This window comes from Solanum pennellii, chromosome 5 (assembly GCF_001406875.1).
Source record: "Solanum pennellii chromosome 5, SPENNV200".
NCBI lineage: Eukaryota > Viridiplantae > Streptophyta > Magnoliopsida > Solanales > Solanaceae > Solanum > Solanum pennellii.
Window position 1 is genome coordinate 545,666 of NC_028641.1, and position 60,156 is coordinate 605,821.

General features: G+C 34.9%; 5 protein-coding genes across 6 annotated transcripts; 2 read left to right on the top strand and 3 right to left on the bottom strand.

The window, feature by feature from the left end:
- Positions 1 to 14,975: 14,975 nt before the first annotated feature.
- LOC107020445 (methyl-CpG-binding domain-containing protein 9) lies at positions 14,976 to 37,549 on the bottom strand. 2 transcript variants are annotated; one of them, XM_015220809.2, is made up of 10 exons: positions 36,683 to 37,152; positions 26,356 to 26,992; positions 25,171 to 26,211; positions 24,462 to 25,055; positions 22,894 to 23,187; positions 22,435 to 22,770; positions 22,123 to 22,221; positions 20,211 to 20,648; positions 17,002 to 19,203; positions 14,976 to 16,010 (listed from the first exon to the last, which is right to left on the bottom strand). In XM_015220809.2, exons 1-10 carry the CDS (start codon positions 37,150 to 37,152, stop codon positions 15,666 to 15,668), a joined length of 6,456 nt encoding a protein of 2,151 aa, XP_015076295.1. In that variant the 3' UTR covers positions 14,976 to 15,665. The 2 variants fall into 2 exon arrangements, with proteins under 2 accessions (XP_015076295.1, XP_015076296.1); XM_015220810.2 differs by lacking the exon at positions 20,211 to 20,648 and having other exon boundaries at positions 36,683 to 37,549.
- A 5,788-nt stretch (positions 37,550 to 43,337) lies between these two features.
- Positions 43,338 to 45,846, top strand: LOC107019177 (probable receptor-like protein kinase At5g59700). Its single transcript, XM_015219749.2, has 8 exons — positions 43,338 to 43,995; positions 44,094 to 44,150; positions 44,245 to 44,355; positions 44,434 to 44,541; positions 44,620 to 44,838; positions 44,924 to 45,039; positions 45,130 to 45,390; positions 45,464 to 45,846. Exons 1-8 carry the CDS (start codon positions 43,338 to 43,340, stop codon positions 45,671 to 45,673), a joined length of 1,740 nt encoding a protein of 579 aa, XP_015075235.2. The 3' UTR covers positions 45,674 to 45,846.
- A 67-nt stretch (positions 45,847 to 45,913) lies between these two features.
- On the bottom strand, positions 45,914 to 48,337 carry LOC107018908 (U-box domain-containing protein 18). Its single transcript, XM_015219499.2, has one exon. The coding sequence runs from the start codon at positions 48,223 to 48,225 to the stop codon at positions 46,168 to 46,170; it is 2,058 nt and encodes a 685-aa protein (XP_015074985.1). The 5' UTR covers positions 48,226 to 48,337; the 3' UTR covers positions 45,914 to 46,167.
- Positions 48,338 to 54,200: 5,863 nt separating this feature from the next.
- On the top strand, positions 54,201 to 56,026 carry LOC107019061 (probable xyloglucan endotransglucosylase/hydrolase protein 33). The gene is made up of 4 exons (XM_015219643.2): positions 54,201 to 54,470; positions 54,564 to 54,664; positions 54,993 to 55,201; positions 55,438 to 56,026. The coding sequence occupies exons 1-4, from the start codon at positions 54,236 to 54,238 to the stop codon at positions 55,841 to 55,843; spliced, it is 951 nt and encodes a 316-aa protein (XP_015075129.1). The 5' UTR covers positions 54,201 to 54,235; the 3' UTR covers positions 55,844 to 56,026.
- Positions 56,027 to 57,358: 1,332 nt separating this feature from the next.
- LOC107018516 (40S ribosomal protein S16) lies at positions 57,359 to 58,112 on the bottom strand. Its single transcript, XM_015219016.2, has one exon. The coding sequence runs from the start codon at positions 58,033 to 58,035 to the stop codon at positions 57,592 to 57,594; it is 444 nt and encodes a 147-aa protein (XP_015074502.1). The 5' UTR covers positions 58,036 to 58,112; the 3' UTR covers positions 57,359 to 57,591.
- Positions 58,113 to 60,156: the final 2,044 nt, after the last annotated feature.

Here is a 60,156-nt window from a genome sequence, read left to right on the forward strand (position 1 = left end):
CCGTATGCATAGAAAAGGTCTGGACGGACGCCCACGAAAAAATTTGGCATTTTTTACGTCGGAATCCGGATCACCCAAAAATGGTGTGCTATAGCACACGAAAATCGTCGAAATGAGGGGTATGCTCGCTTCGGGGCTCGTTTGACCTTCCAAATGGGTCAGACAAGCCGTGATGGCCAACCGTATGCAGAGACAAGGTCTGGACGGACGCCCACGAAAAAATTTGGCAATTTTTACGTCGGAATCCGGATCACCCAAGAATGGTGTGCTATAGCACACGAAAATCGTCGAAATGAGGGGTATGCTCGCTTCGGGGCTCGTTTGACCTTCCAAATGGGTCAGACAAGCCGTGATGGCCAACCGTATGCAGAGACAAGGTCTGGACGGACGCCCACGAAAAAATTTGGCAATTTTTACGTCGGAATCCGGATCACCCAAGAATGGTGTGCTATAGCACACGAAAATCGTCGAAATGAGGGGTATGCTCGCTTCGGGGCTCGTTTGACCTTCCAAATGGGTCAGACAAGCCGTGATGGCCAACCGTATGCAGAGACAAGGTCTGGACGGACGCCCACGAAAAAATTTGGCAATTTTTACGTCGGAATCCGGATCACCCAAGAATGGTGTGCTATAGCACACGAAAATCGTCGAAATGAGGGGTATGCTCGCTTCGGGGCTCGTTTGACCTTCCAAATGGGTCAGACAAGCCGTGATGGCCAACCGTATGCAGAGACAAGGTCTGGACGGACGCCCACGAAAAAATTTGGCAATTTTTACGTCGGAATCCGGATCACCCAAGAATGGTGTGCTATAGCACACGAAAATCGTCGAAATGAGGGGTATGCTCGCTTCGGGGCTCGTTTGACCTTCCAAATGGGTCAGACAAGCCGTGATGGCCAACCGTATGCAGAGACAAGGTCTGGACGGACGCCCACGAAAAAATTTGGCAATTTTTACGTCGGAATCCGGATCACCCAAGAATGGTGTGCTATAGCACACGAAAATCGTCGAAATGAGGGGTATGCTCGCTTCGGGGCTCGTTTGACCTTCCAAATGGGTCAGACAAGCCGTGATGGCCAACCGTATGCAGAGACAAGGTCTGGACGGACGCCCACGAAAAAATTTGGCAATTTTTACGTCGGAATCCGGATCACCCAAGAATGGTGTGCTATAGCACACGAAAATCGTCGAAATGAGGGGTATGCTCGCTTCGGGGCTCGTTTGACCTTCCAAATGGGTCAGACAAGCCGTGATGGCCAACCGTATGCAGAGACAAGGTCTGGACGGACGCCCACGAAAAAATTTGGCAATTTTTACGTCGGAATCCGGATCACCCAAGAATGGTGTGCTATAGCACACGAAAATCGTCGAAATGAGGGGTATGCTCGCTTCGGGGCTCGTTTGACCTTCCAAATGGGTCAGACAAGCCGTGATGGCCAACCGTATGCAGAGACAAGGTCTGGACGGACGCCCACGAAAAAATTTGGCAATTTTTACGTCGGAATCCGGATCACCCAAGAATGGTGTGCTATAGCACACGAAAATCGTCGAAATGAGGGGTATGCTCGCTTCGGGGCTCGTTTGACCTTCCAAATGGGTCAGACAAGCCGTGATGGCCAACCGTATGCAGAGACAAGGTCTGGACGGACGTCCACGAAAAAATTTGGCAATTTTTACGTCGGAATCCGGATCACCCAAGAATGGTGTGCTATAGCACACGAAAATCGTCGAAATGAGGGGTATGCTCGCTTCGGGGCTCGTTTGACCTTCCAAATGGGTCAGACAAGCCGTGATGGCCAACCGTATGCAGAGACAAGGTCTGGACGGACGCCCACGAAAAAATTTGGCAATTTTTACGTCGGAATCCGGATCACCCAAGAATGGTGTGCTATAGCACACGAAAATCGTCGAAATGAGGGGTATGCTCGCTTCGGGGCTCGTTTGACCTTCCAAATGGGTCAGACAAGCCGTGATGGCCAACCGTATGCAGAGACAAGGTCTGGACGGACGCCCACGAAAAAATTTGGCAATTTTTACGTCGGAATCCGGATCACCCAAGAATGGTGTGCTATAGCACACGAAAATCGTCGAAATGAGGGGTATGCTCGCTTCGGGGCTCGTTTGACCTTCCAAATGGGTCAGACAAGCCGTGATGGCCAACCGTATGCATAGACAAGGTCTTGACGGACATCCACGAAAAAATTTTGCAATTTTGACGTCGGAATCTGGATCACCCAAAAAATGGTACTAAAATTTCATGGACTATAGCACACAAAAATCGATAAAATTTTTGCTCACCTACTATCAAGCTCATTTGAACGTGAAAACGCGCTTGTTTTCCTTGCTGGACGAACTAGATCCATTGCTAAAGTCTTAATGGACCTCTATGAAAAATTTTGGCCATTTTGTTAAGAAAATCCGAATGAGAAAAATTTCATAGACTATAGCACACAAAAATCGGTAAAATCTGTGTTTACTTTCTTTGGCCTCGTTTGAATTTGAAAATGTGTTTGTTTTCCATGCGGGACGAACTAGGTCTATTTATAAGGTCTTTATGGACCTTCATGAAATGTTTCAGCCATTTTGTTTGGAAATTCTGTGACACAAAAATTTCATGGACTATAGCTCACAAAAATAGGCAAAAACTACATTTACCAGCTTTGGGGCCCGTTTTAACTTGAAAATGCGCTTGTTTTTCTTGTCGGATGAACTAGATTCATTGTTAAGGTCTAAATGTACATCCATGAAAAATTTTGGTTATCTCGTTTCGGATATTACAGGTAACAAAATTTCATGGACTATAACAAATAAAATATTAGCAAAATCTATGTTTACCTGAATTGGGCTCATTTAAACTTGAAAATGCGCCCATTTTTTCCGCGAGATAAGTAGATCCATTGCTTATGTCTTAACGGACCTCCATAGAAAATTTCGGCCTTTTTATTTTAAAAAATTCTAGTCACAAAAATTTCATGGACTATAGCACACGAAAATTATTAAAATTTGTGTTTACCTTCTTCGGGGCTCGTTTGAACTTTAAAATGTGCTCGTTTTCCCCGCGGAATGAACTAGAACTATTTCGAAGGTTTTTACGGAACTCCATAAAAAAATTCGGCCATTTCATTCTGGGAATTCTGGGTCACAAAAATTCCATTGACTATAGCACAAGAAAATTGGCAAAATTTGTGTTTTCCCTCTTTGGGCTCGTTTTACCTTGAAAATGCACCTATTTTTTCCGCGGGGCAAACTAGATCCATCGCTAAGGTCTTAAAAAACCTCCATGAAAATTTCGACCATTTCGTTTTGGAAATTCTAGGTCACAAAAATTTCATGGACTATAACACACGAAAATCGATAAAATATTTGCTCACCTACTATCAAGCTCATTTGAACTTGAAAACGCGCTTGTTTTCCTTGTGGGACGAACTAGATCCATTGCTAAAGTCTTAATGGACCTCTATGAAAAATTTTGGCCATTTTGTTAAGAAAATCCGGATGAGAAAAATTTCATAGCCTATAGCACACAAAAATCGGTAAAATCTGTGTTTACTTGCTTTGGCCTCGTTTGAATTTGAAAATGTGTTTGTTTTCCATGCGGGACGAACTAGGTCTATTTATAAGGTCTTTATGGACCTTCATGAAATGTTTCAGCCATTTTGTTTGGAAATTCTGTGACACAAAAATTTCATGGACTATAGCTCAGAAAAATAGGCAAAAACTACATTTACCAGCTTTGGGGCCCGTTTGAACTTGAAAATGTGCTTCTTTTTCTTGTCAGATGAACTAGGTTCATTGTTAAGGTCTAAATGTACATCCATGAAAAATTTTGGTTATCTCGTTTCGGATATTACAGGTAACAAAATTTCATGGACTATAACAAATAAAATATTAGAAAAATCTATGTTTACTTGAATTGGGCTCATTTAAACTTGAAAATGCGCCCATTTTTTCCGCGAGATAAGTAGATCCATTGCTTATGTCTTAACGGACCTCCATAGAAAATTTCGGCCTTTTTATTTTAAAAAATTCTAGTCACAAAAATTTCATGGACTATAGCACACGAAAATTATTAAAATTTGTGTTTACCTTCTTCGGGGCTCGTTTGAACTTTAAAATGTGCTCGTTTTCCCCGCGGAATGAACTAGAACTATTTCGAAGGTTTTTACGGAACTCCATAAAAAAATTCGGCCATTTCATTCTGGGAATTCTGGGTCACAAAAATTCCATTGACTATAGCACAAGAAAATTGGCAAAATTTGTGTTTTCCCTCTTTGGGCTCGTTTTACCTTGAAAATGCACCTATTTTTTCCGCGGGGCAAACTAGATCCATCGCTAAGGTCTTAAAAAACCTCCATGAAAATTTCGACCATTTCGTTTTGGAAATTCTAGGTCACAAAAATTTCATGGACTATAACACACGAAAATCGATAAAATATTTGCTCACCTACTATCAAGCTCATTTGAACTTGAAAACGCGCTTGTTTTCCTTGTGGGACGAACTAGATCCATTGCTAAAGTCTTAATGGACCTCTATGAAAAATTTTGGCCATTTTGTTAAGAAAATCCGGATGAGAAAAATTTCATAGCCTATAGCACACAAAAATCGGTAAAATCTGTGTTTACTTGCTTTGGCCTCGTTTGAATTTGAAAATGTGTTTGTTTTCCATGCGGGACGAACTAGGTCTATTTATAAGGTCTTTATGGACCTTCATGAAATGTTTCAGCCATTTTGTTTGGAAATTCTGTGACACAAAAATTTCATGGACTATAGCTCAGAAAAATAGGCAAAAACTACATTTACCAGCTTTGGGGCCCGTTTGAACTTGAAAATGTGCTTCTTTTTCTTGTCAGATGAACTAGGTTCATTGTTAAGGTCTAAATGTACATCCATGAAAAATTTTGGTTATCTCGTTTCGGATATTACAGGTAACAAAATTTCATGGACTATAACAAATAAAATATTAGCAAAATCTATGTTTACCTGAATTGGGCTCATTTAAACTTGAAAATGCGCCCATTTTTTCCGCGAGATAAGTAGATCCATTGCTTATGTCTTAACGGACCTCCATAGAAAATTTCGGCCTTTTTATTTTAAAAAATTCTAGTCACAAAAATTTCATGGACTATAGCACACGAAAATTATTAAAATTTGTGTTTACCTTCTTCGGGGCTCGTTTGAACTTTAAAATGTGCTCGTTTTCCCCGCGGAATGAACTAGAACTATTTCGAAGGTTTTTACGGAACTCCATAAAAAAATTCGGCCATTTCATTCTGGGAATTCTGGGTCACAAAAATTCCATTGACTATAGCACAAGAAAATTGGCAAAATTTGTGTTTTCCCTCTTTGGGCTCGTTTTACCTTGAAAATGCACCTATTTTTTCCGCGGGGCAAACTAGATCCATCGCTAAGGTCTTAAAAAACCTCCATGAAAATTTCGACCATTTCGTTTTGGAAATTCTAGGTCACAAAAATTTCATGGACTATAACACACGAAAATCGATAAAATATTTGCTCACCTACATCAAGCTCATTTGAACTTGAAAACGCGCTTGTTTTCCTTGTGGGACGAACTAGATCCATTGCTAAAGTCTTAATGGACCTCTATGAAAAATTTTGGCCATTTTGTTAAGAAAATCTGGATGAGAAAAATTTCATAGCCTATAGCACACAAAAATCGGTAAAATCTGTGTTTACTTGCTTTGGCCTCGTTTGAACTTGAAAAATGTATTTGTTTTCCATGCGGGACGAACTAGGTCTATTTATAAGGTCTTTATGGACCTTCATGAAATATTTCAGCCATTTTGTTTGGAAATTCTGTGACACAAAAATTTCATTGACTATAGCTCACAAAAATAGGCAAAAACTATATTTACCAGCTTTGGGGCCCGTTTGAACTTGAAAATGCGCTTGTTTTTCTTGTCGGATGAACTAGATTCATTGCTAAGGTATAAATATACATCCATGAAAAATTTTGATTATCTCGTTTCGGATATTACAGGTAACAAAAATTTCATGGACAATAACACATAAATATTAACAAAATCTATGTTTACCTGAATTGGACTCATTTAAACTTGAAAATGCGCCCATTTTTTTCGCGAGATAAACTAGATCCATTGCTTATGTCTTAACGGACCTCCATAGAAAATTTCGGCCTTTTTATTTTAAAAAATCCTAGTCACAAAAATTTCATGGACTATAGCTTACGGAAATCGATAAAATATTTGCTCACCTACTATCAAGCTCATTTGAACTTGAAAACGTGCTTGTTTTCCTTGTGGGACGAACTAGATCCATTGCTTATGTCTTAACGGACCTCCATAGAAAATTTCGGCCTTTTTATTTTAAAAAATCCTAGTCACAAAAATTTCATGGACTATAGCTTACGGAAATCGATAAAATATTTGCTCACCTACTATCAAGCTCATTTGAACTTGAAAACGTGCTTGTTTTCCTTGTGGGACGAACTAGATCCATTGCTTATGTCTTAACGGACCTCCATAGAAAATTTCGGCCTTTTTATTTTAAAAAATCCTAGTCACAAAAATTTCATGGACTATAGCTTACGGAAATCGATAAAATATTTGCTCACCTACTATCAAGCTCATTTGAACTTGAAAACGTGCTTGTTTTCCTTGTGGGACGAACTAGATCCATTGCTTATGTCTTAACGGACCTCCATAGAAAATTTCGGCCTTTTTATTTTAAAAAATCCTAGTCACAAAAATTTCATGGACTATAGCTTACGGAAATCGATAAAATATTTGCTCACCTACTATCAAGCTCATTTGAACTTGAAAACGTGCTTGTTTTCCTTGTGGGACGAACTAGATCCATTGCTTATGTCTTAACGGACCTCCATAGAAAATTTCGGCCTTTTTATTTTAAAAAATCCTAGTCACAAAAATTTCATGGACTATAGCTTACGGAAATCGATAAAATATTTGCTCACCTACTATCAAGCTCATTTGAACTTGAAAACGTGCTTGTTTTCCTTGTGGGACGAACTAGATCCATTGCTTATGTCTTAACGGACCTCCATAGAAAATTTCGGCCTTTTTATTTTAAAAAATCCTAGTCACAAAAATTTCATGGACTATAGCTTACGGAAATCGATAAAATATTTGCTCACCTACTATCAAGCTCATTTGAACTTGAAAACGTGCTTGTTTTCCTTGTGGGACGAACTAGATCCATTGCTTATGTCTTAACGGACCTCCATAGAAAATTTCGGCCTTTTTATTTTAAAAAATCCTAGTCACAAAAATTTCATGGACTATAGCTTACGGAAATCGATAAAATATTTGCTCACCTACTATCAAGCTCATTTGAACTTGAAAACGTGCTTGTTTTCCTTGTGGGACGAACTAGATCCATTGCTTATGTCTTAACGGACCTCCATAGAAAATTTCGGCCTTTTTATTTTAAAAAATCCTAGTCACAAAAATTTCATGGACTATAGCTTACGGAAATCGATAAAATATTTGCTCACCTACTATCAAGCTCATTTGAACTTGAAAACGTGCTTGTTTTCCTTGTGGGACGAACTAGATCCATTGCTTATGTCTTAACGGACCTCCATAGAAAATTTCGGCCTTTTTATTTTAAAAAATCCTAGTCACAAAAATTTCATGGACTATAGCTTACGGAAATCGATAAAATATTTGCTCACCTACTATCAAGCTCATTTGAACTTGAAAACGTGCTTGTTTTCCTTGTGGGACGAACTAGATCCATTGCTTATGTCTTAACGGACCTCCATAGAAAATTTCGGCCTTTTTATTTTAAAAAATCCTAGTCACAAAAATTTCATGGACTATAGCTTACGGAAATCGATAAAATATTTGCTCACCTACTATCAAGCTCATTTGAACTTGAAAACGTGCTTGTTTTCCTTGTGGGACGAACTAGATCCATTGCTTATGTCTTAACGGACCTCCATAGAAAATTTCGGCCTTTTTATTTTAAAAAATCCTAGTCACAAAAATTTCATGGACTATAGCTTACGGAAATCGATAAAATATTTGCTCACCTACTATCAAGCTCATTTGAACTTGAAAACGTGCTTGTTTTCCTTGTGGGACGAACTAGATCCATTGCTTATGTCTTAACGGACCTCCATAGAAAATTTCGGCCTTTTTATTTTAAAAAATCCTAGTCACAAAAATTTCATTGACTATAGCACAAGAAAATTGGCAAAATATGTGTTTTCCCTCTTTGGGCTCGTTTTACCTTGAAAATGCACCTATTTTTTCCGCGGGGCAAACTAGATCCATCGCTAAGGTCTTAACAAACCTCCATGAAAATTTCGGCCATTTCGTTTTGGAAATTCTAGGTCACAAAAATTTCATGGACTATAGCTTACGGAAATCGATAAAATATTTGCTCACCTACTATCAAGCTCATTTGAACTTGAAAACGTGCTTGTTTTCCTTGTGGGACGAACTAGATCCATTGCTAAAGTCTTAATGGACCTCTATGAAAAATTTTGGCCATTTTGTTAAGAAAATCTGGATGAGAAAAATTTCATAGCCTATAGCACACAAAAATCGGTAAAATCTGTGTTTACTTGCTTTGGCCTCGTTTGAACTTGAAAATGTGTTTGTTTTCCATGCGGGACGAACTAGGTCTATTTATAAGGTCTTTATGGACCTTCATGAAATATTTCAGCCATTTTGTTTGGAAATTCTGTGACACAAAAACTTCATGGACTATAGCTCACAAAAATAGGCAAAAACTACATTTACCAGCTTTGCAGCCCGTTTGAACTTGAAAATGCGCTTGTTTTTCTTGTCGGATGAACTAGATTCATTGTTAAGGTATAAATGTACATCCATGAAAAATTTTGGTTATCTCGTTTCGGATATTACGAGAACAAAAATTTCATGGACTGTAACACATAAATATTAGCAAAATCTATGTTTACCTGAATTGGGCTCATTTAAACTTGAAAATGCGCCCATTTTTTCGCGAGATAAACTAGATCCATTGCTTATGTCTTAACGGACCTCCATAGAAAATTTCGGCCTTTTTATTTTAAAAAATCCTAGTCACAAAAATTTCATTGACTATAGCACACGAAAATTGTTAAAATTTGTGTTTACCTTCTTCGGGGCTCGTTTGAACTTTAAAATGTGCTCGTTTTCCCCGCGGAATGAGCTAGATATATTTTGAAGGTTTTTACGGAACTCCATGAAAAAATTCGGCCATTTCATTCTGGGAATTCTGGGTCACAAAAATTCCATGGACTATAGCACAAAAAAATTGACAAAATTTGTGTTTTCCCTCTTCGGGCTCGTTTTACCTTGAAAATGCACCTATTTTTTCCGCGGGGCAAACTAGATCCATCGCTTAGGTCTTAACAAACCTCCATGAAAATTTCGGCCATTTCGTTTTGAAATTTTTTAGGTCACAAGAATTTCATGGACTATAGCACACGAAAATCGATAAAATTTTTGCTTACCTACTATCAAGCTCATTTGAACTTGAAAACACCCTTGTTTTCCTTGTGGGACGAACTAGATCCATTGCTAAAGTCTTAATGGACATCTATGAAAAATTTTGGCCATTTTGTTAAGAAAATCTGGATGAGAAAAATTTCATAGACTATAGCACACAGAAATCGGTAAAATCTGTATTTACTTGCTTTGGCCTCGTTTGAACTTGAAAATGTGTTTGTTTTCCATGCGGGACGAACTAGGTCTTATTATAATGTCTTTATGGACCTTCATGAAATATTTCAGCCATTTTGTTTGAAAATTCTGTGACTCAAAAATTTCATTGACTATAGCTCACAAAAATACGCAAAAACTACATTTACCAGCTTTAGGGCCCGTTTGAACTTGCAAATGCGCTTGTTTTTCTTGTCGGATGAACTAGATTCATTATTAAGGTATAAATGTACATCCATGAAAAATTTTTGTTATCTCGTTTCGGATATTACAGGTAACAAAAATTTCATGGACTATAACACATAAATATTAGCAAAATCTATGTTTACCTGAATTGGGCTCATTTAAACTTGAAAATGCGCCCATTTTTTCCGCGAGATAAACTAGATCCATTGCTTATGTCTTAACGGACCTCCATAGAAAATTTTGGCCTTTTTATTTTAAAAAATCCTAGTCACAAAAATTTCATGGAATATAGCACAAGAAAATTGTTAAAATTTGTGTTTACCACCTTCGGGGCTCGTTTGAACTTTAAAATGTGCTCGTTTTCCCGCGGAATGAACTAGATCTATTTCGAAGGTTTTTAATGAGCTCCATGAAAAAAATTCGGCCATTTCAATCTGGGAATTCTGGGTCACAAAAATTCTATGGACTATAGCACAAGAAAATTGGCAAAATTTGTGTTTTCCCTCTTTGGGCTCGTTTTACCTTGAAAATGCACCTATTTCTCGGCGGGGCAAACTAGATCCATCGCTAAGGTCTTAACAAACCTCCATGAAAATTTCGGCCATTTCGTTTTGGAAATTCTAGGTCACAAAAATTTCATGGACTATAGCACACGAAAATCGATAAAATTTTTGCTTACGTACTATCAAGCTCATTTGAACTTGAAAACACGCTTGTTTTCCTTGCGGGACGAACTAGATCCATTGCTAATGTCTTTATGGACCTCTATGAAAAATTTTGGCCATTTTGTTAAGAAAATCTGGATGAAAAAAAATTCACAGAATAGCACACAAAAATCGATAAAATCTGTGTTTACTTGTTTTGGCCTCATTTGAACTTGAAAATGCGCTCATTATCCCTGCGAACGATCTATATCTATTGCTTAGATCTTAATGGACCTGTACGAAAAATTTTGCTTTCGAAATTCCTTGTCACAAAAATAATATAGACTATACCACACAAAAATCGGCAAAATCTAATTTACTTGCTTTGGAGCTCGTTTAAACTTGAAAATGCGCATATTTTTCTCGTAGAACGAACTGGGTCCATTTGTAAGATCTTACGGACATCCATAAAAAATTTCAACCATTAAGAGTCATGAAAATTTCATGGATTATATTATATTAAAATTGACAAAATTTGCGTTTACTTGCTTTGGGGCTCTTTAGAACTTAAAAATACCTTTTTTTTCCTACACGACGAAATAGGTATATTTCTTAGGTCTTAACGAACCTCCATGAAAATTTTTGGTCATTTCGTTTGGAAATTTTGTGTCACAAAAATTTCATGGACTATAGCACACGAAAATCGGTAAAATATGTGTTTACTTGCTTTGTCTCTCGTTTGAACTTGAAAATACACTCATTTTCCCCGCGGAAAGATCTAGATTCATTGCTCAGGTCTTAATAGACCTCTATGAATAATTTTCGTCATTTTATTTTCAGAATTTTGAGTCACAAAAATTACATGGACAATAGCAAGCGAAAATCAGTAACAGCTGGTTTTATTTGCTTTGGGCTCGTTTAAACTTGAAATGTGCATGTTTTCCCCGCGGAACGAACTAGATCCATTTCCAAGTTGTTAACGGACGTCCATGAAAAATTTCAGCCATCTTGTTTTAGGAATTTGGGGTCAAGAAAATTCCATGGACTATAACACACAAAATCGACAAAATCTGCGTTTACGTGCTTTGGAGCTCGTCTGAATTTGAAAATGCACTCATTTTTCCTGCAGGAAGATCTAGATTCAATTCTAAGGTCTTAACGGACCTCCATGAATAATTTTGGTCATTTCATTTTCAGAATTCTGAGTCACAAAAATTACATGGTGAATAGCAAGCAAAAATCGATAACATCTGATTTTACTTGCTTTGGGCTCGTTTAAACTTGAAATGTGCATGTTTTTCTCGCGGAACAAACTAGATCCATTGCTAAGGTGTTAACGACGTCCATGAAAAATTTCAGTCATTTTGTTCTAGGAATTTGGGGTCAAGAAAATTTCATGGATTATAGCACACTAAAATTCACAAAATCTACGTTTACGTGTTTAAGGGCTCGTTTGAATTTTAAAATGTGCTTGTTTTTCATGCGGGACGAACTAAGTCCATTTATAAGGTTTTTACGGACCTTCATTAAGTATTTCATCCATTTTGTTGGAAATTGTGGGAGACAGAAATTTCAATTGACTATAGCTCACGAAAATAGGCAAAAACTACGTTTACCAGCTTTGGGGCTCGTTTGAACTTGAAAGCGCAATTGTTTTCCCCGTTGGATGAACTAGATTCTTTGTTAAGGTCTAAACGTACATCCATGAAAAATTTTGGCCATTTCTTTTAGGATATTATAGGTGACAAAAATTTCATGGACTATAGCACACGAAAATTGTTAAAATTTGTGTTTACCTTCATTGGGGCTCGTTTGAACTTGAAAATATGCCCGTTTTCCCGGCGGAATGAACTAGATCCATTGCAAATTCTGGGTCACAAAAATTGCATAGACTATAGCACAAGAAAATTAGCAAAATTTGTGTTTGCCCTCTTTAGGCTCGTTTTAACTTGAAAATGCACCCATTTTTCCCGCGGGGCAAATTAGATCCATTACTAAGGTCTACAAACCTACATGAAAAAATTTGGCCATTTCATTTTGGAAATTCTGGGTCATAAAATTTCATGGACTATAGCACATAAAAATCGATAAAATCTTTGTTTACGTGCTATCATACTCGTTTGAACTTGAAAATGCACTCATTTTCCCTGTGGTACGAACTAGATCCATTGTTAATGTCTAATGGATCTCTATGAATATTTTTGGCTATTTCGTGTACAAAATTCTGGGTCACAAAATGTCATGGACTTTAGCACACGAAAATCGATAAAATATGTGTTTACTTGCTTTGGCTCTCGTTTGAACTTGAAAATGCACTCATTTTCCCCGTGGGAAGATCTAGATTCATTCCTAAGGTTATAACAACCTCCATCAATAATTTTGGTCATTTCATTTTTCAGAATTCCGGGTCACAAAAATTACATGGATTATAGCACACGAAAATTGGCAAAATCTTATTTTACTTGCTTTGGGGCTCGTTTGAACTTTCAAATGCGTCTGTTTTCTCCGCGGACGAACTAGATCCATTCCAAAGGTCTTAATAGACGTCCATGAAAAATTTCGGCCATTTTGTTTTAGGAATTTGGGGTCAAGAAAATTCCATGGACTATAGCACACTAAAATCGACAAAATCTGCGTTTACGTGCTTTAGGACTCGTTTGAACTTGAAAATGCAATTGTTTTCCTGCGGGACGAACTAGGTTCTTCATGAAAAAATTTGGTCATTTCGTTTGGGAATTTTGGGTCACAAAAATTTCATGGGCTATAATACACGAAAATAGGCAAAATATGCCTTTACCAGCTTTGGGGCTCATTTGTACTTGAAAATACGTATGTTTTCCATGTTGGATGAACTAGATTCATTGTTAAGGTCTTAACGTACATCCATGAAAAATTTTGGCCATTTCGTTTTTAAAATTTCGGGTCACAAAAATTCCATGGACAATAGCACACGAAAATGACAAAATCTGTGTTTACCTGGTTTGGAGATCATTTGAACTTGAAAATGCACCCGTTTTTCCCGCGGTACATACTAGATCCATTGCTAAGGTCTTGACGGATCTCCATGAAAAAAAATTTTGGTCATTTTGTTTCGAAAAATTCCTAGTCACAAATGTTTTGTGGACTATAGCACACGAAAATTGGCAAAATCTTCGTTTACCTGGTATCAGACTCGTTTGTACTTGAAAATGCATGTTTTCCCTGTGGGACGACTAGATCCATCATTAAGGTCTTAAAGGATGTCCATGAAAATTTATAGCAAAAATGATGTCAGAATTCTGGATCACCATTTTGTCGATTTTCGTGTGCTAATATTCATAATTTTTTTGCAAAATGAGGATGTGCGTGCTTTGGTGAATCACCTAATTTGGGGCTCATTTGAAATTGAAAATAGGCATGTTTGCATGTCGGGACCAACGACTTTATTACTAAGATCTTAACAGACATCCATGAAAAATTTAGTCCAAAATCACACCGAAATTTCAGATATCCAAAAATTCATGAGACATAAAAATTGGCATAATGGGGATTTACCTACTTAGGAGCTCATTTGAACTTGAAAATGGACTCGTTTGCCTGTCGGGACCAATTGGCTCTATTACTAAGGTTTTGACGGATGTCTATGAAAATTTCGATCAAAAACACAATACAATTTTCAATCACCACAAATCCGTGGACAATAGCACACGAAAACCGGCAAAATGAAAATTTACCTACTTTGAAACTCGTTTGAACTTAACAGTTTGCCCGTCAGAACAACTGACTCAATTACTAACGTCTTAACAGACGTCCGTGAAAAATTTCAACCAAAAATACATACCACTGTGTCCTCCTCAATTTTAATTTTCAATATTACAAAAATAAGTTCAGTAATCAGTCGTAAAATTAATGTATTTTATCACTTTCTCGTTGCCACGATCTTCACAATGATATCAAATCTCCAAAACTTAATTAAGGATCTTATCATATTAATCAAACAACTGAAATCATTCTATTATAAAAAAATATCATAGATCATATATTTATATTAAATAACGTTACAAAAATATACTCTATTTAACTCATCAAATCAGATCGATCTATATAAAACATATCAATCATATTTATTTATTAATTTCACTAAGGTGTATTGCACCTGCTGGACTATTTTGCATCTTGCTGCGATCCATATTTAACTTGAAGCACGGCCATTTCAAGGGGGATCCGTTAAGTTTAAAATTGATTTTAGGTGAAATATTCGATTAAAGCTTGAAGAAGAAATACTGTAACGATAAGAACATATCCAATATATACATTAGATATTATTACTGCAACGATAAGAACATATTCAATGTAATTGAACTAGTGAATTCTGGAGCAGGTAATATGTACATAGACCTTATTACTATTATTGCAACTTACACTAAAATTAAATTGCCCTGAGAAGAAGCGCTATCAAATAAGTAATTTCTTGAAGAAAAAAAAAAGGCTGGGTACAAGTAATCGATAATTTAAGGTTAAATTGTCTTTGCTACTAGTAACACTTCCTGTCAAACGTACGTAGCCACACCATACAGGTAATAAGCTATATCTAGACGCGCACAATGTGACCTTCAGAGGGCGTTTAAACGAACGTCTTCTGATTGTAGGACATGAGAAGACGTACAGCCTTTTCATTTATCAGGAAGGTAATCTAACGAACAGCAAAGCTAGTCTATATAAAAACTTATATACATGAGATGACATTAACTGTTCAAACTTGCTTTACTATGTACAACAGCTGTTTAAACTAACACACCTGCCTCCTAACCAAATCTGTATATATAAAACCCCAAATGCCACAATCTTATCGGCATATTAAGGCCTTTTTGTTGTATGTAAACTCAAAAAGAGAGGCCATGTGCTGGAACAAAGTCTCCCATACTTCTTTCTCAAAGCAAGAAGAATTTGATTTAACTTCTACCAAGTCAAAGAGCAAAACAGCGTCTTTCGATTCTCCAAACAATAGATAGAGTTGGTGCAGAGTCTGCTCCCTGAAGTTTATAGGATAGGATGTTGCAAACCTTCCTTTATGCTTAAAGAATTTCAACCATTGGCCTGGCTGGTATACATAAGAGTACAGTACATTCCTTAAAAAAAACTGCAGATAATGATGATCTGCAAACCTGAAGCCTGTTTCCTGTTTTAGCTGTTGCCTGAATCTTTTCTCCTCTTACTGGTCCTGCAGCCCTTGGGTCTTGAACTTTCAGCAGGTTCCGGGTCAAGCGGCTTTTTCTTTGAAGGACTGGCTGTGTTTGTGGGGACAGAATTACGAGGAGGTTCCCTCTCTTCCTTGCAATCTGTCTCTGAGGCATCTTGACTTGAAAGTTTATCATACAAAATAGCAGAGTCCAAGGCATACACACGGAGGGCGAGGGCTGAGAGCGTTGAGTTTCTTGCTGCAGCTGAAGGTGATGACCAATACCACCAATCATTTTTCAAATATTCGGTTTTGATGGCGTCCTCTAAAATAATTGTGGCTTGGACCATCTGAAGGAGATGAATGAGCAAAATTTAAGTATCAGAGTTTTAGGACCTAAAGAAGGAAAACAGAAATTCTGCTTTGAATTTCAGTGTATAATATACCCCCTCCTCTCCACCCTTCTCCTTTAAGTACCAGAGAATCTGAACTAGTGACATGCCTACCACACACCCCACATCCCACCTTTGTCGGTGAATTTAACCAAAGCCCTTAGCCTAAGAAAGGCAGTAGGGATAGAGTTGAATATTCCTCTGCCGAATATTCTGAAATAAATATTGCATATGCATAATGCACACAGCTGCAAAATCATCCTCATGAACTAGTGCAGAAGCCTACCATAAATTTCAAAAGACTCTCAACTCAAGAAAACATTTGAACACAAGAGCATCCTTCATGGGAAGGGAGGGGGGAGAAGGGGGAGGGAGGATGGGAAAAAACATGCAAATACTATTGCACAAACTCTTTTTTTTCCTGAAAATGTTGAGCAAGTTCAACTAGTGGAGAGTTGGAACTAAAGGGTGATATCTTTGACAAGAACAAGATATCACAGAACACTAAGGGGTCATGTAGTTAAGAGACAAATTATGCAAAGTATACGTTCAGTTTACTGTATTAAAAATATAGTATATACTGTTCAATAAACAATGTGTGTTTACTGTTTACTTCCTAATAAAAGTTTGTCTACTATTACAAGGGTTAGTTTTATCATTTGTTTTCAATCCATGCAATACTAATACCTCAAACTTATTCCATTTTGTCCAGCATAAACTAATACGCAGATTCCGCATAACTTGTGAAGGTATTGTTTAGGAAGAAGGAAAGAAAAGCAGGAATTCAACATTATACTAATGCAGAATTTTATGGTCAGTTCAAGATTTTATGCGGAAATTAAATCTCCCAAGCAAACCAACCAAATGACTCCTAAGGTCTCTCACGATACAAAAACCACTAAACTCGAAAAGGCCATGCATAGTCTAGTAAAAAGAGCAAAACCTTTACCTCATAAACTGTAGCTGCAGATTTTACAAAGGCACGCCATACACGTCTTCTCTCTGGTTGTAACCTTGACACTCTCAAAGCTTCTTCAGGTAAAGCCGCATCTATGTCAAGCAGGTTGATTTTAAGACACCGTAAAATCACAGAAGCCCGACCTGCTACAGGATGTAGCGAGGATTCCGGAATAACAAAGTACATATTAACCCCAAATTCAAGGATTTTATCTTTGGTAGAAGAAAACTTGTCTCTTCCCCTCTTGGTTGCAGATTTTAGTCTCCCAAACACTGGTCCAGCCCCAGCTAAGCCATTTCCAGTACAATTTGGCTTGTCGGAGTTATTAATGCGAGAAAATTTCACCCCATTCCGAAGTTGGTGCTCTGAAGATAACAGATCTGTAGAATTTCCTCCACATACCTCATCTTCCCTTTGGGAGAGCAGTCCGAGGGCAGAATCACATAGATATGGAGATGTGCCTGGAACAAATGATGGGGTACCATTACACCCAATGAGTCCTATCTCGTTCACCAGCTCCTTGAGTGAACTCTGAGTGATGAACTGTGCTTTGATCTCCTCCAACTTAAATGGACATTCCTGTTTGGTTTGATTTTCAGCAGAAGCTGGTGCATTACCATGCTTGTCCCTCCTACAGTCAATAGTGCTCAATGAATTATCCTGCAGAATTTCATTATTCGCTTTCCTTTTACGCTTCACAGGTTGTTCACTTGTTTCCCCATCCCGCTGAATGGAAGAATCGATCCTGCACTTTTCATTTGCATGCTTCTGACGTTCCTTAGCATCGGAAAATGTCTGGTGGCATGACAGACAATGAGGTCTAGACGTCCATAATGGTTCTAGACACTCGCACCTGTATAATTCACCATCAAAAGAAACTCTCACTTTGACACCAAGATTCGTGCAGATTTCCGTTTCCTCTTCTGTTGAGCACCCACTAACCATCTTTTTAATTGCAGTAACGGCTCTGGTGACGAGAGAATCAGAATTGAAACAGGAAGCAGAATCCTCAGAGGGAATTGAAGTGTTCAGTCCTACCGTGTCATGGCCATGACTTTCCAAATAGTAGTATATCATTTTTCTAGTATCCCGCCACTGCAAAATAGACTCCTTCAATTCTCTCTCTCTCGGGTCATGCTCTTTTAGCCATCTAATGAGTATTTCAGTATCAACATCAGATTGATAAGATGTCCACTGATCAAGATTAGGCAGGCCCATATTCTCCCAAGGAGCAGATGAATCTAAAACACCACTTCGTCTTGAACTTTCCACACCATATGACCACAAATGTCCAGATGACTCTGGCTGTGTACTTGTACTTGCATAAGCTACTAATCGTGAAGAAGTGGACCTGCCAAACGTCCAGTAGAGTCTGCCCTCAGAATCCTGTCCCATGTATTCCTTCCTAACAGAAACCTCCTGAAGATCCAATTCTTTGGCAGCAATTGAGTCCTCTAAAGCACGAATCTCTTTCTTTATAGCAGACATCTCAAAAAGTAATGCTTCCTCCAAAGGGTTGCTGACGGAACCTAAACAAGTAGTGGCAGACACAATATGAGTAGCAAACAGCATTATACTTTTCGAACTACTTTGTGCAGACTCCAAACGATTGCCAGGAATTTGGTCAGTTTCTTGTTGGACGGTAGTAGACATGAACAAGTCGTTTTGCAAATTAGTTTCTTCAGTACCACATTTTGCATGGGATGAAGTATTCAGAGACCTAGCATTCTCCTTCAACAACTGTTGATGCTGTAAATGGTTGATTGGATCAGGAGAGTTTCTAATATGATTGGTGCCACTTGCACAAGTTTTATCCTGAATGATTTTTGAAGTGTACAAGCAGGATTGCTTGTTGAAATCATTACACTTATTGTGTTGAGTGCCATCATCCAACTGTCTGCAACCACCGGAGATTGATGAGTTATGGCTGCCACTGTCAGGCCCCTGCACCTTCAGTTTACAGTCATTGGACCATATAGATGTGTCTGACCCTGCGTCTCCACTGCTCCGAGCATCATTCTTCAGTTTTGCAGTCAAAATTTCCTTCTTATGCTTTAGAAGCTTCAGTTCAGCACCAAGGCTACGCAGTTTCTGCTGCAATTCAGCAGACAGAGAGGCGCTTCGGTCAATGTGATCACGAAGAATGGCTGAACTCAACATCTCACCACACAAGAATTTAAGAAGGAAAATTCTCTGCACCATCGAGAAAGAAATTGTACATATCAAATTAGGTTAGGAAAAGCTGTACATAATTCATGTTCTACTTTTATGTAGTGTCCAACTACAAAATCATAGAATTTAACATATTTCTGCATGCCGCACAGTTCTCACCATACAAAGAAATTTGTACACAAGAATTGCACATAAATTGAAATATTAAACATGCATATACCGCATAAAGCTCAGTCGGCAAAGAAGATCAGGAAAGGCTAAAGAAGAAACAAAAGCAACTTGGAACAAAACTGGAATGTGGATATCATTTATATTGTAGCCCACCCTCCCCAAAAACCCAAAAGCTGAATGCATGAGGAGCGCCAGCATACATCAGATGAAGCTTGAGCATACTAGAATATCAGAGGAACAATGTTCCTGAAATTGTTTGAGGGAGGCCCTAAAAGTTGTCCAAAGTATTATTCTGAGGTCATTGTGCAACAAGATTTTTACCCAAAGTTATTAAAACTTCAGACCTCTCAAATGGATGCCATCACATCTTTGCAAAAATTAGCTCAACTTGCTTTGTGCCACAGACACTGTTCCCAAAAAGCAAGAGACACATTTTAATGCCTGATATCTTTTGGGTGAAGCCTACCGTCAGCCTGCTACACATTCAAGTCGAGCAGTGAAAGCATGATAAGTGCGCAAGCTCCAGAGAGGACTGGACTTATGTAGACAACTCCATACCTTTTCTATGACGTGTGAATTTTAAATGTCTACAAATCCTTTAACACTAGTTTGATAATCCCATGCATATTTCTCATGTTATACTAGTTTAATGTGTGACATTTCAACTGTCTTAAGACACTTGAAGACAAACTCCAGTAATTACTTTAAGAAAAGTTCCCACCATTACCAATATAATCAACGAGTCAACTAAACTTGGAAGACGTTTCGGAAACCAAAAGGAAGACAAGTGAAACAGACAAACAGGCTAAATAGACTATGTCAACATAAAAACACAGAAGAAAGCTAAAAGAACTCACATCCTCCAGTGGAATCTCCCAATATTCCTTCAACTCCATGGTCCTTGTTAATTGAGAAAGTTTTTCCATAAACTTGTGAGTTAGTTTTCTGCGCAACCTCCTCTTAACGCATTGACGAATAGTATGAGAACCAGAAGAAGCATTCTGGGACCGTGATATCTTAGCTTCACAATCTGGGCAATACCACGGCCCAATAGGAACTTTAACAAGCGGAGGATCTAGGCAATACGTATGGTACTCCGAATCGCATTTATCACAAAGAAGAACATTGACGTCATCTTTATCCATACTACATACTTTACAAAGTCCTTCCTCCCAAGGGGCTTTAGGAAGTGAGCTCTCATTCACGTGAGCTAGGAGACCATCTCTATCTTTTGCAACTTCACTACTTAAATTGCTGTCGTTTGAACACTCAATTATCTGGACTAGGGGAAGAACCTGAGAATACATGACCAAGCCAAATCATAGTTAAACAACAATGACAATGGTTGAACCAAAGAAATTGAATCACTAACAAAATGGATCAAGGTTCAACTGCTGAACCAAAATAATAAGTTACTGAAAAAACTGAACTGAGCGAATTGGATAACTTTCAAAATCAAGTTTCCTCCATGAACAATCTCATATTCTATAGGTTTTAAATCCAAGCACAAAAAGGTGAATGTACCAATATCATGCTGCTAATCTTATTGCACCTCTGATCAACAACAAAAACATATCCCGTAAATCCGACAAAGTGTGGTCTTGGGAGGATAGAGTGTACGCAGGTGGCAGGCAGACCTTACCCCTACCTCGTGGAGGTAGAGAGGTTGTTTCTGAAGGACTCTCGGCTCAAGAAGCAAAAGAAAGGAGAAATGAAATTTGAAGGAAACATGACAACTAATAGTTGAAGCAGCGCAGAGCATACAGGCAAAGAACGTAACATCATGAAAATAGTGCAATCGCCTAAGCATAATAAACAACAGAAGGTAACAGAAGACAAAAACAAGAAACTACATGAATAAGACTATCACTATAACAGACAAAGTGCCTCAGAGGCCCAGACTACCAACAAGGCTAATCCTGTCAGAAGCAAGACAACTGTCAACTACCTACTAACCTACTACCTTATTCAGTGACCTCCATACCCTCCTATCTAAGCTCATATTCTCGTAAACTATAGTTGTGGTCTCATGAAAACTTGACTAATTATTCATGCTAGGATATAAAAATGATAAGATAAGGAATAATTCAACTTTTCAGATGCAGCAAACAGAAAGCAATACCAGGCCACGGTTTCGAGGTGCAAATACCGTAGTTGACATAGTGAAATAACAAACACTTGGTTTTCTTCATTTTCTCTTTAAGAGAGGAGGTTAACCTATCTCATTCTCATGAGGTTCCTAGTGGTAATAGAGGGCATGGGATATCTTTTCTTGAGAACCATGTGTAGGTTCTTTTCCTTTTGGTATACGGATTGTATAATGGGTTTCCCAATTGTTTAAAGGAAAAAAAAAAAGTCAACCAATCACGGACAGAGGCTCAACTGCCTTTCCTTTCAAAACTGAACCATCATGACATCTGCTAGCTGCATCAAATTTTTATGATAAAAGAAGACTAGATTTTAGAGTGGATTCCAGTCCTAAACTGAAGAATCGAATTACATGACATATGCCAACTGGATCAGATTCTTACGATAAAAGAAGTAACTTTTAGAGTGGATTCCTATAGAATTGAATTACCTCACCCATATCATTTCAGTTTGTATCTAAATGCAAACAAACATTATATGCTTATCTAGAAGGGAAGTACTGTTAGTATGCTACTGCTACTACACTCTTAAAAAAAGGAAACAAACATATACAAGTTCGAAGGCAAATCAATTCACTCCTGCTTAAAACAATAGGATTGAACAGCTAGAAGACCAACAAACCTCTTTTTCATAATCTTCCTCAAATTTCTGCAACAATGATCCAGCTAACTCGAGCAAATTGGACTTATTGCAGTATGCGGTTCGTATATTATGCCAAACCTAAAAGCAAAGAATAAGCAACATTGATCTTTTCTTGCCATTAAATCATACTGAAGTTAAAAGAACAGGACGAGAATGAAAATGTGCCCACAAAAAAAAACTGTGGGCAACAACAACAATATTTTATACTGCAAATGCAATCTTATTTAAGAAACCAGAGTTGGGTCTTTGTAATGTATTTATAGAACCATATATACATGTTAAAAGCATTACCTCCCGCACTTCATCAATGAAAGATTCATGTGATCCCCCGTAGGATCCAGCAGCCAACTTCACATCAATGGTCCTGAAGTCTAAAGGCCGAGATACCATTGCCGGATGCCCAAGAAGCCCCTCATTGTCATTGTCATTAGGGCTCAGAACTGTTCTTCCCGAGAGATTGCAGAAGACTTTATCTTTGTCTTCTTTAACAGCTCGCCGTAGTATAATCCGACACTGTTTCATGATTAAATCAGATACAGTGCTGGGACTCTTTACCTTTTCTTCCTTCTCAGGTTTGGGTGAAGTAGTTCCCCGGTTAACTTCCGCCAGGAGGGAAATTACTGCTCTCTGCATTCAGTTAATGTTTGATTAAAGGTTAGTCGTTTAACAAAGCTGACATATTAATATACATATATATGTGTGTGTGTGTGTGTGTGTGTGTGTGTGTATAAGATATTCATCATGCTGCACCTTCGTCGGTCCAGAGGCATTTCCTTTGTACACCTCTTTGCTTATTGAATGCATTAATGCTTTCCTGGCCCATTCTGGTGGGTCTTTCTCCAAAGCCATATTGACACATTTTCTAATTCGAGCCCCCACATTTGTAGGTAGCTTCCGAACAGGCTCCAGCGCCTTGGCCCACTCTGGGACTTGCCCATTCTCAGCATCAGCTCCTTTGGCATCAGACTCCTTCTCATCAACAGAAACAAAAATGTTTCCACTCTTCAGTGATCCAAATATTTGCTTTGTAGCCTCTGCAAGAAGCTGAAATCACGTGCTTCAGAATGTTTTAGTTTGGACGAACCTCTAATAACAGGAGAATCAAGCATATTGAGAAGACAACACTATGTCTACATTTACCAACAGCTAGATGGGCTCGAAAATGGGCACTCTTCAAGTAGGGTATGAAGCACAAAGCAGTTATGACAAGAACAAACACATCAATTGAACATTGGCAAGAAGCTTGAACTATTAAGTTGACTGTACAATCCAACTCTAAAGACAAGGTGAAAGAGGAGAGTTTTTAAGAAAATAACTTTGAAAGGTCTCTTTAAAAGTGTCGCCGTATGAGATAAAGAAATACGGATATGAAAAGGTGGCACGTCCAAAATAAATATCTCAAATAAACCATATATAAGAATACTAAGGGGTCATTTGGTTGCTGGTTAAAAAGTAAGTTGTTCATGTATTGAAACAAACATAACTAATACCATGTTTGGCAACATTCTAGTTTTTAAGCATAAAATTCAGAACATCAAGTACGACATCTCATTACACGCTTATAATTCCAATAACCAATACATGTATACGTTAAGAGGGAATCTATGTATTAGTTTATGCGGAGTAGAAGATGGAATAACTACTACATGAATAACTTAATCCTACATAACTGAACCCTGCATAAGTTTATGCGGAGTATAATAGCAATGCACATGAAATGGTAGGTGTTTCTGCCATATTCGCATGTTCATAATGCATAATAATCAACTACTGCTTTCTTAAAACTAAATAATCAACTACCACTTTCATCCCTTGTTTTACTTCATCAGTATCTAGTGAGCCAAACAGGTTCCTCTCTGACTCTGACCCTGCTTTTTAATTACTTTCAAATTTTCAAATCTAAAACTGGTAGTTAGTTGTATTTCTCATCAAGTTTCCAAGTTAGGATGTTGTTTCTATTTTTTTAAGAAGTAGAATTATTTTGAGTCCTTCACAACACAAAAAACTGACACCATAAACTCTTGAAAAGTTAGGTCAGATTTTGCACCTCACAAAATGGAAGTTCATTTGCATATTTAAAATTCATGACATCTTGAAATTCTGATAATTTAAAATTATGAGCCTTGATCTTATTATAAGTCAGTTAAAGATTTTGGCAAAACACGACATAGTATCAACACGTATTGCGATGGAAGACAGAATACTTTGATGACAAGCTGAAAACAAGGTAAAAACCGACAAAAAAGTACTTGCATCTATCAGCCTCAAATCAAGATAGGAAACATGTGCAATCACAAAGATATATGAATCGATCTTACCATCGCATCAGCCTCTAATGCAGCAACTCCCGAAAGAGCGCCACAAATTGGCCCACCATCGCCTTGTAGGCAATGAAATACTCGACCGCTTTCTTTGCAAGCAATTTCGGCTGACTCCATGTTGACATCCATGGCTAACAATGCAAGCATGTATCTTCGAGCAATCTCAGGCCATGTAACTTGATTTATCGGAAGCATATCAAGTTGACTTTTCCTAACTGTAGCTAAACTTTCGGGGTCTTTTTTCCTGCCTCTTCTAGATTTGGACCCTCCTGTACCAATATTCGAATCTACATAGACAGCAACTTTAGAGAGCAGCTCAGTGACAAGAGCTTTGAGCAGCAGACCATGAATCTTTGTCAAAAGCACACCAGCATATCGGCTATTTTGATGGAAACCAAATCGACCAGACAGAGAGTCTATTCCACCTCTTGCTAGGGTGATTTCTCTGACATCCTGAATCTCAATTGCGGGCATTTCCATGGAACTTGTTTTGTCTATCCATGGACTAACTAATTCCTCCTCAATTTCTTCAAACAAAAATGGAACTTTTAGCCCCAAGACCTCAGAAAACCTCAACAGGAATTCCCAAACCTAAACACATTTGATAAAATAAAATTGAAAAGATATTCAAAAAAAAAAAAAAGTAAGCATGTGGGAACAACATCTAATTCCTTTCTAGACAACAAACTCGAAAGTTAGAAGATACCTGGAGGGTGTCGCCTATCAAAAATGCAGGAATCTTTGTGCTCAACGGCTTTCCCGAAGAACAGGGACGCCTGACGTCAGCATTGTCCAGATGCTTTCTGAGTGTTCCAGAAATTCTTAAAGATTCAATAGCTTCCCTCTCATCCTGCATATGATTCTTTCTTTTAGCCTGCAGGAACCCATTTCCAACTGTTTGCAGAGTTGTCTTGTGTTTTCTCTTGGTAACAATTTTATAATTTGAGCACGCAGATACACCAGGAAGCTGTTCAATAATTTCTTGCACAAAATCTACATCAAGTCCAATTCGGTTTTGCTCTAACCACTTCACTAACATTTCACAAGTATTTTTTAACTCGGAATTGCTCTGCACTAATCTTGGAAAATTGGGAGGGGCACCTAAGTAAGAAAATTTGGTCAATGAACCAACTTCACTTGACTCTTGTTTGTCCATTTTATATACATCATGAGTACAGCAGAATTGGATGACACCCTTTTTCTTATAAGCATCAATGCATGCTTGCAGAAGAGTCTGGGAAACAATTTCCCACACAGATGATGGTGATCTTCCTTCCACAACGAACTCCCCTATACTATCCCCTTCCCCAATATTTCCGAATTTTCCACAAAATGCCTTCTGCATATTTTCAGCAGTATGAGAGTCACTTATCAGATCTGGTGGGTTGCACTCTTCCAGCATCAGCTGGATAGAAATACTCTCCTCATCAACCAGCGTAGAAGTTGCAGAATTACCATTTTCCACATTATCTTCGCCAATATGAGAATCAGATTTAAATTTTAAAAGGACTGTCGAACCAGTTGGGACAGAATGCAGGATGCATGGGTACCTCTTGACCTTGAAAACGGGGCCAGCATCACCTCCATCTGCAACCTCACAAGCAAAAAGAGATCCTGTAATTCTATCATGCCAGCTAGACAAGTAACCCACAGGCCATATCTCACTACTACTGTGATAAAATGGCCGCGGGTCAACATTTCCAGCTGAAACAAGAACGAAGTCCTGATATTCAACTGGAAAGCCATCCTGAAAAAACAGTCAAAGTTAGTCAGTAACATTGCAAGTAATTAAGAAAGAATAAAATACCAGATTTTCGGACCATGAGGAGATTAGAAATGCAAAAGCTAGCATGGCAGTATAAACCAAATATTGGTAACAGATAAAACATACGCTTGGATATGTACACTTGAAGATAGAGCCACCATTATGGAATAAGCTTCTACCAGGAGAACTCCAACTCTGTCCAGGCTTGTGGGTTTTAGCAGAACCAAAAGCTTCTTTACTTCCTGGGATATTTGGCAATCCCTCACTAAATGAAGTAAAGTTGTTACCTCCATTCTCAACCTCCATGGAGTGGTGCAACCCCATATGTCGGGCAACATCATCAAGCGACTCAAAGCGACTTCCATCTGGTCCAACATATACTGCATAAGTCTGGCATCTTTGGTCACAATACTCAAAATCCACATGCCAGCCAATCTGTACTTTACCGTTCATCCGAGCAATATATTCTTTAAGATCTTGAAGATAAACTTCACATGCATCTTGGTGAACATATTTTTTTGCAGTAAAATGACCTGCACGATTTCTTAAATCATACATCACTACTGGATCAGTTATGCTTCGGTTTATCTTGTCAGAATGAGGTCTATGGAGTACCATGTCCTCCAATTGTGACTTATGTATATCCCCCGTAAGTGAGGAGGCCTTCTGAATTTTAAATCCGTTCTCCCTATATGCCAAAAAAGAGCTTGTTGGGGCATTGAAGGAATGGCCAGTAGAACAGGGACTTTTCATAGCTTGAACCCTGTGAACACCAGCAATATGCATAATGTCAATTATAATGTCCCAATACTCCTAAAGTAGGTCGTCCAGGAAAAAATGAATCCAAAGCATTAAATTAAGGGATAGTTTTAAATATATACAATATAGTAATTAGTTAACAACAAATATAGCCATGTTTTTATTAAATAAAAATAGTCGAAAGTCATAAAAAGTATACAGTGACTAAAAATATAGCTTATCAAAAGTCATAGATAACCTTCCTAGAAGGTGGTCAAGGAATTCTAGAGGCTCATTGGGTTGTATTCTTCTTTTTGTGTGTTATAGTAATATTTCACATGTGTTACCAAAAAAAAGTCGTAGAAAGTATACACTGACTATACAATATAGCTAAACTAAACTGAACATGCATTATGATTACACGCCACAAGTTGAATGTAGCTTAATTATACATGGAATATACACTCACTATACATGAAGTATACACGGAATATTCAATCTCGATCAACTCAAAATCACTTCTAAGTAGTTCCAATCTTAGATATGAAATTCTCTCTGTGTTTCGAGCCTTTTGATATATACTTTGCTCGAAATATTCACGTTTGCGATACGTCAAATTTCTAAATCAAGCAAGCTTTCAAACTTTGAATCTGCCCTTTTTGATCCCGCTGTTACTACCCCTAAAGATGAAAAGTGAAGCAAAATCAAGAACCCCACCAGCTGCAAACCAGTAATTGGTATGAACATCTATATCTTGATGAAATCGAGCCATGGGTCGAAGCAAATATTTACTAAAGGAGATTGCAGTTGGTGATCGGAAACATCTATTTAAGTTTTTCTATCTATCAAATAAGAAGAAAACAGACACAGAAGAAGGATGAAGACGACGAAGGAGGAGGAGGACAAAAAGAACACAGAAGAAGAAGACGCAGCCATTTTATGGGGAAAAAATAGGCCAAATAGGTAAATTTTGTAAATTGGGATTAAATTGGTAAGTAAAGCTTACGGGCAGAAATTTTACATAATTCGCCCTTGAATAAACTCTCTCTACCGCATTTCAATATTATGAAAGACAAATCACACTAATATCTAAATACCCAATGAATCCACTTAGATTTAGGATGGGAAGACTAATGCAAAAACACTTTAAAAATTACTTCCATATGCAGCCAGGTCATTAAAGGGGAGAAGAGGACAGAAGGAGTAGCATCAAGGAAGATATTACTTTTTAGTGCTTCGGCAAAAATATCCGTGCAGAAAAAATCAATATTCTCTATGAACCTATATGTTGCTCGAACTCTTCGAAAATATCAACGGGTATAACACGGGTGCGGCATCAAAAGGGAAGAGTCCGCACAACTTAGCTAAGAACACAACTGAGCCTCTTGGTAGTAAGAATAAAAGAGCGGACCCGCATTTCCCTCCATACAGAAAATCTTGGAAATGTTAATAACATAGATACTACAATAACATACTGAGGAACCTTTACTTCGTCGTATGTTCTTTTTAATCATAACAAAGTCATATTTCGAAATTGTCCAAGAAGAGTATTTGATGAAAACTTCACATCTATAAGCAAATGAACTAACACTATTTTTGCACATCCGGAAACAATGAGGAGGAATTCAACTGAAATCACAACAAAAAAGTTACTCGCCAATAAATGGAATGAGTTTCAGTGAAACATGATAATAAAGGACGTATATATATCAAGAAAGATGCACAGGACAGATTCGCTTCATTTTACTCATGTTCCAGTAGAGGCACTTGCATGTCATACCAATTGCATTTAGCCATCAAGCAAGCAAAACAAACAACAAGTTGGAAAAACCCACCACCACCACACAAAAAACAAAAATAAAAGTAGGGAAGACAAGGATTTAAGATATCAAACCCGGAAACACAGCTCGCTCGTTTTTTTGATAAGCATGACATAAAGCATGAGTGTCAGATTTTGTCTCATGTTACTAAAATCTAAGATATCTTTCTTATATTGGCTACTCAAGTGCTTTATATCTATTCTTTCATATGAAAATTATTTTTTTGATAAGCAATTCTTCATAAGAGATTCATCTTCGAAAGGGTCAAAGCAGGGTCCATTCCATTCTCCTAGGTGAATGATGACTTTGACTTAAGAATTTGAACCACCAATTTGAAGCCCCCAACAATACAAATCTCATTGTACAACGACAGTAAATAGAATACCTTCTACAACAAGAGTTATCATGATCTACGGCAAATAAGATTTTATTAACAAAAAAGAAGACTACGGAAAAATGGGACAAATTCTGTACTATAGCTTGTCCACCGTCACAACAACGAATAACAACCTTGAACCTTGCTCAAAGTTATTGGGAGACATTACAAATATAAAACGTATAGCACTACACCAAATGCATTGAGATTAAAATAACGTATGGATGCATGGTAAAACTCAGAAAACTATGGAAGCAACAAAACCACGTATTGCATGAAACAACAATTCTAGATGCATTTTGGAATTCAATTGATCAATTGGATCAAGGGCTTGCAATAACAGTAGCTGGAGTAAATTGAACAAAATATCAAAGGAGGAAGTCATAAAAGTGCTAAATGATGTAACCAGGCATACCCTTTGGGGTGGCCCAGTGATTTGGGATTGGGACTTCCATGTTGGAGGTCTCAAGTTCGAAATCCCTTGCCATGGGTCGAGCTCGTCGCACTAGGCGCGTTTACCTCTCCTATGTTTTTTTTCAAGCTATCTCATAGGACAGGGGTTTTACCATGTGCGCACTCAATGGGTAGCGGCGGTGGGTTTTCCTTGTCATAAAAAAAAAATTTAACCAGGCATGGGCATGAGTGGAGTGCCACATTCAGATTCACCGCTCGATTTGGGTTGCATTCCCAAACAGCTCGACTTGTATATAGCACATCATAGTGTGACAGGGTTTGGGCACAACGGGGCTCTCACCCTTTCTAGCACCCTCTTCCAAGAAACATGGCTAGATCCGCCATTGAGGACACTTCTCCGAATACAGAGTCACCCGATTCTAAGGCTAAGTTGTTCTCAGTTCACTTAGTGCTCGTTGTTACTAGGGGAATCCTTATAAGTTTCTTTCCTATGCTTATTAATATGCTTTAAACCCTGACATGGAGTCAGGGTTAGAGTGCCTAAGCACAAAAACGTTTAGAAGTCCAGACGTGCGATAAAATGTAGCCACGACATCAACAAAGTTGAGTTTCAACCAACACTTGTCGTGATGTATGTCTATGTGGACTCACATTTAAGTCGGTTGCGAGCTCAAGGCGCACAGGAGCTATATGATTTGGACGCATCATTTTCATATTACATATGCTACACTTAAAAAAATAAGTTAGCATACTTGTTTCACAATTAAATGTTTTTTGAAACAGAATAAGTAGATAAATCTATAAGATCTACGTTCCGCAATAAGACGCTCAAATGCATGATTGCTCCCTATAAACTAGCCAGAAAAAGTCCATCGTTAATTTGCAAAAGGGTGGAAAAGAAAGAAACTCTTCAGTTTGAGAAGGGAAAAGTCAGAAAAAAAATTTATGGAATGGAAAAGAAAGAATTCCATCTCAAAAGAATGACGAGAAACCAAAAAAAAAGGACCTACAATGCCAAACTGATTTTGAAAGGCAGCAGCTGGCAGGGCGCTGCATTTCTTTCGCAACCCTTCTATATACGTTACCAAGTAAATCGACTGAACACCACAACAACAACGTCTCATTAACGTATAATTTTTTGATGTAAAAGAAAAAAAGTATTACAAAAAGAAACATCTTGAAGGCCCTTCAAAAAATCAAGACATTATTTTCAAGGAAATGGGCCTTGGATCTAACTAAACCCCAAAAATCAATTAAGAGGTAAGGATCGTCCAAGACCATTTAAGGATACAAATTTGCCTCTCACAACACCGATGTGGGACCTTACACTCCCCTCACTCCTAGGACTGGACACCTAGTGTGTGGGCAATATATGATGGGGGTCCAACATCGAGCTAAACAAGACTTGGTTGGCCTTGACTTTGATACCATGTTAAGGACTAGAACCTTGGGCCTAATTCAATCCCTAAGACTAGCTAAAGAGGTGGATATTTCCAACACCATATATAAGGATACACATTTGCCTCTGCACCCACTAACAATTACTACGTTCAAATCGAGCCAATTCGCAATCGCTTTAATCCCAGTGTTACGTAAGAGACATTTATTAGACTTATATAGAAATGAATTAAAAAAGGAGGTAACAATACTTTTGACTATATTATAGAAGTAGATACCATATTTTACCATGAGACTTTTGAGTAATATTAACGAGTGTCAGCAAAAAAGTTGCATTACTTTTTTCCTGGCTGAAGACATGTCGCCTTGACTGCTAACACAGGGCTAAGGCATACCACTAACGGTAATAAACTTACTGAAATGAATTTTGAGAAATTATTGATCCAAAACATCCGATAATAGGTGTACACAAGTGTGGACAACACAAAACAAGAATGGATACTAGACTGTAGGAAGCACATCTATTGCTAACCCATCTTAAATTGAACATTGAACTAACTAGTTGACATAAAATTTACATTCCTATATTGAGCCTATTCAATTCAGCACTAAACTAGTTTAATTCTCATCGGCTAGCCATAATAAATATGCGCATACAAAATTTGCATTTCCTGGATCATCAATCTTAAAGCGGTAAATCTCTACGACAATCAAAGTTGGCAAGCCCTTCAAACTATAAAGTAGTCCATGTACCGACAAAATTTGGAAGCTATGTTGCTTAGGCTCTTCGAAGTTGTTGCATACAAGGATCCTAAAAATGCATTACTTTTGGAAGATCCGACACACATCCGGTGGTGTTTTTTGAAGAGCCTGAGCAACATAGGTATGTAAGATATATCATGTCTCTATATTGATTGGTCTACTAGTGATTCAAATTTTAGATAATTTAACCTTATTTAACTAGTGACAAAATCAATTAAGTACCCACAAAGGTAAACTATAAAGTCCATTTTTATCCTCAAGATTATTTCCATATAATTATGCGCACAAAAGAGGAATAAATTGTGTACTATCGTGTAATATTATAGGACCAGTTCTTGTGAAAAATGGTCTTTCGCATTCCTATACTCATAAGTCATAACTCAAAGAAATACAACCTCTTTACGTTAAACCATATACGCAAAAGAAGTATGAAGTTGAACTACCCCCCTAACATTGGGCTATTGGTTTTACACCTTAGGCGAAAGGAGTAGTGATTTCATGTGGGAAATAAAGCAACTCAATATTCTCTTCTCACATTTTTTTCATGTTGAAGATACATGCCCCTACGATATTTCCAATAAACAACTTGCTTTTTATGAGAATGAAAGAGCATCGGTCCAAGATTTTCTCTGCCAAAGAAGAAATGTAATCAAGCCTATAACAAATAAAATCTTAAGTAAATACGAGACTGGGAATTTTTGTGCTAACATTTCTAGAATCTTCCAATAAAGAATGCCTTTCCTGAATCCGAGCTCACTATTACTTGCAACGATTTCTTCCCTCTTTTGGCTTTCTTTGTTGAAGATCAAAAATAACTACTAGTTGCATATAAATCAAATGTTTCAACAATCCAAAGTTAAAAAATATTATCCATGCGACTTTGGACATCAATGAAAAAAGGACAGTATCATGAATCATTAGAATTTTATTCTCAACCAAATAAAGACAATTGACCAAAAAGGAATAGGAATAACAAGAGAAGATACAACAAGAATTCTCATGTAAATGGAAATGGAAGATGGAGATTTCCATAGAGAGAAATTGAGATAGTCAAGATTTACTACCAAGTGAACGGAAGATCTCCTAACAACCCAAAATGTTGTCAAGTCCTACTAAAGATATTTTATCCTAGATCATCATTATATCATTATATGATCAAAGATAAAGCTAAAATTCAGAGTTAAGGTCACTTTTCTCCAGTGAAGGCATGATTTTTCTCGAAGCAGCAACAAGAATGGGACAAATATCCATAAGCAGAACTACCAATATCGCATTCACTTAACTACCAAAGAAAATATCTTCAAGGATCTGCCTTGGCCAAGTTCCAAAGATCCCATTCCAGGGAAAGCATTTTGAGCTTCTCTTCTTGGGACTGCATTCTGCCTTCAGTGAATTGCTCTAGTGGAGATGAGAAATTGTTGAAGAAACACCAAGATCTTTCTTCTGCTCCTTACAGGCGATCGAAAAATAAAGAAATGGTTAATACATGCAAGATCATTATGACCATCAATTGGTTTATTCGGTCTAATCCATTAAATTAATTTATAAATGTTGTTTTTGCAAACATAAATTAAATTGTTTTTTAACAATATTCCGTATTGGACACCCCAATTGCTAAAATACTAATTGATACTTAAAACATAGTATATATGCAACAGGCTTTTTCCCTTTGACATTGTATTAGTTGCTACATTCCTAATCCTTATTTTTAAGCGTGTCTAGGTTAGCTCGTGTGTACCTAGACTAATTCCACGATACCTCCCGCCTCCCACCAGGTAACTTTGTCCACCAAGGCTAAAATAGATAAGAAGAAACCACCTAGTATTTTGCCTCTGCTATAAGATTTGAACCTCCGACCTCATGGTGCTCGAACCACTTCATTTACCACTAGGCCACACCCTTAGGTACAAATCTTAGGCTCTCTCTTCCCACTTATCTCCAACCTTGAACTTCATGATACACACTCTACTTCTTACATGCAACCAATCTCCAAGTTATTTAGGTTGCTGATGATGAAAGTTCCTTTTTCATAATTTTGGTGTTCGATCCACCTTTTGCGCTCCATGATTAATTTCATGGGATGTCTACTACCTCCCACCATCGCAAACCCAAGTAACTTTGTCCATCAATGCTTGGACAAATGATAGGAAATGACCAACTATTTACATCGCCAAGATTTGAACATGAGACCTCATGATTATTTAACTCAATCTATTAACCACTAGATCACACCCTAGGGTGCAACAACTAATGATAACGAACACCTCAAAGCATCTATAGTTCCTCACCATCCTTGCCACCTACATATAACTTGAGATTGTTTTCACACAATTTCCTCAGCGAGAGCAAAATGTAATGTACTTGTATGCTTGGCTAGAAGAAATAATCCAATAGAGTTAATGGATTTACCAAGGTCAATTTATGGGCTAATCAACAAAGCATTTTTATCTTTGAAATCCATTGAAAAGAACAGTAAAAGAGAAATCATAAAAAATGATTGTATCTTCGAACGCCCCGAAAAAGATATGAGGTACTCAGAAATGGTCGAAGTAGTTGAATAGTAGGATCACTATGACTAGCCCAGAGATGGAGAAAATTATAGATTTGATATTATGGATGACTAGTTACATAGGAACCCCTTTTTGTTGGTTGGTTGTTTCTATCTATTGCTCTTTCCTTTGAATTGGCACACTACTCAGCTCGCACCAAAATATATTTGATAATGTTTTACAATTGTCGCAATGCAAATAAGATGTACATTCACCTTTTCTAGAAATGTTCCATGGGCATGCTCTAAAAACATGTCATCAAGGATAAAAGATGAAGAATTAAATTTTTGGTACAACAAGGACATGTTCACCATACTTCAATTAAATTGCTTCTTTGCGCATCACGTTTTCCTCTTTGTTGTACGTCCATAACAATTTAATAAGCACACGTTGGTGATCAAGTTTTAAAGCTTCACTCTCTTATACCAAAAGAAGGTTTCGAACTCCCTATTCTCATCCATATCCCCCTTGATTAATCATTAACATTACTATTTACATTCTACGAATGGTTGAGTTTCTTTCTTTGTTACCATCCAACAGTGTGTTTAAAAGCTAACACAAAGAAAAGACAAGGTCCATCGGGCTTGAAGCAGAAAAAATGAGAAACAAAGCACAGGCTTTTTTGAAGTGAAACACACCGATTTACCAAAAATTAAAAATTGCCAACCATATATGATAGCAATATAATAATCAAATACCAACTAAATAGTTAATCTTTGCCACCTATTATACAATCGTTGATATTAATCCAACTCCTCAAAGTTGAGATTAAAAGACTCGAACTTTTCACCCACTTTGCACAACATTTTTGCAAGCGCACACTTCTCTAAAGTGCATGGCTTCCCCAGAAAGTGATAATTCCTTATTTCGGATCGAGAGTAGATGCCTCTGGTAGCATTGACATCCAAGAGAAATTTCACCTAGTTTTATTGGACTCTCTCACTAGCTTTGTGAGTATCGGAACGCGAACCTCATACATATAGGTAAGGAGACCCTTAAAAAAATTAGTGGGTGTGAGAGAAAAGAAGATCTGCATTTTGGGACTAAATATCCAAATTCCTAAATCTTCATTTCTCAAGACATTTGCACCATTCTGTTAATTGATCACTCTATAAGACTTCTATAATTTTAAAGAACTAAAATTCACATAACTACTGATATTTACACTATAATATTGGCCAGATAAAAGTGTTAAATGCAGTACAAAATGGTCAATGAGGACAGCGGTCCCTGCCTGTTTAAGACTGATGCATAGTGGTTGTATACATTTTATTCCCCTAACCACTGATGTATAATATCAAGTTGAATTAACCACTTAAACTCCCAGTCCAATCAAATACCACAACATAAAGTGGGACAAAGGGACTATGATGGTATCTAGAAGATGAGAGGTGTCAGCAAGGACCTTACAATTTATGTTGAAGGCACACCAAATTGGTTTCATATCAAAGCTCTGATAGAGCATCCCGCCTGCATCTAGGAAGAAGTTAATACATTGACAATCAAGTAACTGTTTACACTCTCGAAGTTTTTTTTGGTCAAGGTGACACCATCAGCTAGTAAAAAAATATGACAGTTTACATACAGTAGGGGACTCCTTATCAAAGAATATTCAGAGAGTAGGGACTGTGACAGAGGAATCGCCGAGACAAGTCATGTCCCCTGTTTCTGAAGGACTCATTAGACAAACCATTGACAAAACTAGCTAAGAAAATACTAAAACTAAAGTATTAGTATAACTGAAAAGTGCTCAAGGAGAAGCACTTTTTTCAATCTGCTCTGATATGCTTTTCCTTGAGCACTTTTCAGTTATAGTACTACTTAAGTTTTAGTAGCTTTCTTAGCTAGTTTTTTCAATGGTTTGTCTATTGTACCCTTCGGCCTAGTGGTTTGGGCTTGGGACTTCCATACAGGAGGTCTCAAGTTTGAAACCCTTTGCCAGTGAAAAAAGGGGTTTTGCCTTCTGGATTAAGCTCGTCACACCGGGCTCGCCTAGTGCGGGTTACCTCTCCTATGTGGTTTGCGAGCTATTGCATAGAGCGGGAGTTCTACCCTGTGCACACGCAAAGGGTAGCGGCTGCAAGTTTCCGTTTTCATCCAAAAATAAATAAATTTAAATCTATTGTAGCCACAAATTCAAGGGAATGAAGCTCACGCAACCGATGTCCAAAGACTACAATCATTCTAGCAATCAGGACACCACACAATTACATTTACATATAGACAAAAGATCTAATCACATACAATAAAAATTACAGTCTAACATCAAGAAATACACAACTCAAACAAACAAAGTTTGAACCTTTTTGAACATATATAGAACATGCATTGCTAAAATAATCCAGATTTTACTTTAAATGTAAAAGAAAGGATAAATAAAGAAGTAAAATTCATACTTGGCTCCATGGTTTTGCTCCAATTCTCGTCCTGCAACGGGCAAATCCTCATTCAAATCAACAAACTGAAACAGCCCTTCCCCTTCCGGTTCCCTTGGCGGAGAAACATTCATATCAAGCGGCGGCGATGAATTCATATCAAGCTCGACTACTTCACTCCCTCCTGCTCCACCTCTGCCACCAGCACCGCTGCTGCCGTCATCACTGCTACGACGGCGTCCACTTAGCACACACTTGAAGCATTTCCACTCCTCTTTCTGCTCATCCTTCCTCCAACTAGACCCAATCTCACAAGAAGAACAAACCCGAACATTGGTTTGACTGGGAGGAGTGAGCACCGACTTGGCCCGGGAAGATTCTGGGTGTTCTATAAACAAACCCCTTTCAATTTCTCTCGGTGAAGGCAGAGGAGTTTCGTTAAGATCGATGTGAAATGACAAAGCCCGGTTCAAATTTGAAGAACAATCCATTTCTTGAACAAGTAGAATTTTTTCTCAAAGTAAATTTTTTTCTCAAAGACATCAACAAGCATTATATGCTAAAGAGTTGGGTTGTATATATACCCAAAAGGGTGTTGGGGTTTGGGGTTTTTCTGTGATTTTAGCAAAGAATTGGGCTGTAAAAGATCACCGAGTGGATTATATGAATCGAAAAGTGAGAAAGAAAAGAACTTTTTTCGTAACGTAAATTGATGATGGGGTGAGAAAAAGACAAATTTGGAAGGAAGGGAAGATTACAGGTAGGATTTAAGAAGAATTTTGTACTTGTTCGAAAACAAACGCCAAAAAGATGAACGAAGAAGGAGAAGAAGCGAAGTAAAGAGAGGCGATAGATAGCAAACAGTGGGTTTGTGGGTTTGGGTTTGGGTTTTCTCGAAAACGCAGAAAAGAGGGGTCTCGCTTGAAGATGGTATAGTACTTTGGATGAAAATGACCAAACTACCCTTTTCTAATTTTATTTTATTTTTTTTAAAGATAGTTTTTTTTAATTATCCAAAATAAATTAATAATTTTACCCTTTTCTTTTGTATTTGGGATTAGTTATGAATAAAATTAATAACTTAATTCTTGGTGTTTGGTAGAAAATCTTTGGGTTCAGATAACATATTTAATCAAATATGTGGTGTTTATTTTGTTATTTTGAATTATAAAAAATTATTGTCAAATTTATTTTCCGTTTTGAATATGGGTTATTGTTATGAATAATAGAATTATGAAATCTACTAGTAATAAAAAGGTTTATCTTTTTTTTTTATTTATTTGTGGTTGTTAAACATTAATGATAGTCTTACATGATAAATCACTATGTAAATTTGGCGAAACTTAACCATGAAATTAGGCATATTTCATTTATTTTGTATTTAAGATTAAATAGATAATTCCAAATATAAGGTCAAATCAACTTGTTATACATAATTTAAAAAGACATTGTAATTAAATAACACAGTAAATATGAGGGGTTGGGGGTTAATTGGTGAATAAAACTTGAAATTTGATGTTTAGTTTAATTTTATATTAAATAAACAAAAATAAAAAAAATTAATGAACTAACTTCTCCTTTTTAACTAAAAGGAAAAAAATATTTTATTATTATTACTAATGTTGGAAACAATATGTGGAAGAAAAAAGAGAAGAAAGTATATACTAATGGCGATTGCTAATCAATTGACAAAGTTTTCATAATATTGTATCTATATATTAAAATGGTTATGTTGTATATTTTTATAATATTACTCACATAGCTTAGCTATTCAATTATTCTATTAATGACACAACTAGTAAACTTGAACTACTATATATAATATAGTCATGTTATTTTTTAACATGGAAAAGTTAAATCATCATGTATATATTTTTAAATGAATGATATTATTTTTCTAATCGACTCCAAATTATTTATATGGTAAATTAATATTGAACATTAATTTAATTAGTACCTTTAGTGATTAGTTAAAAGGTTATACAACTTTTAGAAAATATTACAATTGAATCATAATATTATGCATATATATATATATATATATATATATATATATATATAGACGATTCACATAAATTTAAATAGCAAAAATTAGTATGTCAGTAAATTAAAACGAGTCATATTTCTTTTTTTAATTAAGAGCAATTTTATCGAAATATAAACGAGATATAAAATTATTAATCCAATTGAGACGTGCATAATTTTTAATTACTCATAATTTCAACAATTTTATAATTACTACTTCTCCTAAGTTATAAGTCATATTGTAATGTGACAAAAATGAAAAAGAATTATCATTATAACGAAGATCAATATTAAATAATCTTTGATAGAACTAAATGATCTTTCATCAAATATTCTTTTTTATTATTACGTTTTTTACAAAATTATCTAACTTATCATATCTTGTACTAGTAATATTTTGATTTCCATTCACGATACGAAAACTAATTTAAATGGCATTACTGAGTTATTTATATAGTAAAAGAAAAAATATTGATCATCATATTAACTCTTATATCATCCTCAATTTTCTTTTACAAAAAATACATAACGAATTCACTAAAATAAAAAATAAAAAATAGATGATACCTAATGTTCATAGTTCAAAAAATTATTAATATAACAAACAATAAAATAGCATGATGATACATCTATTGATTATATTTGAATTTGACGATAAATTTTCTATTCAAATAGCGTACGATTTATATAAAATAATAAAATATATTTTAATAATAATAGAAAATCAAGGGTCAAAATAGTAAATTGATACAAAAAGGGGGGTCCAAATAGGGGAAGAGGAAGCGTGAAAATGACAGCATAAATGGGTAAAGTGGAGCCCACAGCACGTAGGAAGAGTGCTTTGTGTCTCTTCCTCGTGACTCTTTACCACGCTCCTCGTGCGCTATACCTTTGTCCTAACACAATACTATGTTCGTTCTGTTTTAATTGTCGTTTTTTTAAATTTACAAATAAAATTATAATAATTACTATTTTATTCGATTTCAATTTCTTTATGTTGTTTTTAAAACTTAAAAATAAATAAGCATAATTACTTTTTCCGTTTTAATGTATTTGGCTTTTTTTAAATTAGCACTAAATTCGAGAAAAAACGAATATTATGATTTTGAATTTAAAATTTATCAAAATATTTAATTTTCATGATCTTAAATATGTTGGATGAAAACAGAAATTGAAGAGTAGCTAAAAAAGAAAAAATATATTTTTATTAAATGGTTTATTAAATGGTCTAAAAGAGAAAGTAAGACAAGTGAATTGGAATAAATGGTGTATTAATTTAGGAATTTAACATTAAAAGTGAGTATTGTGTCTAATTTTAAGAGGCTGTTTGGTTGTTGATTAGAGTTATACATGTATTGATTATATAAGTATTAGTTATATATGTACTTTTTCCGTCTCTATTTATGTGACATATTTCGAATTTTGAGAGCTATGCATATAATTTAGATAATATTTTGGATTCGTTTGAACATCATGTCAAATTAGTGATTCGATATTAGGATGATTTGAAGTTGAAATCTTGTTTGGATATGCAAATTTAGATATCTTAAATTGTGTGTTTTTTCTCATAAATACAAGAATTCTACAAATCATGAAACTATATAACTTTTCCAACTCTTATACAATTTTACTAAATGAGCAAATCATAATTTATAAGCACGATATCATAATATCATAAGCCAACACATTAATAGATTGTATATCTTTATGTTCTTTATAAATAGATGTTTACATTTACATGTTATTAGAAACTTTGAAATGCATAATTTTACAAAGATTTATTTTGTCTAAAAAAATTAACAATAGTAATAATTAACTATTCTTTAATATAACTTTTTTACGTGATACGATAATCTATTTGTGTCAAGTATGGATATTTTTACTTCTAAAATTTAAAATAATGAATCTTTATTTGTAAAATATAAACTTATAAATCAAGTTTTATATTTTTAAATTTTGAAATTACAACTTAAAATTTGAAATATCATTTTCTTGAAAATTTGAGATTTCAAATTACAATGAAATTTAGTCTAGTTTTATCAAATGATTTTTCAGACATAATACATAAATGGTATAGTACATGTCTCACACCATGTAAAATCTAAAATATTATGTAGGACATCACATAGAATGCATGTCTCTACTTGTTTAACTTATACAAGTTTAAGTCTACTTGCGCACTCCCAAAATTGAAGGTGATAACTAAAACATGATTAAATGATACATTTATGTATTCTGCCTAAAAGAATATTTTTTTATAACTATACTTCACTTTTTTCTAACATCTCTCTATAGCCTCGCTCACCCTCTTCCGCTTGCATCTCTCCTTTTCTCGCTCCCTTCTCCCACATGTATCTCTATATAAAGTGATATAAGTGTTTAAGTATGTATGTATCAAATACAATCGTAAAAGACTACAAGTGATACAGAAGTTAATGAATGTTAGTGATACAATACGTGTTTCTATATCACAAATGAATATAAGTGATATAATTGTATCAAAATGTATGAATCGAGTACAAGTTATATTTTTGTATCGCGAATCATGAGCACAAGTGATACAGAATATATACATTGAATACAACTTGTATCAACATGTATATATCCTGTATTTGTTGATATAAATGTATTTAGTATCTCTCGCGAATCTTGTTGGCATCTATCCTCTCTCCTCTAATAATTCTTGCATTTCTCCTCTTGCTATGAATGATAAATATCCAAATTATGGCTATAAAATTTTTATTAACCCCAATATTAGTCAATTATGAAAGTTCTAATATATCAACACTTATTTAAGATAGTATATATGAATCAAACTTTTAGAAGTCTCGTGGGCTTGCTAAAAGGCCCAAAAACAGCACATTGTCATAGAAAATGTTGTAGTAATAAATACGGTCTATCGATTAACTTAGGTGATTTTATTTGAAGAACAGTATGAATAACCAAAACGTTTTTTTTAGCATAATCTTATTTGCACCGTGTATACTACAAAAAAAAATTGATTTAGTAACTAAATAAATTTTGTTGCCAAACAATAAAATTCATCACTAAACCTATTTAGCAATGAATTAGCAATACATTATTATTAATTATTAGAAGAAAACGACGGACTAACGATAAAGCTCGTAGCTAATTAGATAAGCCACTTAACTTGAGGAAGAATAAAGAAGAATGAGACAATGCATGCATATTAGAAGAGTTAAAATTAAAGTTTTTTCGAAGAATACAAGTTCATAACTATCAAAATGAAAACATATACATATGACATGTACAATATATCATTTGTATATCATATGTATAATGTAACTTGTGTGTCATGATTAACACATCCATGTAAAATATAACTAGAACTTCTATGTTATAGACCAAAATATAGTAACAATCCAACAGACTAGTTTATGAGGTGGAGAGTCAATATAGCCTAGTTATGCATTTTATCGATCGACTAAAAATAGTTAATTCGCTACTTAAACATACAATTTGTATCAAATTAAAGTTGTATATTCATACTAATATACAAAATATATCATTTGTTGACTGTTATTTTGGTGGAAAATTATTTATGTCATTTTTTTAATTAATGGAGAACGATTGAAATATAATGTATGGACTAAATAATGAGTCTTTTTCCAAATTATGAGATAAATTAAATTGACCAACTTAACTTTCCACTATGCAGTAATTAGTACAGTCACCAGCCCATCGAATAAGGCCCAACAATTGTTTGCCCTCCATTTAAATAGTTTCGAGGCTTATAATTTAATTGATCTATCGCAAATATGAATGAAATATATCGAGTGTAATATATATTATCAAAAATTTATAAATATTGAAATTAGCTATGTACTTCGTTATTGGTCCGCCGATCTTTTGCTCCTGGCTAACAAAAATCGATCCTTAATTTTATTATATCGATTTAACTTAATCTTTAAATTTTTTTGATTTTTCGTGAACACCCCTCATTCTAATTATCTAGGTTAAATTAGTTGATAAAACAATTGACATTTTGTATTTGTGTAAGATTGAGTCTTTCGTCAACCAAACACTACAACACAAAGGTGACATCAATCTTTTTATATTTTTTTAATAAAATGTTGATATATCCGGCATTTGTCTTTTATGATATCTTACTTAAGTTACTAATCTACAAATGTTAAATTAGCAGAAAATCTTAGATTTTATATGAACTTCTTTTTTTTTTCCTATGTCAAATATATGATCGATTAAAAAGCGCGAAATATATCAATAATCTTTTAAATTTGTTAATTTATTTCATTTTGACATTCAAATTTTGATAGTTTCTAATTCGGCATATATAATTAGTGTTTCAATTTATTTACTTCATAAACTCTTAGACGCGCAAAAAATTTTTTTCCAGAATTTAAAATGAATGTTTCTAATAAGAACACTTTATTATGTATTTAGATGCTCAACTGAAACAGTAATTTAAATGTCTAAATAAAATTTATGACAAATTTAAGAGATTTGTCGATGTATTCTGCTGATAAACAATGTTATACCCTACAATGGGAAACAAGAAAAATACACTCTTTGGCCAAATGCCTTCTCTTTATTACTCTTTCATATACTTGACTTCTTCTTTTTCTTATATGAAGAAAAACTTATATACTTGACTACCCTTTAGCATTTCATGAAAATGAATTGCTTCAAAGCACAAGTATTAATCATGGTTTTCTCCATATCATTTGACTTTGTTTTTTCTCAAACAAATAGTACTAGTTTCAACAAATGTGTCCTGGATTTTAACATTTCTTCTTCTTCATCATCATCAAGGGAGTCATGTACAACTTTAGACAACAATTGGGATGGTTTCTTAACTCACCCTTGTTGTGGATCACCTTTCAACAGATATTTACGAGCATTGGCGCATTGGACTAACCAAACAAGACTTATCTTTCTCAATTCCACACAACAGATGGACTGTTTAACTTTGATGAATCACAATAGTACTGATATATTTAGCTGTGGCATTGAGAAGTTGACTAGTGGTGCAGGAGGCTGTTCGGATTATTCAGAGATCGATGTTCTGAACGATCTAGGAAGCAGATTGAATAGTCTGAGAGATGATTGTAGGCTAATGGATTCAGAAGGAGGACTTACTAAGGGATGCAATAAGTGTTTGAAGACATGGAGAGAAATAACTTACACGTCGAAAAATGATTCGATGAAACTTGAAGATGACATTTGTAGATTTAGTATGCTGATTTTGTTAACAAGTGAAAGAGTTGCTGATGTGAGTTGGATTGACAAGATCTTTCATTGCCTAGGAGACAACTCTCTCCCTTTAGGTAAGTTTACTTTACTTCCTGTTATAAACATATTTAAGTTTTTCTCTTCCAAGTTTTGAAATTTAACTATGATCTTGATTGATCATTATACTGTGCAGAATCGTCTGCAGATGAGAGTGGAAATGAAACGATACGTAGTTCTAAGTTTAAAACTGGTAAGTCTTGAAATCCATATACATAAAAATTACTGATATTGCTGAGTTTCAGGACAAAAGAGTGTTTATTGTTAAGCATTGGTTAAATATGCAGATCTTTCGATTCTAATTGGGGGTATAGTGGGGATGGTGTTAGTAGTAATCGTTGCGTTGTGGATTTATGTGAAAAGGAAGGCTGATGTTAAACCATCAAGTGAAAGATATAGTAAGCCCTCTACACATAACAATCATTGTTCCGAATGTTTTAGCTTATCCTAATTCTGCTTCGTGTTGATGATATCAGATGAATCTTACTCTGAAGAATCCAGCTATCGTAGACTATCACTTAAAGAGATTTACTCGGCGACTGAGAATCTCAGCATGTCCAACTTCATAGGTCAAGGCATAGCTGGTAAGTCACGATCGAACATTGTAGTGGTTGAGTTCATATTAGTAACATGCATAAATCAGATATGATCATGTTTTACAGGAAAAGTATACAAAGGCATTTTAGCAGATAGACAACATGTGGCAATTAAGCACATAATTAAGGATGAACAGATGGAAACATTTGTTAGAGAAGTTACAAGCCTCTCTCATATCAAACATCCGAACCTCGTATCCCTGCTAGGCCACTATGATGCACCAAATGAATGTTTTCTAGTTTATGAGCTATGCCACAATGGAAATCTCTCCGAATGGCTATTTGGTATGTTTATGCTCTTCGAACATTTCTCTGATCTTTGTTGATCTAAATTGTATAGTGCCCTGATTTCAACACCACTGATGAGCAGGTAAAAGTAAATACCTCTCGTGGAAACGAAGACTAGAAATTGCACTTGATTGTGCTCGTGGTCTCCTCTTTCTCCACTCGTATCCTCAAGGATCAATTGTTCATCGGGATATCAAGGTGAAATCTTTTTTTACATCCATAATCTGTCTTCCATTTTCTAAAAAGAAAAACTCAGTTATGTTTCCTCTTTTCGGTGAAATTTTGCAGCCAGCAAACATTCTTCTATCTGCTAGCTTTGAAGCCAAACTCTCAGACTTTGGTTTGTCTAAAATTATTAGCATTGGACACTCATATGCTAGCTCAGAAGTGAGAGGAACCTATGGTTATGTTGATCCTGAGTATCAAAAGAACCGTCACGTTAATTCTTATGGTGATGTCTATAGCTTTGGGATAGTATTGCTACAACTTCTATCTGGACAAAGGGTTATCAACTTGGATTTGAAGAATCCAATGCCTCTAAGTAAAATGGTAAACATACTAAATCCTCCATTTTCTTGCATTCACTTCAAGTTTTTCTTTAACGCGTCCTTTTGAATGATAGGCGAGAAACTTGACTAAAGGTGGGAACATCAAAGAATTTGCTGATCCCAAACTAGAGGGGAAGTTCTCAATGGATGCATTTGAACTTGTTCTAAAGCTAGCTTTGACTAGCATAGGGCTTAAGCAGCAAAGACCATCCATGGAACAGGTGGTGGTTAAACTCGAAGAGGCTCTCGATTTATCAACAAGAGTCGAGTCAGTAGATCCTTAGTGCACATTCTCATATACAATTAACTTTCATTTCATCCTAGCCAAGAACTCAAAGGCGAATCTAGAATTTATAGTCAATGGTTCCCATTGAACTCGCTGAAGATCTGCCTCTGCCCAAGATTGTACTTACTTAAGTTTCTTCTTACACACATTTTGATCTCAATTTAGGTGTCTACCAGAGGATGAAACTGAACAATCAAAGATAAAACAAGTATACTGATTGTACATTTCTACCAACTGATTCAGATAACATAATGCTTATTATTTAGTCGAAGATTACAACAATTGATGTTACATTAACAACAATTTACATTAACATCAGAAAGTATAGAGATACAAGTAAAAACTATACAAAGCTTCATTCAAAAAACAGAAGCTGCAGCAGTGTAGTGACTAGCTCTTAAAAACTTGAGCTGATATCACCAGTAAAGGAAAATGACACTAAAGCATCCTACAACAATGGTGTATATATACATGTTGGATGCTTGTAAATAATTACCACACATTAATGAATTGATCCTCTATAAAAACTGGAGTGATCAAGCCAGATGAGGTCTTCTCGTTGTACTCGTGCAAGATTCTGATGAGTGTACTAGCTTTCTTGCTTGCTTTTGAGTTGCCTTCAGCCAGGAGGGAATATAACGGTCCCATGAGAGATGAGTTCTTTACTAAAACAGGAACTGCATCTGCTCCACCGTTGATACACAAAGCCAGCAACAATGAGACACAGTACTCTTTTGATGCCCTTGAATTGCAAGAACTTAGAACATTGACGATAGTAGGCAAAGCTCCAGCATAAAGAACAGCCATTGCTCCGTCTAGCCTTTCAGAAAGCGTTGATAAAACTGCTAAGGAATCTGTAATGAGATCTTCCCTTTCGAAAGATTTCAACAGATTAACCACCAAGGGGACTAATCCAGCAGCAATCACTCTCCAGTGGTTTTCGGGGCGCATTAGGAGGCCAAAAATGGTGACCAAGGCATTCTTTTTTCCTCTGTCAGTGCCATTTCTTAGCAACTCCAAAAGTGATGGAATGAACTCCGGATTATCTCCCATCATTTTACGGTACTCTTCTACTGATGTAAGGTAGAATAATGTACCAGCTGCGTGCTGTCGAGCCTCCATCTTTAGCCCTCCTTTCAACACATCAAGTATCAAGAACAAACCTCCATTTCCAACAATTGTGCTTTTGCATTTAGAGTTCTTTGAGAGGTTCAGTAGAGTAGCCATCACATTCTCTTGACAAGAGGAATCCCTTGAAGTAACAAGATTCAGAAGAGGTGGGATTGCACCAGCTTCCACCAAACAAGACCTGTTAAAAATACTTGTTTTGGTGAGCAAACGAATCTCGAATACAGCCTTATTTTGCTGTTCCATTGTTCCAGCAACCAGCCTGCCTACTAGAAAACTTGCAAGCAACTTCATAGCCTGCTCATTAGCCACAGTACTTGAACCAACAAATCTTACAGCATCACGATTTCTCGTACCAGTCTCAACAAATGGAATACCATTCGCGGAGCAATACTGTTTGATTAAAACCTTCAAAGCCAAATTAGGAACCAAATCAACACTTGTTAACCTCTCACCAGTCTTTGGACAAGTTGAATTTCCAGCTCTGAACCATTTCAGAATCGAAGACCGATCATACGTGTGACCTGAGGCTATTGTCACTGGATCACTCATGATTTCAAGTGTAATTGGACACCTGAAATCATCAAGATTCAAGAACCTGATGGCTTGATCTACATTAGTACTGCCTCCATTGATTTGTCTACTTGCTCCATTATCCAATACTTCAAACAGAGTTCCCCTGCAGTATATCATGAACCCCATTAAGCTACTAAGGATCCCCATATCTCTCTTCTCCTCAGTATTCCCCTCCAACAACATCTCATTATCCAAGAACTTAACTTCTCTATTACACGCGCTCCAACGTTTAATTCCTAAATAATCAAGAACCCTTTTCAGATCACATGATTCTGGAACAATTCCATCTTCAAGTTGATCCAAAATCTTCAAAACATTCACTTGCATTCTCCCATCATCCATTTCGACTTCAAACTTCAACTTAACAGCTTGATTCCTCACAAACTCAACCACTTCTCTACCCTCCACAGAAACATCCATTTCCTCTAAAGGAAGAACATCAAGTGCCACAGCAACAGCTCTTGCTAGCATCTTAAACTGGCAAGAAACATCCTCGGATTTCGCTAAAATCCATATTCTTGAATCTTCTCTGCTACAATCATTCAACAAGAAATGAAACTTCTGGAAGATAAAATGAATCTCAGATAAGCTCACAATGCTTGAACTAGCAAATCTTGAAACCCCATTTGGGATTTCCTTAAGAACAATGAGAATATCCTCAATTAAACGAATCGAATTTCTAACATTCTTCTTATTTGTATAAAAAGTTCTTGACTTGAATTCACATATTGTTTGGCCTAGTTGAATCAAAGATGTAACAAGGCTAGAAAAACACACTGTTTCACTTGGACGAATAGCCGGAAAATTCACAATCCGGCGAATAAATTCGTTAGATTTGTTGATCATTGATGTAAGAAAAAAATATCAAGAGAATACAAAGATCAAATCTAAAGTATATATGAACAAAAGGGGAAAAAATGTGTGTATGGACTTATGTGAACAAACTTTTAGTAGATTTAATTTGTGTATGATATTGTTAAAGTAGTTTGGCACTATATATATATAGTTTGTTAGTTGAAAAAATGCATGGGGACACGTGTTAGAAAATAAGTGGTGTTTAGTGATCGAACGGTTCAAATTTATGACAATTATTTTGAGACGAAAAGTTGACTTTGTAAAGGAGAGTTCGTGGAGACTTTCATAAAATAATTTAATAAGAGTACGTGAAGGGACGTAGCCGACACTTTGTAATAAACGTACTAGTGACATTATTGACATGCAAATTAATTGGTAGTACAGGGTGATGGTTCTAAAATTTATTCTTAATTTAAAATATATTATTTGAGCAAAATTTACTAGGTTTGATCGAGTCTACACGCTGACTACTAATTCCACCCTTGATATTAGTTGTCTATATTTTCTTTGCACGTTTTTAAGAAATTATTGGAAAGAAAATTAGTTTTATTACTTTATCCTTCAGAAACTTTACAAACTTGTTTACATTTTTAAAAGAAAGTATTAGTTATAAAAGTAAATTTACAAGTAATTTATGATAACTATTTATAGTATGATAGAACAGCTAATATGAGACGAAGAAATGAAGATTAAAGAACACATTTAAAAAGGAAGAAAGAATGAAAGTGACTTGACGAGAGATATTTATTGGTGTAGATGGAGGTTGATTATTGTCCAATTAATATATTGTGATTCTATGCTATAAAATAAAGGTTCAAATTTACCCTTATATTTTGCAGAAAGATCTAATGTTGTACTATGTTAGAAGTTTGGCTTATTCAATTCCCGTTATAATTTTAATTTGAATTTGCTTTAGTCGCTAACAAATCAAATATCATAACAAAAATATAAATGAATCCTTATATGATATTCTCTTAAAGTTAAATTTGAAATTTTTTGAGTTAAAACTAAAATAACAAAAATAAAAATTAATCGATCTTCTAATAGAGAGCAAAGTAAAACCTTTTTCACAAAGTACAAAAGCTAATTTGGACCATTTTCTTAAACTGTATAATTGTGTTGATGTTCAAAAGAATTTGCGCACACTTCAATTATTTTATTTAACTTTACTTACTTAAATTTAAACAAATTAAAAAATATCATTCTATAATTTTATTCAAGTTTATTCATAGATTAGACAACACTTTTAAGTGCTTGAAAGGTCAATGACTTAAAATTTGATCTTGAAACATTTTTTTAAAAAAAATTTAGATTCTGAAGGATTATTATTATATAAGTTGGCATTATGCATGTTATGAAATTTAATAGAGGTATGGGAATAAAACAAGTCAGCAATTACTAGGACAGATAAGGGGCACCGCCAGCATTGAATCACTCAAATGTATATTAATTTTTAAAAATATAAGTTACTATAGTTTATATATGAAAAATGTATAATAATGCATCGAAGTTGGAGGAGGCTTCGTTTAATGTTATCATGTGATGTGTTGGAACGTCCATTCCGACTTCATCTTCGAGGTGTTATGCTAAAATTATAAGCTCCGTTGATATATTGTTCGATCAATTAATTTATTAATATTATAGAAATATATGATGACATGTTTAGTATAATTTTATAAGTAAGATTTGCGAAAGATAAAGTGTATGTAAATTTTACTTCTACCTTGTGGAGGTAGAGAACTTGTTTTTTAGGATATTAAAGTATGTATGACAATGTAGAGTGACAGTGAAGAAAAACGTAGAAACTAATAAGAAAACAGTTACAACAAAAAAATAAAATAGTGCAATATTTGAAACATCATAAACAACATATGATGATAGATCATCAAAAGCAAGACACCGAGACTAATACTACGATATACATCACTAAGCCTAAACCCATAAAAAAAATCAAGATATATAACACTCCACTACTAACTAATCTTCTACCTTAATTTGTGACGTCTACATCCTCTTATCTAAGTTCATGTCTTCGGTAAACTAAAGTTGTGTCATATCATGTCTAATCGTCTCTAACTAATTTTCTTTTGACGTACTCCAACCTCTCCTCGATCATTTCCACTGCATCCAACCTCTTGCACCTCCTTAGTGTGACATTTATGCATCTCCTCTTCACATTCTCAAATCATTTCAGTTTACAATGAAAGCCACACCTACCTTGACTCGGATATTCTCATTTCTAATCTTATCACTCCTAGTATGTTCGTACATCAACCTCAACATCCTCACTTCTGAACATGAAGTGTTTGAATGATCAATATTCTACCTTATACAACAAAATAAATCTAATCGTCACTCTATAAAACTTATCTTAAGATAAAGTGCTCCACCCCACCTGATAGCATTCACAATGATATCCATCCATTAAAGGTAATGGGTTTTAATAGAAAATCAAAAAGATATTTATCACAAAAGAAGTGTCCAACTTGAAGCTATTAAGCTAAGTAGAAGATTGGGCCTAATGAAGCCCCAATATGTAGCCCAGAAAGCTGATTTTGTATGCCACATTGAGGCCCAAATGAGCAAAAAAAATTTGATTTTGGGCCTGATATGAATGCCAAAGTACTGAAGAATCAAGCCCAAAATGTTGCTCAAATAGGACATGTGATTTTGGAGTAAACAAAATCAATTCCTTTTCTATTTATTATTTTCATAAAAGTAAGATTCGAGACTTATGCTATTTGAGATAGATTTTCTTGATAAATAGGGATTATCTTGTTATCTTCAAAAGATATGATCAATATTATTATTTGAGATGTTTTCCTTCTTTATACGTTTTTGTGTGATGATATTAAATTTATTTTATAAGTTACTAGGCACGATATTTTAAGATGATATTAATCTTTAGTTTAATAACTGTGATTTTATTAAAGTAAATTAAAGAAGGTAATTAGTCATTTTGATTTTTTTAATTAGGAACCTAGATAACTTTTGATCTAAGTTCTTGAATTGACTTTATTTGTATCAATAATTAATTTAAATCCACTAATTTTAAATAAAAAGACCAATTAAATTTTTTAGCACTTTATCTTAAAATTTAAAGATTTTATTCTCAAATAATTAACATATTTGATAGTTATTTTACGTACTAAGCTTGTTCCTGTGATGCTTGCTAATCTTTTGCTAATTAAACTTGCTTTCTCATGAATAATTTTTTAAGAAAATTATTTAATTATGTGACTTTAGAACTTTAACAATTATATTACTTATCAATCAATACATAATTAAAAATCACTACATTAAATTGATGACGCCATAAAAAAAAAGATACAAACTAAATTTTTTAATAAAATTACAAGTTACAATTTTTATATCTTAATAAGTTTAGCACGATCCTGTTGCAACTAATATCTATTTAGAAGAATGAACAAATGGGTGTTTACTTATTTTTTTTATCGATATGAATTGTGATAAAATAATTGAGATTTTTCTATCTTTAAACGGTAAATGAATTTCGACCTAAAACTTGAAACATCAATAAATTACTATTTCTTTAACAAGTTATTTTCAAATTAACAAATCATTAACATATATTACACGAGTTCAATGGAACAAAACCACTCAATTTCATCCACAAATAAGCCATGAATTTTTAACACATTTAATTATCTTTTAATTTTATTTGAGCTTATAATTTTTGTATTATGAAGACATGTTCATGGCTTATACTCTTAATAATACTAATTTGTAAGTGTATTATTAATTATTCCCTCAATGCAAGCATTTCTTTTCCAAAAATCTCATAAAATCTTTTTACAATCTCATCATTCCTTAAGGTATCCTACAAAATCTTTCTTCAACTCCTTAATTACATCAAATAATTCAATTTAATTAAGTAGTAACTAGTCCAATTATTAGCTCAAACATTATAATGATCCATTAATAATGAAACAAGTAAATACACAAAAATTACTTACATCAAATTTAATATTTTATGTTTTAATAGTTTAATTTCTTCATTGCTAACACTTATATGAAATTTCAAACTGCAAGTCCACCTACTCCAATTGATCACTTTAGTCAAAGTATCAAAACATATCCACTTGCTATAAAATAACATTTTTCTATCGATTAAGCTAACGTTTCATATTAAGAGCGACGATTTAATTTTTTTGGCCTATAAAAAAAATAAATGAAGAAGTCATAGATAATAGCTCTAAGAAAGTGAACTTGATCAATCTTAATTTATTTTATATTAAATCTCCTTTTATAAATTTTACTATTAATCAAAATGACAATTTTAATAAAATAATAATAATTACAAAAAGATCATTATACATAAGAAATAATGCAATAATAATAAAGAATAAGAGTTTGTTGGATCAAGTTGGACGCGTTTATGTCAATTAACAGCTGTTGATTGAAACACAGACAAAAAGCAGCAGCAGAATGTATTATGCAAATCTATAATTTCAACTCCAATTGTTCTTCGTCCATTTCCCAACAAAATTTTGTAGTTGCGGAGTTTGAAATTTGACGAAAGGTATATAATTTTTTCTTAATTATGTTAAAAATATGTAAAATTAAATAAATGTTCATAATAAATCACATAGCTTGCCTACGGTATATATAGGTAAAATAATACACAAAATAATTAAATAACATATTTTGGATACTCTTAATACAACAAGTTGTTATAGCCTGATGATTTTAGATGTTTGGAATGAGGTAGTGTTCACATGTTTGAAAATATTACAAGTGTTACTACTGGACACCCTCTATGAAGTTTTTAACTCCGTCAATAAATCACACAACTCGCCTACGGTGGCTCCACCTATAGACGTGACTGTAGTGGTGTAGCTTAAGTTGTCAAGGTTTCGTTAGAAAAAAAATACCGTATATATAAGTAAAATGATACACCAAATAATTAAATAACATATTTTGAACACTCTTATAACACAACAAGTTGTTATAGACTGGTGACTTTAGATGTTTGGAATGAGGTAGTGTTCACATGTTTGAAAATCTCACAAGTGTTATTATTGGACACCCTTTACGAAAAATTTTTAACTCCGCCAATAAATCACATAACTCGCCTACGGTGGCTCCACCTACAGACGTGACTGTAGAGGCGTAGCTTAATGGTTGTCAAGGTTTCATTAGAAAAAAAATATCGTAATGATACACCAAATGATTAAATAACATAATTTGGACACTCTTATAATATAACCTGATAATTTTAGATGTTTGGAATGAAATTGTGTTCACATGTTTGAAAATCTTACACGTGCTATTACTGGACACCCTTTATAAAAATTTTAACTCCGCTCAAAATGTCAATAGATATATGGAATATAGGCACATTAAATATATAAACTTTTAATCTAGCATCAAAGAATATTGATCCAAATTCATGACCCCATTAGTCAATCAGTCCAATCTCAATTAAAAAAAATAAGAAAAAAAACCCTAATAAAGTAGTACATGAATATGTCAATAAATATATAGTATTAATTAATGCTTTTACCTAACAATCAATAAAAGTCGTAACTTTTGTTGTAGCATGGCTCCTACTTGAACTCAATTTGGTCCCCCAACACAAATAATAATATCGTCTAATAATAAGTATTTTGTCATTCTTAACTAAAAATCTTACTGAATCAATTAATAAACATGATATTGTGTCTGTATGACGGATTATTTACCCCTTCAATATAATTTTTTTTATATAAACTCAAATTTAGTGAAACAAATATCGAATATTTGAAATAAAGGAAAAAAGGTTCTTTCCAAAAACATGTCTTTCTCTATAGCACATGAGCTTTCTAATCAGTGTCCACAAATCTATTAATATTATTTAATTAGATTCTGTATAAGACAATTACATACAGCTTGCTACAACTAAGCACAATGTTTTTTTTTTCATATCTATTTTTTTCACTCCATAAATAGCCCAATTTTGCCCCACACATTCTCATTATTACAAACAATAAAATAAAAAATGGAATTTTTCCTTCATGATAGAAAATTTATATTGTCACAATTCTTGATTTTATGCATGATTATTGTTGTTTCATGTCGAGGTCCAGTGTATAAACCTCCAGAAATCGAAAAATTAACTGATCATTTTAGTCGATTATCGGTTAATCAGAGTTATAATGTGTTTTATGGAGGTTCTAATATTCATATTACAAATAATGGATCAAGTGCTGAAATTATTTTAGATAAATCTTCAGGTACACTACAACAATTTCATACATGTTTTTTTTTTTTGGCTTAGTTTATAACTTTAGAGTATTAATTAAATTTTTTATTTTGTCACTCCACAGGTTCTGGACTAATCTCTAAAGAGAAATATTACTATGGTTTCTTTAATGCTGCACTAAAATTGCCTGCTCATTTTACATCAGGAGTTGTTGTTGCCTTTTATGTAAGTTTCCATTTTATCCTTAATAGTAATCATAGTGTCTGAATCAATTTATATGTACTTCGATTAATTTTACAAAGAATATTTTGTGTAACTCTATCTATCAAGGCGTGGATATATTGGGAATTTTTTTTTTTTGCCTTTGATGAATTGTTTTGAACATGAGATATCCTAGTTCTCAACTCACTTCATGCATGCCTGGTAATTAGTACTCCGTATGTCCCTATTCAAAGTAGGACTTTTGAAATTTGTGATGTAAGAACGAGCTATAAAAGTTTTTTGTGGCTATAATTATCTCGTTAAGTATAATTTATTTTTTTTCAATTTTCAGATGTCAAACTCAGATGTGTTTCCACACAACCATGATGAAATAGACTTTGAATTGCTTGGACATGAGAAGAGAAGGGATTGGGTTTTACAGACAAATCTTTATGGAAATGGAAGTGTTCACACTGGAAGAGAAGAAAAATTCTACCTATGGTTTGATCCAACTTTGGATTTTCATGATTATACCATCCTTTGGAATAATCATCACATAGTGTAAGTCCGTTGTTTCAATTTATTTGTCTGATTTTCAAGACAAAGTCATTGCCTATGAAATGATCATCATTCGCCTAAGTTTGAACTGATTATTGACCTGCTCATTTATTAACTGAGTCCATTTCGAAGGGATTGACATCTCTCCAACTAAGCTACACCCCATTATGTTTGGAAACTATGTGTACTTTTATCTATTTGGATTTAAAAGTTGACAATTTTATTGTTAATTTGAACAGATTTCTTGTGGACAATGTACCAGTAAGAGAAGTAGTTCACAACACAGCAATCTCTTCAGTTTACCCATCAAAGCCAATGTCAACTATACTGACAATATGGGATGGATCAGAATGGGCAACACATGGAGGAAAATACCCTGTAAACTACAATTATGCACCTTTTATAACAACAATCAAAGGTATAGAATTAGAAGGTTGTGTAAAACAACAACAAAATAATACTCCTACATGTTCTAAGAGAAGTAGTCCTTCAAGTTTGGACCCTGTTGATGGAGAAGGATTTATGAAGTTATCATCACAACAGATGAAAGGATTGGACTGGGCTAGGAGAAAACATATGTTTTACTCATATTGTCAAGATACTAAGAGATACAAAGTTCTACCACCAGAATGCACTTCTGAATAGACGGAATATGACAGTCTGGTGGACAAAGTATCTCACGTTAGCAAGAATGACTCTTCCCTTATGGAGGAACATCTGTTTGACTAAATTCATTCTATGATGTAAAAATCTATTGATCTGAGTTCCTAACATGTTCAAGAATCTTACTTAGTGGTATTCAAATGAAATAATTTCTTTTTCTCTTTATATTTTCGAGCTAATCGAATTGATAAAGTCTAAATTGTGCAATAATTGAACTTGATTGCATTCTCCAAATATTATGTACTATATAACGGGCATATATAAACATTTAAGTTTCAGTACATTTGTTTCCCAAACAAATATCCTTTTTGTAATGGGAAATATCAAAGGCTGGTATAACATCATCCCTATTTGTTATGATGCCTACTTCAACCATAGTGCTTTTGGCAATGAAAATATGATGCATTGCAGCAACAAAATCTGAGTTTCACCATCTTAGATGGGACTGCAAACACAACTCATATCGTTTAATAGACCCTCACGCAACAGTATTCAGAGTTGGGGAAGTAATAGATGTTATGGCACCCTGCAACTTGAAGGCCTTTCATTACTACTATTGTGATGTGAACATCCAATCACATAAATGGATTCACTTGATAAGGAAATCTTATTGAATTCAGTTAGGCGTAGAAGGTTCAAGCAAGCGATGTGGATTGAATCCGAGTTCGGGAAGAAGAGGTGGCCTTCTTCACCTCAAAAGAAGCAACAAAGAGAAATCCATTTCAAATGCGAATGACATAAAAATGCAGATAAATATGAGACTGCTAAGATTAAACAGAACAAACTTCCTGAGTATAGTAGGAAATTAGAACCACCTAATAGCCAAACAACTAAGAATGTTGCTCATGCAAGTGAGGTCATGGCAAAGAGCCAACTATTCTCCCAAACCAAAGATGGTGTGGAGACATGGCCATGACCACCTTGTTAAGGCATGCCAACAAACAAATGATTCGTTATCTAATATGTTCAACCATCCTATATTTGTCTGTGTATAGTGTTTATCTATTGGTACATATATCAAACTCCGCCAGGAGCAGGGAAAGAGTTTTTTAGTTCTAACCTTTTCTACTATGTCTGTGTTTCGAATCAAAAAAATGCACTGCTTCTATGTCAAAGAAGCATTTTTATATCCAACTTACTCAATGAAAGAATAAAACAAGTCATAATATGAACAAGAAACCTTTTCTTCACCTGAAGAACCGAAGCACCACAAACATGTATATGGCAAATGTAGAACAAGAACAGACAAGTAATGTACAAGAACACAAGAAACGACATCCCGTCCCCTCATAAGTTAGGTTTCTCTACGATTTGTATATACTGTTCAACTCTATTCAGGTCTCATACCACTACTAGATAACCATTCTTTCAAGGCAAATAAGGCTATTCCATCTCAAACTAATCTGTACATGGCAACTTAGGGGAGCTAAAAAAAAATTAAAAAAATGTATTCTTTTTCGAAAATCATGTTAAGGTTCTTCAGCAGAAATCAACAGGTTCAAGCAACAACACTATATAGCATAAGTTCTAATTATGCATTGGAAAAACATATTTCAATGCATACATAACATAAAATCATTCCACTGTAAAACAACTACATTACGGTTCATGAAAATCCAAAGCTTACTCAGATAGCTTTAATGGTGAATAGATAATAATAATAATCCCTAAAATCGAAACCATACTCAAAATTGCAGAGCACCAATAGCAATAGAACATATACCGTAAATTTAACGGTAAGATTTCTGGAACCTAGAACGAGCACCACGACCACCAAACTTCTTAGGCTCACAACGTCTAGGATCAGCAACAAGCAAAGTCCTATCGTATCGAATCAGAATATCCTTAATCTCCTTCTTCGTCTGCTCATCAACGTACTTCTGGTAGAAAGCTACAAGAGCCTTTGCAATTGACTGACGAATAGCGTAGATCTGAGAAGTATGACCTCCTCCTTTGACTCGAATTCTCATGTCAACTCCGGCGAATCGTTGACGACCTAGAAGGAGGATTGGCTCGAAAGCTTTGTACCGGAGAATCTCCGGCTGAACAAGCTCGATAGGAACTCCGTTGATTTTGATCAAACCACGACCACGCTTGCAGTGTGTCACCGCCACCGCCGTCTTCTTCCGCCCGAAACATTGCACGGACTCCACTGTCGCCGGTGCCGCCTGCATTTCTCCTGCTTTGATTAGTTTTGCTTAGTCTGATGGCCAAACTCGAAAATTTCTTTGAGGTTTTAGCTATGGAGGGAAAAAATAGCTTATGTATTATGAGAATTAGGGTTTCGTATTGGGCTCATGGAGTAAATAGGCCCAATGGTTGATATCATTAAAGCTTTTGGGCCCTTGTGGTTAGGACTTAGGGGCAGCTCGTTAAATTTGAATTAAGACGGAATAACCCGAGAGACTCTTATACTTGTTTGTTAATTGAACCCTTATATTCATTATTTTGCGAAATAAATTGTTAAACATGATAAAATTTTATTTTTTAAACTCCTCTGAGCATTGATCGAGCTTATGTAGCATTAACATAATTGAGTTGGACAAACACGTAATAATACGCGTTTTGAAGCAAGTAAATATAATTTTTTATATTTAAAATCTCAAAATTATAAGATAAAATAATAATAATAAATTAAAAATTAAAATATAAATTTTAAAATGTTATTTTTTTGGTGTTGGTAGGAAGTTGGGGTAAAAAATAAAAAAGAATTAACCACTCACATGATATTGTTGAATTATAAAGTCAAATTAGAATCCACTTGAAATTAAATTTTTATAATAAAATATTAAGGAAAAATATTAGAAGCGATAAAAATCTTGAAATTACTTTTTTTTTCCAGTGGCTCTAGGAAAAATATATACAAGTGTATTCTGAATGCTTTGGTCAGTTCTCCAAGCGAATAATTAGCAATAATTTTAATTTCGAATCTGATTTCATTTCAGAGGAAATTTCAAAAGAAAAAAATGTTTTTGGTGTCACTTCACACCTTTCAACTACTCGATTCTCTTAGGATATACAATAACAACTAACACTTTTGTCTCGGAAAGACTTGTTACTAAGTTGTATTCTGTGGAGAGCAGGATTTCAACATTGCAAAAGACGTTGACTAATTTGGACAAAAGAATGGAGGATCTATGCAAAGTCGGTGTATGACAGTTCGAACTTTATTTTTGTTTGATGGGCTACTTCTTTTTTACTCAGAAGATACTAACTTGCAGTTGACACTTTTGACTTCTTTTCTCAACTTGATTCGTATTAAAAATTGATAAAAATAAAATTCTTTAACACGCAAAAATTGAATATTTCTCACTTAAATATTTACGAGTATTTAATTAGTGAGGCTATATCTTTTGAAATAACCACAACAAGCAATGATATTTTTGATCTATTTAGATAGCTGAAGAATATCTTTGAGTAAAACATGTAACAACTAGTGCATTTAAACCCCAAAACATAATTTAATGTAAAATTTGACCAATTTTTAAATAGTTGTAAGGTTTCTTTTTCTTTTTCTTTTCTCCAAAAGGCACACAACACAATATATAATGTTTGCTTAATCTCACGTTGACTAGCTATAAACACACCTACACAATAATAAACAATATACAATACACACACAAAATATGATCTTTGTTAGAGTTGAGGTTGACTAGTTTAAACTCGCAAAAATGCACACATGATACTTAACGATACGAACAAGAAAATATTTTCCGTCAAACGAAATCCACAAATAACACTAACCTTTCCAAATATCACACATGTAATATGTCTCATTTTTATTTTGTACTATCGTTTGTTCTACTAAGGTTGTATAGGAGGTCCCTAGTAATATCATAATGTTAAGTATTTTATTTGCATATGCTTTTGTGAATTCTTAATTCCACCATTTTGTTTTGTTTTCCGTAAATTACATCTCTTTCAACTTGTGCAATAAAGTTATTTTTTTAATCTCAATCTATATGATTGAGTTAATTAGTTGAACATAAATATTGAAACGTGGGAAGAAAATATTAAAATGACGATTGAAAAAATAGTTAGACGAAACAACAATAATAATTACATACAAAATCTCACAAGTAATGTATATATGCAGACTTTAATTATTATTATTATTATTATTATTATTATTATTATTATCTCATGGATAATAGATGGAAATAATATAATTATTTTTTTAATTGTGTAATTGATAAATTTATATTATGAAAGTTATTAAAACTAGTAATATTGATTATTGACAAGATTCCACACTCCTGCCCAAATAAACACACACATCAATACCCACAACGCGT

Bases quoted from the DNA above. Each gene is read 5' to 3' on its own strand.
- LOC107018516 (XM_015219016.2), bottom strand. From the start codon at position 58,035: ATGCAGGCGGCACCGGCGACAGTGGAGTCCGTGCAATGTTTCGGGCGG.
- LOC107019177 (XM_015219749.2), top strand. From the start codon at position 43,338: ATGAAAATGAATTGCTTCAAAGCACAAGTATTAATCATGGTTTTCTCC. The intron at 43,996-44,093 runs GTAAGTTTACTT...TATACTGTGCAG, and splicing joins AGACAACTCTCTCCCTTTAG to AATCGTCTGCAGATGAGAGT. The intron at 44,542-44,619 runs GTAAGTCACGAT...CATGTTTTACAG, and splicing joins CATAGGTCAAGGCATAGCTG to GAAAAGTATACAAAGGCATT.
- LOC107020445 (XM_015220809.2), bottom strand. From the start codon at position 37,152: ATGGATTGTTCTTCAAATTTGAACCGGGCTTTGTCATTTCACATCGAT. The intron at 26,993-36,682 runs GTATGAATTTTA...TGGTGTTCACAG, and splicing joins GAGCAAAACCATGGAGCCAA to GGTTCAAGCTATGAAAAGTC. The intron at 25,056-25,170 runs GTATCTTCTAAC...AAATGTGTTTAG, and splicing joins TGATAGGCGACACCCTCCAG to GTTTGGGAATTCCTGTTGAG.
- LOC107018908 (XM_015219499.2), bottom strand. From the start codon at position 48,225: ATGATCAACAAATCTAACGAATTTATTCGCCGGATTGTGAATTTTCCG.
- LOC107019061 (XM_015219643.2), top strand. From the start codon at position 54,236: ATGGAATTTTTCCTTCATGATAGAAAATTTATATTGTCACAATTCTTG. The intron at 54,665-54,992 runs GTAAGTTTCCAT...TTCAATTTTCAG, and splicing joins GAGTTGTTGTTGCCTTTTAT to ATGTCAAACTCAGATGTGTT. The intron at 55,202-55,437 runs GTAAGTCCGTTG...TAATTTGAACAG, and splicing joins TGGAATAATCATCACATAGT to ATTTCTTGTGGACAATGTAC.